Source organism: Rousettus aegyptiacus, unplaced genomic scaffold (assembly GCF_014176215.1).
Source record: "Rousettus aegyptiacus isolate mRouAeg1 unplaced genomic scaffold, mRouAeg1.p scaffold_m13_p_5, whole genome shotgun sequence".
NCBI lineage: Eukaryota > Metazoa > Chordata > Mammalia > Chiroptera > Pteropodidae > Rousettus > Rousettus aegyptiacus.
The window spans coordinates 103,676,435-103,748,523 of record NW_023416308.1 but is presented as its reverse complement, the minus strand read 5'-3'; the positions used below and the strand labels follow the sequence as shown (position 1 = coordinate 103,748,523).

Sequence of the window (72,089 nt, the reverse complement as noted above, 5' to 3'; positions counted from 1 at the left end):
TGTAGCAAAAAGATAGCATGGGAGCTGCACACTTTAAAATGATTTTAAATCATACGTATTCTCTCAGAAACATAGAGAAACAGAAACAAATGTTGCCCTTTTTGTTCCCTGAAAGTTTTATGGCAGCTACATAATTACTTCCCTCTCCCCCACCCCAAACAAGCTGCATCTAACGAGTGTAAGCATTTGGAGCAATTCAAATTAATGCACCATTTACTTGTCAATTATTGTCAGAACAGTTTGTCATTTTGTCTCCTCAACATTACCTACTATGTAAAAACAAACATAGGATTTAAAAACAAAAACAAAAACCAAATATAACATATCCTCTTTAAAAGCTTCTGAATAATACGAAATTAAATGCTGAAATTCCCATCGATGTATTTAGAGATTTGGGGGCATCGGTGGATATTTTAAGGTACATTTGAGATTCTTCAGTAGAAGGTTGTTCAGAGACCTAAAAATTTCCTCTAAGATCCATTCACAGAAAAAAACAAAAAACAAAAAACAAAAACCTCCAAATTTTATTGCAGCTAATTCAAGAATCCTTCAGGTTTTAGAGCCCAGAATCCAGTAGACTGTATCATGAGAATTCCAGCCTTTACAAACCTCTCTTAGGGAAGCTGAAATGACAAGGTGGGGGTCACATGCTGGAGAGAGCCAGCGTTGGCTGCTCACGTGACCAGCATTCTAGGTAAGTTTGATATATGGGCTGTTCAGATGTAAACCAAATTCTACTTCCTTCTCATTAGTGATAATTAACAATTAATGGAGCAGGAGAGAAGTCAATCTTACAAAATTCGTTTCTTTTCTGAGAGTTCTGATTACAGGTCATGTTTTTCCTTTAGAAAATTTACCCACACTAAAATTGTGTTTAATACAGAAAAAACAGTGCCTATATCTCTGAATTAGTTATATCACATATAAGTAAAATCTCAAAAATATTAAGACCAATTTTAGGGAAAGAATAATTTGGAATGAAGAAAACTTTGCATTATCTCTCTTTTTAAAAAGGGTCAAATGACTAGTCTATTGTCCATGTCCATGAGTCTCTGCTTGTTTGTCCTGTTTGTTTGTTGCTTTTATATATATATATAAGTGATATCACGTGGTTTTCAGCTTTCTCTGTTTGACTTATTTTGCTTTGCATGATTATCTCAAGGTCTGGTTACAAGAGGGTAGAGGGGGAAGGGGAGGTAGATGAGGTAAAATGTGTCAAATATGTGGTGACAGAAAGGAATTTAACTGTGGGTGGTGAATACAATGCAATAGATATATAAAACTTACTGTTGAATTGTACACCTGAGGTTGCTGGATTTCATTAACCAATGTCACCATAATAAAAATAATAATAAAAATTAAAAAATTAAAAATAAATATGGGTCAAATGCAGTCAGATATATAATGATTAAGAACAAAAAAGTATTGGCAAAGATGATCTTGGATTTGAACTTTTAGCGCAGCTGTTTGTTCAAAATGGAATTGCTCATTTTGCCCGCTACACTGCTCCTACTCCAATATTTTTTATAGTAAGTAAAGATTATTGCCTCCAGTTAGACCAGATATTTTGAAGCTTTTCTTAATAGTTTCCTTACTATTTGTAGCCTAAAACTATTTAGGCTATTGCTTCTGCTTCCTAAATATAGTTAGAATTTGTTCACTTCTCTTTTTTCTCCCTACTCCTCAGTCTGGTCTAAACTACAGACAGGCATCTCTCGTGTATCCCGCAGAAACAGTTGTAACTGGCCACTTTGCCTTAGGGTTTTAGTGTTCATTTAATCAATTCTCAATCATGTCTTCAAAATCTGATTATGTCAATACAACTCACTCTACCTCCTTCCACCCTCTCACCCCACCCCTCAAAAAAAAAAAAAAATCACACACTCAACACATAGACCAACCCTCTTAAAACAGAGTCCTCTTAAGGAGAAATTCTCAAACACGGAGCATGGTTAATTGCTTTCTGGCCTCTATCTCTGAAGACTCTAGAATCACTATATCTAAACCCACATAGCCACCCTTTAACCAGCTGGCTTTTAAGAATACAATTTTTGTGCCAACATTCCCATCTGAAGTCCAGAGACTCACTCTCATGGGATGTATAGTTTAGTTTAGTGTGCATTGTGTAGCCAGGTATGGAGTTATCTTGCTGGAACTATGTGTTTTTCGAAACCAGAATTATGAATGTTTTGTGAAAGGATAGAATGGATGTTAAGGAGACAACCCACCAGGACCCAACTAGAATTGTGTTTCTAGAATTTTAATGTGTGTAAGAATAACCAGGATGAGTTAAAATCAGATTCTAGTATAGGGTGGAGCATGAGATTCTGCATTTCTAACAAGTTCCCAGGTAATGTTGATGCTGCTGGTTCACAGATCTCTGAGTAGTAAGGCATAAGAGTGTTTGAATCACATGTGTATCAGATAAAGTAGAATAATTAGAGCTTAGGTTTTGAGGTCAGATAGGCTACGATTAAAATCCTGGACATAATTCTTACCTTTTGGCTGACTGTGGGAAGTTACTTAAGATCTGTAAGCCTAAATTTTCACATCTGTTAAATAATAGTACCTACCTCAAAAGGATGTTATGAGTATTAAATGAGATTACATATTCATAGAACTTCATATAGGTTTGGGAGCCATTAATAAATATAACCCCCACATAGTAAGTGTGCGATATTATTATATTGCTATTTATTTATGAGATAATACAACAGTAAAAATTTCTCAAAGATTACTCTCAGTTATTGTATTCAGAGAAAAAACAACATGACTATGTAAAAATCTGTAAGATCCCACTAAACTAAAAAATTCCATTATCAGAACATAAAAACCCAATTATTAATAAAATCAATAAAAATATAGCATATTTATAATTCATTTAATGGGGACAGAAATAATGAAGTTTTCTCTAAGTCATATGTATATAAAATTGATAAGGAAAAGACAATTTGGAATAATTTTTTTCCTAAAAGTCCAAAAAGATTTAGTTTCAACTTATCTACTCACAGAATTAACATAGTAATTTAATGAGAGTAAGGTTTAGATATTGTCCAGCTAAAAGAAATATGTTCATTCATTTTTTCAGGTATATGTAGAATTCACTGAAATAAGATACTGTACATAAATCTAAATTGCACTTAGATGCCAAATTATGACTTACTTTTGGAAAGTTAGTTCTTTCTTGAACTTTATAAGAAAAGCAGGATATGTTAGTTTTGCCTTATTTGTCCAGTTGGAGTAAATGACTGACAAAAAGATTAAAATGCAAGTATTGTATTTTTCCCTTTGATTACTATTTCTGGTTGAGAGGAAAGAACTCTAGTCTTCACTGTATGAACTCATTTGCATTTGGCTACAAATTGAGAACAAAATCAGGGGCAGGGAATAGGTGGGGAATTCTTTTAGCTAAATTTGAGGTGAGTTGGAAAGAAAGATCGACTGTAACCTTATGGGTGAAGATGCCAAGGACCCTTCTCACTGTCCCATTTGGGTTGAATTAAGAAGCATAAGCTTTAATATTATGGTCCTTGAAAATTACAGTATTTTAAATTCAAATATTTGTCCAATTAGCAATGAAATTTCATCTTCACGTTAAGGTTCAATGCTAAATTTGCAAAATAAAACATACAAGTGGAGTGGAAAATATAGATATAAATTGAGATGAATATTTCAAATGTAGGAAATAATCTCTTAAGTTTTCATAAAAGGAGTTAATATTTTACACAAAGTGGATGTAATAGACCTGACCGGAAATTGAACTTCAAACTTAGTTAAAGAAGAAGATGAGGGAAAAGAAAAAGATCATTTAATGAAAGTCTGATAATACTTTCTTCTTGAACTTTATTTAAGTTTGATTTTCATGTGACTTAGTTTGGGGAGAAAATAGTAGAAAGTTTTAAGAGAGGGAGATGTTCTGGACCAATTCTGTCACTCCCAGCTATGCCCTATCTCTATCAATTGAACTATAGAAACAGATCGGAAAATAAAAATAGAAGTATTATACAAGAATTGTAAAGTGGGGAATGAGAGTGGGTGTAGTGTGTGTGTTGTGGCGATGAGGGTGGAGGAACCCTGAAATCATTTGTGTTATAGGAGAAAGAAAGGATAAATTAGATCTGTCAATGCGTCTACAAGAAGCAGGCATCTCTAATGAGGTTTTCTCTCTTGTTTCAAGGGTTGCTTTTTTTTTTTATTATTATGTTGCTTATCTATACAGCATATGAGAAATACTTGTATAAAGAAAAGGATGATAAAGAGAGATAGGGCTTTAATGTCACATTATTTTTCTTTACCTTTGGACAGTGATTTTGCCCCCAGGTGACATTTGGCATTTTTGCTTGTCATACTGTAATGAAGGTGCTATTGGCATCTAGTGGATAGAAGCCAAAGATGTTATATATTTTACAACATGTAGGACGATTCCCACAAAAGTAATTATTCCACCCAGAATGTTAATAGTGCTGAGGTTAAGAAATCCTAGTTTAGGATTAGAAAGCACTCATTGCTTATTTGTTTCATTTATTTATTTTAACAGGAATAAAAGGTAACTTCATCAACCGCGGGTATTCCATTCATGTTTTGTTTTCTTTTTAATTACCTACCTAGTCAGAAGAGCCAGTTAATTTTTTTTTCTTTCTCTAGCTAATTGTCTTAAAAAAGGTCAACTTTCTTATTATAAATTTCTCAAATTGAGATAATAGGTTGAATTTTTTCAGGAACAATCTGAGGCAGGAGGTATTTAGATTTGACGTTTTATAGGGAAGATTGATGAATCATTAGCTCTAGAGTAAGAATGACCATTAATTCCACCTTTAAATTTCTCAACTGTGAAATGGACCTATACTGGGAATTAATTTATAGGGTTACAATATATATTAATTAAAATAATTCATATAAAGCATTTGGAATTGTACCTAGCATAAAATAGGTGCCAAATAACCACCCACTGCAACCTTCATCATAGGCTCTATTTATGCTCAAGCCCCTCAACACCTTTGTTATTATATGAACTACATGTTGGTAAGTTGAATTCTTTTAGCCTCTCATTGGGGAGACTATTTTGGGAATCATAAAATAATAGCGAATTTTATGAGTAGAAATGTAACCAACAAATTTGCTAGATTATCTGGAATTTTATGTAGCTGAGGATTATTGAAAATTCTTTTCCAAGTTACGGTAATAAAATTAGAATAAATTCTATGTAATTTTTCTTACCGGACTAGCTTTTTTCGTGCTATTGTAGAATATACTTAATCCTTCTTCCCCTTGGCTGCTTTTTTCGATATTTAACCGAGTGCAATTATGTCCTTCATACCTGAGTTTCATATTACTCAGATACATTAATACAAAAACTAATGCTATCTATGTACAAAAATCATTATTTACTCAACAAACAGCATTGTGCTAGATTCCATTAATACAGAGCAATGTAAGACAAGCCCTAACCTTGATGCATACATATGTTTGAGAGGAAAACAAATATGGAGAAGTTGCAGTAAACTGTGGTAAATGGTATGCTAGACACATAAATAAGCACTGCTGTTCAAATCCAACATTTGTGAACTACTGTTAAGTAAATGAATATAATAGACAATAATTTTATGCATTAAAAACTATAGAGGTAAGAAAAATTCCTGCTGCACTTTTAATTTTCTGTAAATTCAGGCAATGGTGGTCAGGAGTCATAGGGATGGAAATTGATTGACATAGGTGTATCCATTGGATATTTTACTCTTCATATGGTATAGATTCAAGTGAGGTGTTTATTACAGAAATGTGTTGCAACATCACCCACCACCAGAAAAAAGGCATTTTGTTTGCATATAAGAAAGTATAAATACCATTGATAGAAGAGCGAAGCTCTGTTTTCCCCTTTTTACATATACACAACCTACAGGTATTAGATTCAGTTCTGGGTGAATCATCTTATGGGTTATAAACACATTGAGGGTAGAAAGAGTAGTCAAGATAATATAGTAAACCCAAATAATATGATATGTAAATAGTTTAAAAAACTGGGTATAAACAGCCCAGCTATAATAAGTCTTGTCAGGCAACTTAATATTTTTTTCTAATATTATAACAGAGATTAAACCATGAAATATATTGTATAATAAAAGCGATAGAAGTAGAACTATTTGGTTTATTGTTTCATCCTATATAGAAACATTAAAATAAAGGTTTAAAAATATGAAATGAGTCATCTTAGGATGCAGAGAGTTCTTCTTCATCAAGGTGTTTGTCCACAGACTGAACACAGGTGACAGAATTACTGTGGAGATATTCCAACATCATATGGATAGTAATAAATTATTGCTCTTTCCAACACTAAGAAATTCTGATTTTAAAATGGAAAATGAGACTAATTTGTACTTGACTAACATTACTAATGAAAGTTAGGAATGAATTAAATGTTGAATACTTTTATGGGCTGCATTAAAGTATAAAGAAATAAAATTATACCTCTGGCGACCCTTGGGTCTGTCACAGAAATGAGATGTCTATCTCATGAGGCTATTACAGTCAGCAAAAAATTTAAATAATGACAATTAAAGGGTGGCTGGCTTCCCTAACTAATGAAAGTTCAATATCTTTTAATTATATTGGTGAACAGTACGGTTGCAAAATATGACTTAGTAGCTCTAATTCAGTACTGTAATGAGTCTTTTCATTTCAGCTCGAAGCTGTATGCTTTTAAATATCTTAGGAATCTGAAATATGCCATTGCCAAAGGACAAAGAACTCAATGTTTTTGACATGGTAGAGGAAAATGGCTGCTCAGGGAACAAAACATTTTAAAAATTCAATTTGTTTCAGCAATCCTTCATTACTGTTTACCCTGTATCAGTCTTTGTACTAGATGAAAGAAGTAATACAAAGGTCAATAAGGCATGAAACTTGGTCTCAAGGCACTCGCTGTGTAGTGGGAGAGAAAAACATGTTAAAAATATCTGTTACAGAATAGATAAAGTATGGTAATGAAACTATGCCCCCAAACCATGGAAGTGCACAAATAAAGGTTATTAGATCTGCTGGTGGATGGTGATGATGGGGGAAGGAGGTCAGAAATCTAAGAAATTTAAGAAGAGTAAATTACATTTAAGCTGTGTTCTAGAACATTATTTAATTCCTCAGATTAAGCCTTATAACCCTTTATAAGTAACCACGATAAACACAGCTAACTATATGAATAAAAGCATGTGAGAGGATGGCATGGTTGGTGTGGCTAGCTGTTGGGTGTCTATGTTGGCAAAGTGAAATTATGGAGTTTGATAGAATCATAAGCAGATGAGATTAGATTCATTAAAAATCTTTCTAGTGTGAGGGTATCTCATTGTGGTTTCTATTTGTATTTGCCTAATAGCTGGTGAAGCTGAGCATCTTTTCATATATTAAAACTGGTCAAACAAGTCAGCTCCTTTGAGATGCATGCCATTCTGCAATATTAAAGCTTCTATCTACCAACCTATTTATGCTCACCTTCTGTTTTCTAGATTTCATTCTCCACAGTTTATCAAGAACATTAGCACCTGCTCAAGCTATTTGACTAAAGCACATATAATTTTTACTAATGTCGAGTCTACGTGGATGGTAATCCTGCAAACATTTTGGTCTCTCAGTTTTCTTGATGTCCCAACTTCCAAGGGCCTTTTTTACTTTCTTTACTTCAGCCAGCCACCTTCAAATTCCTACTTTTAATTTGTTATCGTGAATTTCATTCCTCCAAAAACAGTACCTCAAGCATTCTAAACTCTGACCACATCTTTTTTCTCAGATGACAAGCTTAATCATGTCCAATATAACCATCCTTTACCTTCATTTTCATCTCCAGGTCCTTCTACATTCTTCTTTTTAATCCTTTAGCTCTCAAATTCTCTATTTGCCAACCTAACCAGTACACACTGTTTGGTTCATCATTTAAAAAACACACTTGCCTATTCTCTAAACATTCTACATCATTGTTCCTACAGAGGCATTGACAGAGATGGTAATTAAATTCGTCAAAGCAATATAATATTTGAATTGTTTGGCCTTTTCTCACTGGCAGAGAGTTTGGCCAAGAATAGCATCTACCACTAATTTGAGAAGAGAGAGAGATGCTCACATTTGGACATGGAAACTTTTATATCTTCATTTTTTTTGTACACAGATGGAATTTTGTAAATAGTACATATGATAGCACTGAATGAGTAATTTGTTTCTGTATATATCTTACTAAATTTCTAGCTATTATTTTTCCTACATATACCTGTGTATTATAGACTTTATCTTCTGATCACCTTTCAAATCCATACATTTCTTACTGTCTACTCTGCAATTATTTTAGACCAAATTGTCATCATGGGGAGACTTTAATATGCTCCTAACTGATATCCCTACGTCCACATTTCTTCCTTTCCCCCTTCTGATTCATGTAGACACTATAACTGAAGTTATATTTTTCAAATGTAAATCTTTCCCTTTTACTCTTTAAACATTTCAGTGCCTACCTGTCATTTTAGGGTAAAGGTCTTACAGTGCTTGGCACATAGAAGTACAGATGTCTATTTATTTAATGAAATAAGTCTAAAAGAACTATGTCAGCATATAGAATTAATATTTATTGTTATATTGTATATTCTGTTGTTCTTAAGTGACCACCCACATACATTTTTAATACTGTTAAAAATCAAGACGTATTTTACAGTCGAAGTTCCTTTGTTTCAGGTGGTTTTCACATCATAGTTGTCAAGGCAAGCACTCTGTAAAATTGCTTTCGCGGGTGGTGGCTATAACTTCTTGAGTTTTTAGTCAATAAATCATTAGTGGACCATTTGAAGATGGAATGTGAATCCTAATTATTGTCTCTAAACTTTCTGTTAAAACTGTCTGCACTAAAAGTTACAGAATGGGCGTCAGTGGCTTGAGAAGCAGCAATGAAAGTGACAATACTGGAACACTTTTAAGTAAAGGTTTATGTGGCAAACTTTGTTCACTCAGTGATTAATAAAATATCGACACACTTTACAATCAGTGGGATCTTATATTTAATGCAATTTGTTAACATCCACTATTTCATAAAGTTCTGGACCATTTTATAGATTTGTTTTTCTTTACCAAAATCATAGAATTATAGATATATTGGGCATTAAAAGCCATGTAGTCCAGTTTTCTTATATTGAGGTTACAAATCTTAAATGATGAAAAAGAGTTACTTCACAGTTTTCAAGGAGCTAGTTACCAATCTGACAGATTCAATGTTTTTGCCCTGTCTGTTGGATCTATCCTGAGTTATTCATCTCTTGATATTATCTGGAAAAACTGTATCTCAGCAATATGCTTTTGTACTAGGAAGAGCTGGCTTCTTAAACAGAAGGTTCTAAAAGCACACCAAGATGGTAAGAAATTTCTGAAGCCTATTTTATCCTTTTTCTGATAACTTGCCTTCCTGCCATGTGCTATGGGGCCTGCTTTAAATGAATTCTTCACAAAATATGAATACCAAAAATATGCCTTGCTCCGGAAAAAAACCTCCTCATTTACCCCCCACCACCAAGAGGAGGGAAAAAGCCATAATTAGCAACTTTTCCATGAGAAATTTTTTACACTTCATATTAATTTACTCTAAGCTTCTCATAAATAATAGAAACCATCAATGAACCTAAAAGATTTTTGATTTTCCTGTATTCAAGTTAGAGTCAACTTTTTTTAGCTTCATTATAGTCATTTAACAGGAATTCAGATTAGGTTGGCAAGCTGAGATATACCCAAGAAAATGTACTATTTTTTTTTTTTTCTCTATTGGTTCCATCTCTAGAATAAACCATCTATAAAGCTGACAAGCCTGGTGACTGGACAATAGTTGTTTTTGAATAAGTATCTGCTAAAATGAAAATAAAATGGAAAAAAAGGATTATTTTCCTTCAGTCTGGGATTGAAAGCGAGTTTATAATCTATGCAGAGCCAAACATTTGCACCCAAGGAAGTCCTTCAAATGGTCTTCGTTCGGCACTTTGTTTCTGGTGACAGGTTTCTTTAATAGCACTGCTCTTTCTCATCTACCACTGACTTGGGGGTTTAACAGGAGAGAAAAACACACCATGTCAAGGAGCAAAGAAAGGCTGACTCCACCAGTTTCAAACAAGCTAGATATGCGCAGCAATACACAGCCATTTCTATGGGGGTTTCTCCCTTTTTTGTCTTTCCCTCTCTCTCTCTTTTTTTTTTCATATCAAAAATGTTTAAAAAATCTTTCAGTTTATATTTGCATTTCTCTTCTGAATGACCCTGAGCTCCTACTGGGAATTTCAGAATAAAAATTAAACTAAATTATTTATTATTGTGATTCTGAGAGTGAACCTAGCATAGCTGACTACTGTGCAAAAGAAATGGATTCTTGAAATCTATGAAGGAAGTATCTAAACCGGATGCTGTGGAGATAAATAGTGTGAAGTCACCAGGTTTAAGAGATGAACTTGCATTAGGGTTTGTGCTCAGTGGTAGGAATTATTCAAGACCAGTCTGTTCCTTTACCTTAAAGTAGAGGAAATCCTCACCCTGAATTTGGTTGAAGTAATACAAGCACCAACCCAAAGGAAAGGGGATCATTGGGTTTTATTTTCACTCTTTCAGGCTAAAGTGTCATGACTTCTGGAAAGTTAAATGCTGAATACATATATCATTTTTGGATGAATTGGCCAGTCTAAGGAGGTTTTATTAAAATGTGGCAATATCCAGTTGATTTGTTATGATAATCCAGTGAACCATATTATAGAAGTGTAATAAATACAATCAAAGTCTCCCATACAGACAATATTTGTGTAACAGAATGATATGTGATATTTTCTGCTATATGCCTGCTTGGTTGTTAAGTAGACATAATGGTTTTCTTCTCACTGTGAATTTCTTATTTTCTGGTTATTTCTCTGCTGTTCTTCAGATGTCCATATCTCTTCTGAGCAGTCCTCATGTTTTGAGAAAAGTGACTTCACCATTGGTTCACCATGAAGCATGTGGCTGAGGCCCAAGCGAATCCGTGAATAATTATCTTTTGTATTATTGATTCAAAGATAAATGGGCACCCAAATGGAGGCCAATGAGATGCAAGAGGTTAGTGGAGAATTTCCTTGAAGGAATCTTCCTTGCTCTTCAAACTCTCCTTCTTTCTATGGACTTGGAGGTGGAGCAGAGAAGTAGGGATTTATCAACAGTCATTTTGTTACCCAAGGGGATAATATTCCTCGAAGATAACCATAGATGGCAGAGCAGAGGGGCTGAAGATTGAAAAATTGAATGCTGGATCAATGAATCAAGCAGATTGTGACACATGACCTATTTCTAGCATCTGTGGTTATATGGGATAATAATTTTTTTTTTTTTTTATTAAGGGAGTTCAAGTTGAGTTTTCTGTTACACACATCATAAAGTCCTAACTACTAGAATGCATGTTTAAAATATTTGACATAACTGAATAGAAATGAGTCTTATTAGTAGAAGATTCTTCAAAAGATACTACAGACCTTTTATTGTGGAATTAAGAATCATAAGCTGACTTCATTTTTCAGTTTGTCTTGTTGACCTGTATATTTATTTATAATAAACACAAAACTCTTTGAACTCAACAAAAATATTAATTAGGAGTGATGCTCTATAATAAAGAATAAAAATTCTACACTTTTGATTGTATCATTAGTCATAATATATAAATATGAGTATTAAATTTCTAGGACACCTCTAGAAACTATGGATAAGGAGAAGTGACCCCTTGGTCTTCAAACAGCAGCTACTTTCAATTATAGAAAAAAATTTTATACTCTATGTTCTTTTCCATGATGTATCTGCTTTGCATCTCTTTTGTTTCTCTGCTGTAATGTTGAGACAGAGAGGTTTTTCAAACTTCTTTTGATGGGAAGAGTAATTCAGATCGGAGTCATTTTCATAAGAACATGGCACAGACCTGGAATTTACTACGACGTAGATTCCAATGGAAGGACACTAGCAGTCACTAATGCAAAGGCAGCATGTCGTGTGTGCTCCAGGGATACACTAATCAATACTCCTGGTCAGCCCATTCAAGGGCACTCTCCAGATTGCCATGTTCAGTAGATGCTAGCTAACTCTTTACCTCCAAATAAAAATTGAACAAGATTCACCATTTCCAAATTGTCTGAAGTTTTTCTCCCTCCCTTTCCTATCATTTCTTATTATTCTTTTTCCTTTGTTCCAAGAAAATAGTTCAAAGGCATTCTCACACATATGTGTAGAAACTTTCACAACAGCCAAGTAATATCCCTGACTAATATATCCAAAATTTTCTTTAATAACTAAATAGTTCTGAGTTATTCTTTTACAGATCAGAGCTGAAACCATATTTTCATTTCTTCCCTGACAATGCTCAAAAACATGAATTACTATGAGCTCTCTATATCACTAGGCCAAATATTTAGACTCCTACTTAAAATTATTATCCACCTTATACTATGATACTGGCATGTTTTATATCACTGTATCTCAGACACTTAGTGAAGTTCTACTTTCTGAGTTCATCTAATATCATGCAAAATTGCACCTTTATACTACACAAGCCATATTCAAGTTCGATTCATGCCTTATACTTCTGACTCCTCTGTCACAATAATTGTTCCAAACTCCATTACTGTACTTATTGGGATTTTCCATTTACCTTTATTGTTGATTTCTAATTTGATTTTATTGTGGTCTGAGAGTAGACATTATATAGATAATATTCTTCCAAATTTAGTAAGATGTGTCCTCTAGCCAAGAATGTGGTTTAGCTAGGTAAATGTTCCATGTGAGTTTGAGAAGAATGTGTATTCTGCTGTCATTGGATAAAATAGTATATAGATGCCCATTACATCCAATTGATTGATGTTATTTTGGGGTTCGACTGTATCCTTATTGATTTTCTGCATTCTGGATCTCTCTGTTTCTGATAGAAGGACGCTAAAATCTTCACTATAATAGTGGATTAATTTGTTTCTCTTTGTAAGGGTATTGTTGGTTTCTTTTTAAAATTTTTTCAATTATAGTTGTCATTTAATATTATATTAGTTTAAAGTGTACAGCACAGTAGTTAGACATTTACATAACTTATAGAGTAATCCTGCAATAAGTTTAGTAACCACGTGGCACCATACATAGACATTACAATATTATTGACTATATTTCCTATGTTGTACTTTACATCCCTGTGACTATTTTGTAACTGCCAATTTATACTTCTTAATTCCTTCACTTCTTTCACCCAACTTCCAAATGACTTTCATCTGGCAACCCTTAATTTGTTCTTTCTATCTATGAGTTTATTTCTATTTTGTTTATTTTGATTTTTATATTCCACATAAATGATTTTATATGGTATATGTCTTTCTCTGCCTGACTTATTTCACTTAGCATAATACCCTCTAGATCCAATCAAGTTGTCACAAATGGTAAGATTTCATTTTTTTCTGGCTGAGTAATATTCCATTGTATACATGTACCGTCTCTTCTTTATCCAGCCATCTATTAATGAACACTTAGGTTGCTTCCATACGTTGATTATTATAAATAGAGCTGCAGTGAACATAGATATACATATATTTTTTGAGTTAGAGATGAATACCTAGAAGTAGGATTTCTGTATTATGTTGTAATTCTATTTTTAATTTTTTGAGAAACCTCCATAATGTTTACAAAGGTGGCGGCAGTAGTTTAAAATATCACCAATAGTCCATAAAGGTTCCCTTTTCCCTGCATCCTTGCCAGTCACTTGTTGTTTGTTGATTTGCTGATAGTCATTCTGAGAGTCATGAGGTGGTATCTCATTGTAGTTTTAATTTGCATTTCTCTGATGATTAGTGATGCTCAGCATCTTTTCATATGCCTTTTGGCCATATGCATGTCCTCTTTGGAGAAATGCTTATACAGGTTCTCAGTCCATTTTTTTTATTGGATTATCTTTTTAGTGTTAAGTTGTATGAGTTCTTTATATATTTTGGATATTGACCTCTTATCAGATGTATCACTGACAAATATCTTCTGTTTAGTAGGCTGCCATTTCACTTTGTTGATGGTTTTTTTTTTTGCTATGCAAAAACTTTTTAGTTTGATGTAGTCCCATTTGTTTATTTATTTATTTTAGGGGGTTTCCCTTGCTCAAGGAGATATATCCAAAATATATATATGACTAAGAGCAATGTCAGAGAGTTTATTGCCTATTTTTTAGTAGTTTTTTTGGTTTAGGTTCTTACATTTAAATCTTTAATTCATTTCAAGTTTATTCTTATATGTGGAATAAGAGAGTGGTCTAATTTTATTTTTTGCATTTATCTGTACAGTTTTCCCAATATCATATATTGAAGAGACTGTCTTTATCCCATTGTATATTTTTGCCTCCTTTGACATAGGTTAATTGACCATATAGACATGGGCTTATTTCTGGGCTCTCTATTCTGTTCCATTGGTCTATTTTTATGCTAGTATCTTGCTGTTTTGATTACTATAGACTTGAAGTATAGTTTGATATCACGTAGCATGATACCTTCAACTTTGTTTTTCTTTCTTAAGATTGTTTTGGTTATTTAGAGGTTTCTTGTGGTTCCATGTAAATTTTAGGATTATTTGTTCTAGTTCTGTGAAAAATGCCATTGGTATTTTGATAGGGATTATGTTGACTCTAGGTTGTTTTGGGTAGTATGGACACTTTAATAACATTAAGTCTTCTTATCCATGAGCACGGTACATGCTTTCATTCGTTTGTATCTTCTTCAATTTCTTTTTTCAATGTCTTATAATTTTTCAAGTACAGATCTTTTACCTCCTTGATTAAATTTATTCCTATGTATTTTATTTTTTGATGCAATTATAAATGGGATCATTTCTTAATTTTCTTTCCGATAGTTTATTCTTGGTGTATAAAATACAGCTGATTTCTGAATATTTATTTTGTATTCTGCTACTTCCCTGAATTCATTTTATAATTCTAATAGGTTGTGTGTGTGTGTGTGTGTGTGTGTGTGTGTGTAATCTTTATATATATATATATGAAACCATGTTATCTGAAAAGGACGACTATCTTCTCCCTTTTCAATTTGGATGCTCTTCCTTCCTTCCTTCCTTCCTTCCTTCCTTCTTTCCTTCCTTCCTTCCTTCCTTCCTTCCTTCCTTCCCTCCTTCCTTCCTTTTGTCTGATTTTTGTGGCTGGGACTTTTAATACCTTGTTGAATAAAAGTGATGAAAGTGAACATCCTTATCTTGTTCCTGATCTTAAGGAATATGCTTTTAGCTTTTTTCCACTAAGTATGATCTGAGCTGTGAGTTTGTCATATATGGCCTTTATTATGATGTGATATGTTCCCTCTCTTCCAGTTATGCAGAGAGTTCTTATCAATGGATACTGTGTTTTGTCAGTTGCTTATCCTGTATCTACTGATGTGATCATATAATTTTTATCCTTCATTTTGTTTATGTGATATACCATGCTAATTGATTGTGGATGTTGAACCAACCAGTATCATAGGCATAAATTCTGCTTGATTATGGTGTATGGCCTTTTTATATGTATTGCTAAACTTGGTTTGCTATTATTGTGCTGAAAATTTTTCAAAAATTTCATCAAAGATATTAGTCTATAAGTTTTTTTATGATGTCTTTGTTTTTGGAATTAGGGTAATGCTGGCCTCATCAAATGAACTTGAGAGCCTTCCCTCATCTCTAGCATTTTTCTTTGATTATTTTAGGATTATCTTTTCTCTGCTTACAGTGCTCATCTGTTGTTGCCTGCTGTCTACTTTTTCCATTGGAGTTTTTAGCTTATTAATTATTGTTTGTTTGTTTTTTTAATTTTTGGTCTGATAATTCCAACACACTTGGCTTATCTGGTCTGAACTTGGTCACTCTCTCTCTTCAAATTGAGTTTTTTGCATTTTGGTATGCCTTGTAATTTTTCTTGATGCCTGGATATTTACCAAGGAAAAGGATCTCTTGCAAATAGGCATTTTCTAATCCAATGGTAGGAGAGGGGAAATGTTCTGTAGCCCTATGATTAATTCTCATTCTTTTAGTGAGCCTATGTCTCTGGATGTGAACTTCACAAGTGTTTCCCAGTTATTTTCTTCTCCTTTATATTGGATAGGATGAATAGAGTGGGCTGGATTTGAGTGTTTCCATTCTTGCATGTAGAAATCTAGAGCTGAATGTAGTTGGGACGTCTTCCCACAGGTCAGTTAGGCCCTGATAATACCCCCAGAAGATAAGGCTCTCGTTAACTACTTTCTCCTGAGCAAAGCCTTGTTAAGAACACCAGAATGCTCTGATGTATTTCGGAATGTTACCTTTTTCTCTTCCCCTGCCAGAAGCATGAGGGGATTTTCCTCATGGAAGTAAAACTCAAAGCATTTGTGGAGGCCCTTTGTGACTGAATGCCTTTGGAATTTTTAATACCCAGAGCTGTCCACACCAAGATTCTAGCAATTTATCGATTACAATTCAGGTTTTCCTACTCCAGAAATTTTTCCCATGATGAGTTCCTCTCCTGATTCTCTGCTCAGGTAAACCACATCTCCCTGTATTTGCCTGCCTGTCTCTCCAGTCTTGGGACCAGTAGTTTTTCTTGTGCTCTCATCTTTCTTACAGAACTGAGTAAAGTTGTTGCTTTTTCAGTCTATTTAGTTTTTGCTGTTGTTAGGATATAGTAGTGATTTCCAAGCTCCTTACTTGCAGAACTCAAAACTGGAAGTCTCTGTTTAGCTGTTCTACTTTTTATCATCTGTTAAATAGAGCTATTAATAATACCTACCATAGAGGTTGTTTTGACACAAACATGGTTACTAATGACTTAATATATTTCCAACTATTCTAGAAACTTGGGATAAGAAAATGTGAATATTGAACATAAAATGCTTGCATATTAAGTGTTTTATAAATGTGAGATATTAGACCATTTTAATTTTTGCATTCAAAGAATAGGTGTGATAGCCATTAAAGGACAAAGACATGTAATTTACATATTAATGTATTATTCCTCTCATTTCCATATATTTTTATAAAACTTACATTTAGTCCTTGACCATTTTCAATATAGTTTCATTTTATTATTTATGTAGTACTTGGTCATTTGAAAATTTAAGTAAATTGATGATCCCTTAAATACATAAATAGAAATTTATAATGTGCAATGGAAAAAAATTTTTCTTCTGAGTGACAAATATAAAAAAAAACATTAACATTATAGATAATTATTCTATATTTATTTAACACCTTCAGGTCAATGAAAGTGTAGAGCCACTTTATTTAAGCAACAAATAAGACTACTTTAAATATTATAAATTGTGCTAGAGAAACCTATAGTTTTGTTTTGCCTCCAAATACACATTCAGAACATAATAGCAATGTTCAGGTAAAAACAGTTGAATTTTTGTTATTTTTCATTATTAAACAAGTCTGACTATTAGAATGGTTTATCACAGTACCATGTTAGTTTTTCATTTTTTGAAACCTTGACTTAGGTCATACTGAAAAAAAAAATGAATATCAGATCTTTTGGGATAGATAGAGCTCCACGTAGTGAAAAATCTAATCAATGTTACCTGACTCACAAGGTGGACGTCATTATTCATTGCCTACTGCTAACAGATGGTTGTCCATGGTCCTGAATTGGAGGAGCCTCATTCATTCCCCAGGGGCCATATGTTCCCAAGCAAAACTACTCTTCTGTTTGAGGTCACTCCATCTTGGTACAGGCAAAATTGGGTTGGCAAAACCAGAAATCTGTGCATCGCAGTTTAGTTACATTGTCAGTTGGTCCAGATAAAATGCATGGTTGTAGTTATAATTTTACCTACTTATAAAACTTAAAGTCAAAAAATAACTTACCTTCAGTAAAGCAGATCACTGTACTTAAGACAGTTTTTCAGGATACTGTTTCTGAGGTAATTTGGTCACTGACGGGTACTACAAGAGTGTATGTGGAAGAAGAGACTTCCAAAGATTGAAATTTGTGTGAGAGCATCTAATATTTTTAATTTCAATGGAAGGGGCCTTCTCTGAAACAATTCTAGAGATTATTTAACAACAAAATAGGTAATCTTTTTAAATTAGGTGATGCACATACACATAAGCTTATAAATGAAAGGTTGTAGAAAGTATGTGGATTGACCCAGTGTCAGTAATTTTAGCAGAGGAATGATGTACATTTATAATACACTTTCAAGTGCCATTTAATATTGGTTATTTCATTTAATCCTCAGGCCATCCTCTGAATTCCTTTCTTTAATCTTCAGCTTTTCAGTTGAGAGATGTTATACAAATTTCCCAAGATCACACAGTTCATAAATGTGGGAGTGGGAACTCAAACTCAGATCTTTGGTTCCAATCCCTGGTATTGCTTTATAAAATTTTGGAATCAAAATACACATTGTTCTTTCACTGGAGTGATATTTTACTTTCCCTTGGGAGGAGAATGGCTGTCATATTTTACTATCACTTCCACAACCTACTTTGAGGGACTTTAAATCAAAGAAGAAACAGTACAGAAATTCATGAAAACCCAGGGATATTTTCTTACAGTATAAGAAATGCTCACACATTTCTTCACATTAGAGAGAAAAGGTCGTAGAAATAAAAGGGGAGTCACAAATAGCCCTTTCACAAGTGCTTACCCATCTTAATTTCTGCTTTTCCACTGTCACTTCACCTGTCTGGGTTTTGTTTGTTTGTTTGTTTGTTTGCTGTATAAGGAAGGAAATATCATCTGCTTTCTCCATTCAACACAGAGTTATTAGTGTTCTAATAAATGACACCCTTGTGATTCAGAATATTTGTAAAAGACAAACTGAAACTATATAAAATGTATATTAAAAAAGAGAGAACGAAACAAATGCAATAAAACCCATGAAGTTCAGGGAAGGGAAAAATCTCAATCTAGAAAAAACAGAATATTCATAGTACCTTATCATTTGGGAGTTTGGCAACTGCATGATTAAAAAGCAAGCTCTTACTTTTTTGCATTATTTAAATTTGTTCTCTTCACATCTTAATGCACTTATAAGAAAAGACGAATAATCTCACTTAAAAAGGCCAAGTAGAAAGGAAACAACTCAGTTCTTCTTCCTATGCTCAAGACATTATAGACAGGGTGCCCCAAAAGAAAAAAATATGCATTTCTATTTGTCCCTTCTGTATTGACAGCATCTAGAAGTCAAAGGCAAATGTGAGACAATTGGATTTTTAATTTAACATGTATGCCTACTTGAAAATTGTCAAAAGCCATCTAATTTTAATCGTTATCTTTTTTCCTGAGTACAGAACAAATGCTTGTTATGAATCATATTTCTACATCAAACATAAGACTGGTATTTTTTTAAATAAAGGAAATTTTCAACTTTTGGAGGGTTTTTCCTCCTAATATAAAGGAAGTTTTAAAAATATAAAATAATTATACAGATACACTTCAACAAAAATAGTAACTGAAGAAATGTGCTCAAGCAAAATCAAATCAATATTATTGACACTCCTGTGAACACAGTTTTAAATAGTACTAGCAATTCCTTCTAGACTTAGGTTATTGATTACAAAAATTGCTTCCAAACCTCCATTCTGAATAATTATGATTTTACTTGCTTCTCTGTTTTCCCCTAGTGCCATGAAAATTACAGCACTCTGATCAATAGGATATAAAATGAGAGGAACAGAAACAGTGATTTTTGCCTTTCTTGGGCATTTCACATTTTTGTAAACAAAAATCCTTGTCTGCAATTACTTTCCTCTGAGGGCTGTGTTTTCTGAAGCCTTTTCAAATGAAAAATTCTACATAGGTTTTTGTTTTGTGTTGTTCATTTTCCTTATCACATCCCATTGAGTTGTCAGCCATACATACCAGTATTCATCCCTCAGATGTCTTCATGCCTAGTGTTATTTGTTTACCTCATGTTCCAAAATATAATGGTGATAAATGTGAAGGCAAGTCTTGCCTGTAGTTAGAAAATACTACAAAACCCATTCTAGTTACTTTGATCATTAATTAACATCGCTACTTAAAATTGGTAAACATTCATCTGATTGACTTAAATTGGTTGAGCTTAATTTTATATTCTTTTTGCTAATGTTTCAGGCTGATCTTAATTGGTTTGGGTATTACAAAGCCAAGGATAAATTGAATCATATTTTCTTTTAACTAAATGTAAAATTCAGACTGTTTTAGCAATTCTGAAAAATATTGTAAGAGAAACTCAGCCACTACTTTTTGACAATAAGTAAAGGTATATCAGAACAGGGAAGAATTGAAATCCTGATTCTGACTGAGGTTCTCTAAACTGTTAAAAGAATCAAGATGCATTAACCTGACTCAGAATAGGTCCCTAAAAAAATAAGACCATGTACCAAACTTAATGAGTGTGGATTCTAGCTAGATCATGAGTTTGTATCTTATCCCCAGTGTTTTCTGGTTGTGTAATTGTGACCAAAATGTTTAAACCTCTCCAAGAATTAGTCTCATTCTTTGTATAATATGATGACATTAATTCTTACTGATGAAGTTGTTAAGACAATTAGATAATTCACTCCTTGTAAGAAGATTAGCAGAGTGTATGACACAGAAAGCATTCAATAAATATTAACTATTAACTTTGTAAGTATTTTTATTGACTAGTTCACAGTAGCTTTCAGCTACTTCAGTGAGGGACTACTCTATATATCTGGGGAATTTACCATAATACTTGATAAATAGTAAACTTCTATAGAGTGAATGCACAATGATGATTAGATGGAACAAAATAATTACAAAATAAGGAGTTTATAGTACTGACTTTCTTTGTCTCATGTATTTTTCTAAGCTACAAAAGTGTATTTGAATCAGCATAACAATATCTTTAGTTTTTAAGTACTGATCAATAGCCTTTATTTTCCTGCAGTCTAGGGTGTTACTAAATGTCTTGAGATGTATGACTGCCATGCTCCCCAATGAACTTCCACATACTTATTTGGTTTTACAGACTGCATTCGATTAGGTGATGAGATGGAGTTAGACTTGCTTGATGATTCTGCAAGGTTTCCTGAGAAAGAAGAGTGAGTTTGGGGAAGGAAAAGGGCCGTAAATATCTAAAAACACATTTTGCTGTCAAACAAGAAGCCAAAGAATTCATCATAAAATGAAACATGGAATCTCACAAATATTAAAAACAGAGGAATAAATTCCTTTTCTAAACAATGATTTAAGTATTCAAAGCTCAAGAACAACTTCTGTGAGAGCTGTGAAATAGTGTGCTCTGTGGTGAAGGACCCTGGAAGATTCAGATACTTATATAGTCCTCAACAGGTCTTATGTGATAAAATACTTTTATTTCTAGTTTCGAAAGAATAGTTTTGCCCATTTGGAAAATTCTGTACCAGACTAGTCATAAAACTGCAAATCTGAAACATATTATTTTTAATAACTAGACAATTTTGCGCATTAAAAACAAAGTGCATTTAAATTGAGGTAGAATATTTAGAATGCTTTGATAATGAAGATGTCATTAAATCCATACTGTTTTAAATAGAATTTATTTTACATGGTTTATCCAAAATAACTGTGTACTTCAAATGGTGATTATAGTTAAGTCTTTGATGTCTCTTCTGAAAAAAATCTTTATTGTGTAATGAGCCATGTTGCATAATCACCAAGAGGCATATGAATAGACAATTCCATTGTTAGTTAGACCTGGTGCTTTGACAATAAAATTGAAAATGTTATCATTTTACCCGATATAATGTCTGATTGTCTTCTATGGCCATTAGACTAAACAATTAGAGCCAGATAGACTTGTTGGATGCTGGGCCACTCAACGAATTGCTGGTAATTACATGTAACACACCTTAGATAACATTTCTTGTTACTCATTAAAATTTGGCACCTTTGTATTTTCTGTCACTTAGGTGGGTGATTGATTTCATTTTAATGGCTTAAACAAATGGATATCTTGCATTGCATGTTAAGAATGTTAACTCTTAGAAGTAGTATCTTTAAAATAATTTATAATCATACTGGGATGTACTTGGATCCCGTCCAAATCAAACTTTAAAACAACTGCCTTTCAGCATATTTATCCTCCCTCCAAATGTACCTGAACTATCTTTGCAACTTCGTGCTGACTCTTGACAGAGATGTGAATAAAGAGCTATTTACATTGGATATTAAAGTACAAAATTATTTCCATGGAAACCACCGAATAATTATTTTAGACAGAAAAATAAAAACTGCGTTCCAAACCCATTTTAATTATATTTCGGATGTTAAAAAAAAAAAAACATTTAATTTATGATTCGATTGGCATATGTGTGAAATAAAAAGTGTAGCTCTTTTCTTTGTTCTTAAAAAAACTCATTAAATCGTGTGATTTCATGAAAAGAAGTATTTTTTGGTCAAAATCAGTTTTCAATTTAAAATGAAGTTGGCATTTTCAGTTTCTACTTTTTCAAAGGAATATTGACTCAATTAGAATGCCAAATAGGTAAGGAATTCTTTTATAAATTTTTATTTTAGAAATAAAATATATGGTCTTTTTCATAAGAGGTTTTGGGAAAGATATAGATTGAATATTTCCATTCTAGGGGTGGGGGAAATATGTATTTTCACTTCTTGCATTTGGTAGCAAAAGAAAGCATCAACTCAATATATGTTTTTAACATTATCTTTTATAATGTTATGTGATTTTATGTACAGAAATTTTGATCTAGTCATCACATAGAGAAAAAACACTTTGTAAAATGGGGCACAAAATTTTGAAAAACAGGTAAAGATGCATAGGTATGAAGGCTTGAAGTGTTTTGTTGCTTAAAATGTACAAATACTTTTTAATTTACTTTTTAAAAATTTTTCTTTTAATTTTCTTATTTTCCTTTTATAGCTCCTCTATACTTTCACTCTGTCAATCACTCTATTCATCATTTCTTCACTCTTCTTTTTTTTTCAAACACACATTTACCATCCCTGTAATTAAGGAAGCCTTGTTGGTTGGGCAAGTTCTGTACTACTCTTGACTATCTGTGAAAAGGAAGCAACCCATTACTTTCTAGTGAGAAAAGATAAGAAAAAGATAAGTAAAATTTATTGCAGGTAAGATAGTGACAAATACTAAGGAGAAATGTTAGAACAGTAAGGAAGATAGGATGTATGCACATGTATGTATTTTGGGATGGGATTAGTGTTGACATTTTTGACAGGATATCAAAGACATCAAGGAGAAGACAAGTGAATATGTGACAGGAGACAGGAGGGTGTCCATGAAGGTATCTGCAGAAATATCCATCTTAACAGCAGAACTACCACTGTCTAAAGGAACAACTATTCATAGGTTGGAGCATGCTGGGAATGTTTGAAGAACACCCAGGAAACTAGAAGGAGAGGAGGGAACAGGGAAAGGCGATGAGGTCAGGAAGTCCATGGCAGTTCTACCACCAGGCCCCTGTGAATATATTAAAGACTCCGGCATTTCTACTACGTGAATGGGAGCCTTGGGAAAATTTTTGAAAGAGAAGTGGCATGTTTTAATGTCTGGTTTCTGTGTTCAGAATAGTTGAACAAGGCTGAGAAAGGATAGCGGTAATAAGGAAATAAATCCTATGACAGATGATTGTGGCTTGGATAAGACATTCTAATGGAGAAGTTGAGTAGACTATTGAATTCATGCAAATAGATGGTGTTTATGCATGACATTTTGCTTTTACCTGTTTTGTCTTTACTTTGGTAAAGCACTGAGGATCAAGAATGGGGTATAGGTATTACCATAGATGTAGCATGGTGTAAATTTAGGCATAAAATATAGGCCCCCTTTTAATCTACAGGCACTGGTCACTTTTAGTCTCTGGCTGTGTTTAAGGATTTGTTTTTATTTCCTATGTTGGTGAAAGATTACAATATCAATAGTTTTAAAATAAATATAACAACAATTTTATACCTTTCTGACATTTCTTCCACAGTGTCAATGGTTACCACTTATGGGTATGGGGCTGGGAGGGAATGATGACCAAAGAAACTGCCTGATCTTGATTTTAGATCTTTAGCCAGAGAAGCAACAATAAACAGTCACAATTTTCAAGTTAATCATGAAATTATCTTACACTTGGATAAGAGTTCCAGTCAATGGTTGTTTCCCTCTGTCCATCTCTTTCTCTTTCTCTCTCTCTCTCTCTCTCTCTCTCTCTCTCTCTCTCTCTCTCTCTCTCTCAGAGGACTGTAGTAGGAAATGGATTTATGTATTCTAATCCTGCCCACATTTTGACACCATTAACTGGGGGCACTGTGGTTAGCAGGGTAATTCTCAGAAGACCTCTTTCCTCTCTTCTTTTCCCACAATGTGTTTTCCCTAAGGCACTCAGTCTATGAGAGCCACAAAGCAAGATGCCTGATGCAGTTATCCAGATTCTTTATGACCTTGGGATGATTCTTGCCTCCACTTGTCATATATTGGTACCAAAAACATCATCATTTTCTCCTATGGTGACATTTTTTTTATTAATTGGCAAAAGTGTTCCGTATAAGGAAAGAAAATTGCTGGGTTAGCATTATTTGGAATAATTACTCCAATCTACTAGCTGTCAGTTCTGTAAATATAAAAAAGACAAATAAATACTATATAAATAAATACTCTGGGGAAATATTTAGATACCATATCCTTTAATTTATAATTGAAAGAACTAGAAAGTGGACAAGGTATAACCTATAGTAGAGAGTGAGGGGGCATTAAAATTTTTTTTTCCCACCTTAGGTTAGTGATAGACTTTACAATCAGAATGTCATTTATTCTGGCTGGGTTTCAAAGATTTAATTTCAGCTCAAAGTCCAATGAAAAATGCTGCAAGAATGACCTTTTCAAGGTGATAGTTCGTTAATTGAGATACCGGCAGTGTTCAGTTTTTTAGTTCTGTATAGATATTTGATGTTCCAGTGCAAAGATAATTCTGCTGACAATATTACCATTTGTGAGAGCAGGGACAGTAGACTCTTAACATGAAAGAGTCTGACCAGTCCTTATTGAGATACAAATAACAAGAGGATCTTGGTTCACTTCCTTACTACCTGATTTTGCCTGCTTTGGGGCAGCAGAACAGCACATATGATTAAACATTACACTTGACTTGTGTTGCCTTATTTAATCTTAACTATTCTAAGATGTAGAAAGTATATTTTTATTACAAATAACTATATGTCATGGATATTGGTGTCCCTGGATAAAATGCGAAACCTCAATTGTTAACCACATGAATATAAGTGATTAACTGCGTGTGTATGTATATAGGTTTCCCTTGCTATCACGAAGTAGCTGAAATTTCATAAAAGTGTAGAAACAATTACCATTAATTTATATGCTGAGATGCTGAGTGCGGTTCCCAGGGAAGGACCTTGGCAGGGATTCTCTGGCTCCTCTGGGTATACACTGTCTCTCTGGTCACTGGCTGTAGAACAAAAGCTGAATGCTTTTTTCGCTTTTTTTCCTTAAAAGCAAAAATTCTCTTTGAATTTCTTTCAGTTAGTGACCACAGTTACTTATGCAGGTTTTTCGTAAAAGTGAAGTAGCATAATATGAACTTTCAAAAAATGGAGGGTGCCAATACATGGCAAAGACACCTGGCTTATAGGGGTTTACTCCACTGTATATTTTTCATAATTTATTTTTGATGCATCCTGTCATTAGCCTCATTCTGGAAAACCCAGTGTTGCTTTGGTTCCTCCTATTTCTTCTGGGTACCAACCATTTGTTCAGAATGATATCTTTTATTAACAATTTCTATAAGGAACTTTGAGTTCTGGAAGCTTTCTTGTTTTAATTGTTGAATTTGTAAGTCCTTTTGTAGAATAAAGCATGACGAAGTAAGTAGGGTTTTAAATTGGCATTCTTAAAGCATGTATTTATTCTGTAGCACTCCAGGCAGTGAGAGTTGGTCCTCAACTTCTTGCTCAAGTTACACATAGTTGCCTTAGATACTTCTTACTGAGCTTTTAATTCTGTAACTTAAAATTCCCAAATTCTGAAGCCTGTCTAATTAAAGTGTACTGACATTCTTTTTCAGAAAGCATACAGAGTTATTCTTGAGTTTAGTACCATTTAAGGTAGGCTATGCAAGACCTCCAGTTTCTCTATTGCCAGAGACCTTCTTGGCTTGTCAGTATTAACTGAAATTATGTAGGTTAAAAAACACATTGTGTTAGCCAGTGTTAACAATAAGTAAAACACAAGTAAACCTAAATAGGATATTATAGTAATGTCAGCTTCTTTGACCATCACTTAGTAGTTTGATTCAATCTGTCATCTTGGATTTCTTATACTTCTATCATACTAGAGCATTTCTGCAAATTATTTTATGAAAATGCTTTCCAGGAATTTTGCAACTGCACATGAGTGAACAAAGAATTTGTTTGACATTAATTAACTCAAAGTACTTTATTAATGTTTATAATTTTAAAATATTCAGTATGGCAAAACAAAGACAATTATCAATCTTTTTAAGTGTTTTTGGTTGCTGCTTCCACCTGATGTGGTGCTGGAGCAGCAAGGAAGGCTTCTCACAAGGATTTCTTACAAATGCTGGAGGTGATCTTAGGCAATTAAGTACCATGCTCTAGTGGCACCGTGGCTTGAGATATTAGGAATTACCTAATGACATGAAGGCCACATCGTACAACATATAAAATGTGCAAATTGATGAATGCACAAAATTGCTACTATGACATATGAACACTTGGAACATGGTAGTAATATGAAGTAATAATAATTTGCTTCAGATTCATTGCCCAGATACACATGTTCTGAATGGCATAAAACTGTTAAGGGTTATGTTATCAACAAATAAGTTCTGTATAGAAGTATGTTCTGATGGTACAGCTTCAATGATAGGACATCATTCTGAGTAATTATTCTGATTAAGAATCTTCCTCCAGAATGTATCAACTTACTGCTTTCCTCACAAAGAAAGTTTTACAATGATAAAAAAAATTCAACTTATATAACTGCTATACTTAGTAATATAATAAAAGTTGAAAATTATATAAAGGCTATTGTCTTAAAATCTCTTCTTTTCATTATGTAATAATATGATTGTTGGTATTAACAATCATGTTCTTAAGTATGATGGTTATTAGGGGAAATTTTCTGCTAATCATGTTTGAATTGTGAAACAAACAGTAATTCTGTAAGACAAGAAAACGGTTTGGTCCCAACATTTTTTTAATGAATCTACAGCAGACATGCTTATTTTTTTATTTTTTATTTTTGTTTTAATGTTCTTAAAACTTCTCTATAACTAAGTCATTGGTTTGTTTTTGTTTTTTCAATGGCTGATGATATCAAAGGTAAAATAAAAGTTAAAATTTGGAAGAATAGAGTATCTACAAATTATTATGGCATGCTTCATAATATGAAAGTAATAATCAGTGAAGCAAATGATATTTATACCACACATCTAGAAAAAGAATAGCTGAGCATTTTCCAAATGTGATGGAATGGTTTAAATTTTATTTTTCACCCAAACAAGATTTAAATTTAGAAAATTCATGGATCAGGTAATCATTTCTTTCATGAAAAAGTAATTAAAATTTAACTATATCTCTATGGCATAAATTATTGGAATTGGCTACTTATGAGTGACTGAATAGAAGTTGCAAAATATAACATTACTCAGTTTATTTTGAATAAAATAATATGAATACATCAGGGTTGTGTTAATATATTTTTTATTCATATTAATTTATCTCTTTACATCTGGTTTCTCTATTGAGTGTTATTATCAAAGCAAACATTAACAAATCCAAGATATATATTATTGTCTTGAGAGGTGATGTAAGAGTATGTGAACTGCCTTATTGGAGAGTAGGCAGATTTCCATGAGGTTGTTCCTCACCTTTCAGATGATTCCTTCTTAAATTCTATCTACATTCTGCTTTTCTGTGCCTTCTAGTGGCTTTGTTCAGACTATTTTCATATCATATGATCTATACAAAAATAAAGCCTTAATGTAGAAACTTTCCATATAGCATAACCATAAATTCCACTAGATCAAAGCATACAAAATAAAGTCCTGCCATCAGGTCTTTGCTTTACCTAAGAACTAACTAGTGTACTTTTGCCCTAATTTAAACATAATTAAATCATCCTGTGTGTCATTTCTTGCTGGAAAGTGAAAGTATCTCAACATATTTAGCTATCGTAATATTGCATAATTGCCATTTTTCACTCATTCTCCATATCTGCTTCCTTTATTTTGTATTTCACAGTACCTTCTTCGTGAGAGGGTGAAATGAATTTTTCTAACACACTGATATTATCTTGGCCCTATGACACATTTTGAGTAGAAGCCTGACATGTACTTATGTGGTTTTTGACTAGCTCACATTTTCTCTTGAGATCTGTCTCAAGAAAAATACGACCCAGTAACTTATGGTCCAAGGACAATGTAGAAACATTTGAAGTAGAACTGAACATAACCCTGAACCTGGAGTGAAGTCCAGATGAGCTCAGCTGAACCCAGCAGAACTACAGCCAGTTCACAGACTAGTATTGAAAACCTCAGAAATGTCTGTGGCAACAGCTATTTTTGAGTACTTCACACAGCCTTATTGAAGTAAAAAATAATTAATACAGTAGATTCTTAAAATTAAAAAATAAAAATATTTACCATCTGGTATTTCTTGGTTTCTTACAACTATCATTTTAAGTCTTTTATTCTAGAAGACTTCTCTTTCAGCAGAGTAAAATGAAGGACTCATTACAGCTCTTTCACATGAGTTTATACATTATTGTAATGTGATGCATTAACTTCTGAGTGCTGGTCCTCTATCATCCATTCCCTGGCATCATAGATGGGGAGCAAAAGTCGCAATGGTATTTTTGTAGCAAAGTTTGTTTAGACGTTTTTATAGTAGTAACCCAAACACCTTGTGTGACATCACAGGTCTGTGAATACTCATATCCTTTACAAATGCCTTTGTTGCTTCAGGTAGCTGGAATAGATTCTCTGGTTTATAGCTAAGAACGCTGACATTGGCAACTAGAAAGCAATCTCCTTCTCTCCTTTTTCCTTTTCCTCACCCTTTCTCTGTGTCTGTCTCTCCCCTTTTCCCTTTTCCCTTCCTTCTCCCCTTCTATTCTTATAGATTTCATCTAGGAAAATTATATCATCTTCTCAAGTCTCATAATGTCCCTGTCTAGGTGGCTATAATTTTGTTCCAGTTATCAATGGGATTGCTTCTTTTAGCACAAATTTCTGTCTGAAATAACATATGTTGTTCCTTCAATAATTGCTGTACCATCAGGGTTTAGCGCCAGCATCTTTATGTGTATCTTATGCTCCTTCCTTTTTGCTACAGTACTTACATTGTGAGAATTCTTTTGGTCACGTTGACACAGATCTTTAGTTCTATAATGCAGTGCTTCTCAAATATCTCCATGAATTTTTTTTTCTAATCTATTGTGACATTTTAAAATATAAAGATGAATTACTAGAAAAATAAAATAAAAGACACAGACTTTTATAACAGAAGCTCATATACATTTATCATTAAAAAGAAATATAATTACATCTCATTATATTCAATTAAAACAAATAGGGTCGAAACATAATTTACAATTGTACACATTGTTTACTGAAAATGTATATACTGGTGAGTAATCTAGAAAATTTCTATTATGCTTCTAAATTTGCACTTTATACAATATTAAAAAATATGAGTAAAATAGAAATTTTATATATTATAATGCCTAGTCATACACTGAATGAACATCACATATATTGATATTTAATTTTTTTTACTTAATGAGGTTGCTTTTTGTTTAATTTATACAATCTCGAATAGATCTAGATTATGAGTGAAATTTTTCTTCTGTTAATCTATGGCATATTATTTCATTAATCTGATAGTATAAATGAATTGATCATTAGAAAAGATTAAATTTAAGTTTTAGCAATTCTTTTCTATGGTCCGGAGATATGCTGCAGTTCTACTGGGATCAATTAACTTGGTGCTAGACTGTGATTTGATTTCAGGTCCTCTTTGCATATGTTCACGCTCTTTTTGGTCTGGCAGCTACCATAGGTACACAACAGAGCAATATAAATTATCCACAATTTATGCCTCTACTCAGGTCAGAAACACTGATGTTCCACTGTTCAAAGCAAATTCTGCGGGCAGCTCCAATATCAATAAAGCACAGAACTATATTCCATTTGCTGTACAGAAAGAATTGTGAAGTCATATGTAAAGGGTATTGATGCCAGAAGTGACTAAAAATAATTTTTCCATCTACTAGATCTACTTTCTTTAGTATCCATTTACTTCAATGTTTGTGCTGAGACATCATGATTGCTTAGCTAGTACAAATCAGGTTAAAAGCGAAATGATTCTTGGCCAAAGTCATCATCAAAGTGGCAGAACATTACATTGTAACCAGCCTTCCTCCAGTATTTATGAAAATATTGGAAACTTTCCTCATTATGATTATTTTCATACATTCTATATAATGTGAAGATTATAGATGCAAAGCCATTAGAAGAAGCCACACAAGAGCAGAGTGTAGATAGAAGTCAAAGTGAAGTCAAAGTGGCAGGTAAGAAATAACCTTGGAGAAATGTGACCATTCTCTTCTAAGACAGGCCACATAGCCATCACTGGCTTCAGAAAGAATTATCCTAACCCTCTTTCTAAATTTCACAGGAAAAGAGACATATGATACTATTATTTTAGTGCATTTTAAAAAATAAATAGCCATTTCAATGCCACTACTGTCATGAGCAATAGTAGAACTACTACATTTTATGTATAATACCTGAACCTTTAGTAGTAATACGGCAGTGTAAACTTCCTGAATATGATAGTTTTGATGGTATTATGGTTATAGAGGAGAATGACTTTGTGTGTAAAAAATACACAATTATGTATTTGGGTATGTTGTCAACTCTCTCCATAGATTCAAGAAAAAAAAGATATTTCTCAGCAGTTCTCACAACCTTTCCGTAAGGTTGAGAACTGTGTCAAAAAATAATTTCTTAAAGCTACACTAGTATCAAAATGTAGTACACTTAAGAACAAATGTAAAAAAAGTCATAAGACTTTTTATGTACAAATGAGAAACTTTTATTCAAAGACATTAAAAAAGTGAATGAAGAGATATACCATATTCATAGCTAGTGATTTATAATATTTAAATGTCAATTATCCTGAAATTAATCAATTTATTAAGTTGATTCCAATATAATTAGTAACATAGTTTTTAATACAAATTGGTTGTTTCAAAGCTTCATATGGAAGAGCAGAGGGCTGAGAATACCAAAAATTTTTGTAAAAATAAATCAGAGAACTTTTCTTAGGATAAAACAAAGTTTATTATAATGCTTCAAATGAAGAGCTCAGAAATAGATTTATGCACATGTGTATACTTGGTTTAAAGCAGATTTGGCACTCAAATTAGTGGGGAAAGATATTTTTCTAAATACTATTGTGATAACTGGTTATACATGAGATTAATTTTTCTCATCGGAAATGTTTATTTTCTTTTCGATTCCCTCATTGATCTGAAAAATCATGAGATCATCTCTAAGTGTGGACTTACTGCAACTCATTTTGTGCAGAAAGTGTGGTAAGCACACTAAGTATGAAAACTAATACAGTTTATTCAGTCTAGACAGTTTTCTTGAATCTATTCTTTGGTAATTTCCTATACTTTTTTTTTCTGATTTTCTTTCAGATATTGGTCCTTTTGTATTGATTATCTAATTTTGTTTTATTATCTTCTATTTTAAATTTATTTCACTTTTAGTATACTTAATAAGTGCTTTCCACAATTTTATTTCACCACCCTTGTTCTGAGTTTTAATTTCTTCTGCATTTTTGAATTTCGAGGGCTAGTTTTTATCCTTTTCACAGCATGCTGTTCTTTCATATGTGCGTTGTGTTCTTTCTTCTCTCTGCAGAAATTCATCATAGCTCTGTTTTACACTTTTATTCTCTCTGCATTCTTTCCACTTATTCCAAAATTCTCTTGTAAATTTATTTTGTTTTCTACATGTCCCGATAGAGAATTTCCTCATCTATCTATCAATAGTTGACTACTGCACATAATTAAGGGAAGCCCTCAAAAGCTGATTGGAAGTTCTATGAGTTGGTGAGATCAGTTCCCTGGTGGATTTCATTCTAGATGATCTGAGTGAGGATTTTTTAAAGATATCCAAACTGTCAAGAACCGTACGTGTATGTGAATGTATATGGTTATGTGTGTATATACATACATGTACATGTGTGTGTGTGTGCGTGCGCGCGCGCGCGCACACACACACACACACACACACACACACATTTCCCTCTAGGAAATATCTTCCATCTTTTGGCTGCATATTTCAAGCCTCTCTATTATTATTTTGGGCGCCAAGTAGGGGGATAATAAGAGTATTTAACAAGCATTTATACTGCTTATTTTTTGCCAAAACCTGTAATATATGCTTTATATATGTTCACCCATTTATCTTTACATTAATCCAATAACTATGATTATACCCACTTTTCAGATAAAAAATTGAGGCACAGGGAAAAAACTAACTTGCCTAAAGTCATAGGGTTTGTTAGATGCAAAGCTAGGATTCCAACTCAAGAGACGGTGTCCTAAGTGGGTTATACATGGCTTCTTATCTAGACATGGATTCAATGCCCCTACCCTGCTTTCTTTCTGATGAAATTGCTTTCTTATGTGCCTGATGTTTGATTCAAAATATTTGTTGTTGACTTTCTCAACTTAATGTACCCTCAGTCTTTTTAGTGCATGAAAAGGGTCGTTGCCAATCTGAATCAGGTGGGTAAAAATCATAGTGTCCAACAATTTCTTCAAGAGATTTTCAAATTATCCTGTTTTTAGCTCCCTCTGACTGCATCTACAGAGGTCTGTGGTTCATCAAATTCTCGCACATTTCTAGGATAATGCAATGCAAAGCAGGTGGTTTTCTTTCTTTCTTTCTGGCTATCTTAAGTCTCAGCTTTCTCTGGTCTTCTAAATTGGTTACCACAATCCATCTGTTTTACATTTTTGTATTTTTCATTGCCACTTTATTCGTCCTTATATGATCTTTCTTCAAAAAAAAATCACTACGCTTATTTCTATGACATTTGGAGAAAACTAGGGTGGGTGTATGTGTTCTCTCATGTTTAATAAGAACCCACCTTTATCTATTTTCTGTGATATGAATTACTTGTGACTCATCTTATATCTGTAGATGGTGGACTTCATGGCTGAGAATCATGAACTAGATAAAAAAGTTTCCTTTCATCATCTAAAATGTTCTGATTTCAGTTTGTTGAGGAGCATAGCAAATCAGAGGCCCGATCCTAGAGACTAGCTAAAAATATTGGATCTGGTGCATCAGTCAGGGGCTTTTATTGTGTAGGGTGTGCAAGTTTGAATCTAACATGAAGAGAGAGGACATAGGATGCCACTTCAGGCATGACTCAAAAGAGCAGGAACTAGAAGCTTTAGGAAAATAAGCATTAATGTATCATTTCTGTTTGTGGTTTTCAAGTTCCTCCATCTTTAAGTTCCTACAGCCTTAAGGATACAAGTGTCAAATCCATTTGAAAAACTAGACAATATAACTGCTGCAAAGAGAAAAATATGAAGAAACTTAAGTTGTAATGCAGTGGTTGTTACATTATGCTTCACATAAAGATCACATATGGAGAGTTTTTTGTTGTCGTTGTTGTTTTTTATGGCGGCATTAGTTAATGAAATCCAGTAAGTTGCAGCTGTACATTTTAACAGTAAGGCATATATATTTACACTGTGTGTTTACCTCTCACAGTTAGATTTCTTTCTGTCATCACATATTTGACTCCTTTTACCTCGTCTACCTCCTTCCTTCTCCCTCCCCCGTCCCCTTTAGTAACCATTAGTCTATTGTCCATGTCCATGAGTCTCTGTTAGTTTGTCCTGTTCATTTATTGCTTTTAGGGTTATATCCCACATATAAATTATATCATGTAATTTTCAATTTTTTTCTGTCTGGATTATTTCACTTAGCATAATTATCTTGAGGTCCATCCATGTTGTAGCAAATGGTAGTATTTCGTCTCTTCTTATGGCTGAGTAATATTCCATTGTATATATGTACCACAGCTTCTTTAGCCAATCATCTATCATAGGACACTTTGGTTGCTTCCTGGCCACTGTGAATAATGCTGCTATGAACATCAGTGTGAAAATATCTTTTTGGATATGAGTTTTCAAGTCTTTGGGATAAAGTCCCAGTAAAGGGACTGCCAGATCATGTGATAGATCAATTATTAGTTCTTTGAGGAAATTTCATACTGTTTTCCATAGTGGCTGTACCAATTTGCAGTCCCATCAGCAGTGTATAAGGGTTCCTTTTTCTCCACATCTTCTCCAACATTTGTTATTACTTGTCCTGTTTATAACAGCTATTCTAACAGATCCGAGATGGAAATGCGGATCAAAACTACAATGAGATACCATCTCACACATGTAGATTTTTAAAAGTCCCTTTTAAAAGGCTGACTACAAGCCCGATTAAATATAAATCTTTGAGAGTGAGATCCAAGTAACAGTATTCTTTAAGACCCTTCAAGCAATTCTGATATGCAGCCTTGTGCATAGGTCTTATGCATGATTTGAGGAAATCTGCATCTAACAGTGAACCTGTTTAAAAGATGTAATTGTCAGTTTTTCTCCGGCCAACCTTAGATCTTTTATAGATCAATTATAGAGTGAAACTGAAGATATCTCATCTTTAATTTTGTGACTGGCTATTCCCTTTTGTTGGTATTCTTTTCAGAGCTCACTCCCTTTAAGTATTTCTTCTTTTCTGAGATGTTATTTCTTAAGACCTATAAACTCCTGCTATGAATTTGTGGGGGGAAAAATGCAGATGATTATTTTTTTCTTTCTAGCAAAACTTTTTTTTAGCAATTGGAGACAACTCTTACAGCAAGGTGACTTGGGAGGCTGAATGTAAATAACTCGATCCTGAGTTGCTGCGTTAATTGGTAGAGGTGGAAAATGGGAAAGGGAATTTCAGTCCTGTTAGATGTTGTTATGAAGCCACCTCTCTCAACAGCCATCTTAATTTAATTACCACTGTATCCATTACTGGCTGAATTTGTGACAATGGCAGCTTTATGTGTCTCCCTTAATAGGAACTGAGCAGAGCTCCCACTTGAAGTGTCAGGGTCATAGGAGCCGTGGTTGAAGTGCCTCCATACATCACTTGAGAGGAAGAGCTTTCCAGTTAATATACTTAGGGGAAGTGTGAACTGCTTCCCTCCACCCCTTCAAAGACGCTTCCTGCTGGCTCATCACTGTGTTGGGAAATACTGAAGCTCATTTAACGAAGCAGTTGGTAGGACATATAAGGAGAGAAGAAGGGTATGGGTTTTAAAGATTTTGAAGAGGAGAGCAAATGTTAAATTCCTTGCAATGCTAGAGACATCAGTTACATCAAAAATTGGAAATCGTCATTATGGGAGTAATAGCACAATGGGAAGGATAATGCCTCCTCTGAAATAAATGGAAACAACGCAGTACAAAAGCATGACTGTATTCTTTTTTGGTTTGGGGAAGTTGACAAAGTGAGGAACACAAATGCTAAGCACTCTTTCTCATTTTTATCTCCTGTTATTATCACAGATTTACATAAGGTTTATCCCTGGCTGGTGCAGGATAGAAAGCAGTTTCAACTGTGGACTCAACAGATAAAAGATCATGTTGGATCTTAGTTATTTCTCATTTTAATCTCAACACATGACCTTAATTTTTTCCCCATAAGATAGCTATAATTTTATAATGGTTGGCTTTTTATTAAAATGAGGATTCTTTCATCTGTGCTTGAAATAAAATTTTTAAAATGAATTGACTATAAATGTAAACACCGAATGAACAAATAACAGAACCCTAAGAGGTTCCCATTGGCTAGCCCAGGGTATGAAGTAAGGCAAGCAGTAACTAGACAATGCATAGTGAAGAAAGATGAAAGTTCAGGAAGCAAAAAAGCAAAGACAATATCCTTTTGCTTCCAAAAACTGTGCCAATTGCATTCCCAAAGCACTTAATTAAATAATTGATGTCACTGTAAAATAATTTTGATTATAACAATCAAGGAAAAAAGTAAACAAATTAAAAATGCATTAAAATATATATAAAACAGCACAATATTGTAGTTTGTTTTATTTTAGAATAGAGGATGATTCCATTCACAAACTTGCATATAAGTAACTTTGGAAACTAATATAGAAAAAGGGATGCAGGAAAAATAGTATGATAGTTGCCACATAACAGGTATTTTTATTTGTCAGAATTTTTTGCTGTGATTGATGGAAAGCTCAAAAAGTGTTAAGGAAAAAAAGCAAGAAATATATTGTTTATATAATTACAAATTCTATAAGCAATTTGGAATTGAACACTTTAACCAGGATGAATAGAATATGCTGATTATAGTAGTAAAATCATGTGACCAGCATTGAAGAAAGGAGGTAGATGAATCACTGCATCATAAGTAAACAGAAGAGTTATTTGCCCAAGGGATAATCAGCATGCTGTCACCAAAGTAAGAGGGGATAGATAACAGGTAAAGAAATGTAGCTGATATTATCATCAGCAATGAAGTAACGCTAAATTAATGAATAGCAATGTTATGATAAAGTACAAAGAAAATAGTGAGGATAAGTGTATGGACAAATTCAGAGGACTGAGGCAAAATTAACATTTTAGCATTAACTTAAGTGTACTTCTGTGTCTCCTTTATTTTTACCTTTTGACTTAAAAAGGTTTTCTTTTTCTTTCTTTTTTTTCCATTTGGGTACATGCCATTTTACACTACAGATAGCAATATCCTATTCCCTATCCCAGTTTAGGACTGGGACTATCAAAATCTAATAATTTTTTAATAAGCCAGAGTCTTGGTCCTGTTGGTATGCTTTTGGTTATGGTCTCTTTTTTCCTTCTCCTTTTTGAATTTATAAAATGAATGAGGATCTCCTTACCCAAACACACCATTTGAAAAACTGTAGAGTAGGGAAAAGGGAAAGGAAAACGATCTAGGTCTGTATCAAGAGCACATGACACTGATACAGTGTTCTCTCCAGGACTTTGGATGATCAGGTGAACCGCAAATCATCCAAGTCAAACTAATAGGATTTCATTCTTCACTACATCTCAGGATTCCCAGTAGGGGGCAGCCACGTAGAACTTCAGTAACAGCTGTATTTCCACTCTTTCCTAGGGACATACATAACAAATTTTACTCATTCTGAGTAAAATAAAATAATACTAAGAGGCTCCAATAAAATAAAATCCTTCCAGAAAAAGTACTTGTGTAACAGAACAATGAGTTTACAACCTAGAAAACTATATAGATGTCATGAAATCTGAGATTTAAAGTATTTTAAATACCCTTAAAAAAAAAAACCTGGGATGCCCTAGAGCAAGACGGAGGTAGGAATATTACTATGCATTCGAATTTCATGCAGTACTGACAAGAGAATGCAAAAAGAGTAGTACAGGAAAATTACTTAAAGGACAATACAGTGAAAGAAGATTCTGTGATAATTATTTTATTCATTTGCAACTTTGTATCATCCACATTATATCGACATATATCTATATCTAATCTATATCTTTATCCATCTGTACCATTAGATCGTAAACTCCTTGGCTGCAGGAATATTGTCTGTCTTTTTTAAGTCTCTGCACTTAGCATCTAAGATGATGCCAGTCATATAACCATTATCTGGAATAAGTATTTTGAAATTAATAAATAAATATTTGCATAAAGATTTTTGAAATAGTTTAACTCAATTTCCTCATTTTTGTGATAACTGCTTCTTATAAGAGGTTTGAAGATTAAACTAGGTAAAGCATTTAGCACTCTACTTGGCACCTAGTGGTTATTAAAACACGATAGTTTTCTTTCTTTTTTTAGATCACATAATTTATCAATCTTATATTTCTAGAATATTATCTAAGCAATCTTATTGTGGCATATCAGTACTTCGTCATAGGAAATATGAAGTAAGTAGTATTAGCTATTTAATTCTTCAGGAAATGCATTATTTAGTTTAAGTTTTTCATTGTAAACACTTTATTATTTGAAATAAAATCATATATTCAATATATGAAATGCCAGTTTCTGAATAAGCAAATAAAATTGCTTCGAAAAGAACTAAGCTATTCCTATTTCTTCATGATAGTGTGACCGAGAAGTTGAGCTAGGAATTTGCTAAGGTGTGATCTGAACAAAGCTCAGATTTCTTTAGCTACATAAAACATTTGCATACTTGAGAAAAAAAATGTTACCCAAGACAACAATACAAAGAACAAAGGAGTAGAGTATTTCAATGCTCCCAATGTTTTCCAAGTAAAAATAATTAAAAAATAATAACTGCATCACAGATCTAAATTACACTCTTTTATGCTGTCAGTAATCATGGCAGACTCAAAAGTGATTGCTAATGAAAGACTTTGTCACCTTGCTGTTAAAATGTTCTTAATGACATGCATCCTAGCTTCGATCTAAATCATAGTTACTACTTTTTGAAGATTTTAGGGTAAATTTTGTGGAGATGTGGAGGTGGAGTAGTAAGAAAAATTATATTGCTACATATGATTTTTTCTATATGTTTATAATGTAAGAATGGCACTATCTTACACTTACTCATTATTAATTTATCTCTAGAATATTAACTTCTCTTTTTGTTGTTATCATTATACTGCTAAATATTAATTTTAGACTTCATTAATAATTTTAGCTTCTAATATAGCTTTACCTATTATAGATTGAAAAAAATAATCCTATAATCTTTATCCATCAAACACTGCTGAATTAAAAAAGAAAAAGCTGGTATTAACAATGCAAGATATTTTTGGCAAAGAAAAAAAAAGGTGTTCTGCAATAGGCTTTTGCAAGTTCAAGAGAACAGAATTCTGATGCATGAGGATATACTTTCTTATAATCAACAACTACAATCCAACTCCAAAGCAGCAATTGCTGTGAATGATAAATGACCATTATCCTATGACTCACTCACACTTTGCCCTTCTAAGTAGAAACATTAGAAAAGATGCTAATTCATATCAAAATAGAACACTTATTAGATATGCCAGGTTTTTCTTGGTGACTTAAATAAATGGATTCTTCATGGATCCAAGTCAGTCAACACTTGCTCATCACTTGTGCATCTTGTATGGGCAAGCTACTTTACTAAATAAACACAATATAATCTTATAAAATGCTTAAAAATACTAGTTTTTAGGGAGCTGGCTATTTAGCTTAAAAATAATTGACATACACACAAAAGATGATACTGGCTCTCTAGATTACATTCTTAATTATCAATAAATAATATTAATATCAGTAAATAATAAATAGAATAGGAAGAAATGGAACTAAGTGCAGATTCTGGTTCTGCCATGTACTATTTTTGTCATTTTCGTGCCTAGTTTCCCTTCACCTGCAAATGGGTATCTTAATAAAACCTAAGGTTGTTATAAATTGTACTCCATGTAGCATAAAATATTATTCATACCTATTTCTCTTTTTCCCTCTCTACCTACTTTAAAACACTGCCTGAAATATAATAATTTTTATATAGGTATTTTCATTTTTCTAAAACCACATTTTTAAAGAAATTTTTGTTATTGATTATTATGTGAATGTATCTACCACTGGCCTTTAAATAGTTTGGGTATATTTCACTGGGTCATAGTTAAATTTACACCACTGCTACTTTACTAAGTACAAATAGTAAAGGTATAAGTTGAGTAAATACTAAATTGAACTACTAGAAATCAGACCTAGATTGAGACAAGCTACCTTCAGAAACACTTAGATACTAAATGATAAAATAGAGGATGAAAAACAGGTACCTATAGGTAATCTTCTACTTGATATTAATTTACATCAAAATTGCTTGATGTTCAGTGTCTTGATAACTCATGTTTCCATATATTGTGTGGAGATTTTTTGTTTGTTTGTTTTAGACCAGAGGGCAAATTCTGTCACTCCATCTTGGATGGGGTGTACTTGTTCCTTAAAAGGCTTTTCATAACTTATTAAATGAGATTTATTCTCAAATATGACACTCTATGTAGGAGGTTGATTACATAATCAATTTGTCTAATTATGAGTCACGATATTTAATTTTATATCTTAGGAAAAGGAAGATAGATTTTTATTGAACATATGTAAATACCCATATTGTCATTAATGTGTAAAGATATTCCGAAAAGTTTTTTTCAATTCCAAGGAGTTATCGAGAACAAATTTCATTAATATGGGTAATTTTAGTTTGGAAAAGTACAGCCTACTATATTGGGAATTTTAAGGCTCCTTCATTGTCTTAATTTATGTGGACTGCTACAACAAAGCACCATGGACAGGGCAGTTTATAACCAACAGAAATTTATTTTTCACAGTTCTGTAGCCTGGGAAGTCCAAGATAAAAGCATCAGTAGATTTGGTATTTGGTGAGGACTTGCTCTCTGGTTTGCAGATAGTTGCTTTCTTGTAGTATTCTCTCACAATAGAATGGGCAAGAGGGCTCTCTGGGTCTCTTTTATAAGGGGATTAATTGCATTCATTAGAGTTTCACACTCATGACCTAATCATCTTTCAAAACCCCACCTACTAATACCTTTGCTTTGGGTGTTAGAGTTACATATGAATTAGGGGTAGAGAGCAAAAACATTTTATCTATAACACTCATATATATATATCAAATTAGAACAATAAGATGATAGCAATAATATTTCAAATAAATAGCCACGATTAAATCATTCTCAATATTGTATTTTGTTATATGCAATTTTTGTACCTATGAATCTTGGATGTGCAAGAAGTAGGTCTTTCAAGAAGTAAGTTGGCTTCCAGACAGAACAGAGTTCTCTGAAAATATTGACTCAGCTCATCTATATTATATGAACATTTTCTAGGCATTATCAGCTTACAAGATTCTTCTAATCATCTATTCATTGAAGCACCAATAATTTAGAGTATCTGGTGCAGTCTTTTCAACAGGCATTGTGACTGTTGTTTTTTATTGATGACACACAGTCTACTAACCTATAGTTTATAGCAAGTCTTCTGGCAAGCATCACTAGGAAGCAGAAATGTGTTTGATTTGCTGTTAAATGATTAAAGTGAATAAGAATATTAGAAAGGGGAAAGTAAATTTTCTATTGGAGCTCAGTATATAGCCTTTCAGAATTTTGATCAGTGTTTCTCTGAAGAGTAAGAAAATATTATGGACAGTAAAATAATTGAAAAATCTATAGGACCATAAACTATATAATTTCTGGAATACTGATTATAGTAATATTTTACCTGCATAACTTTTAATTAGAAAAGACTGAGTGTTTCTTATGTTGTTATGATTCTTCCCACAGATTTTACAATAATGTTAAGCTAATTATAAAATGTGGAATGCAGCAAAGCCTAATTATTGCATCACCTCTTTGTCTTATAAGGTGAAATAATAAATCTCTGTGTTTGTTAAGGAGATATAAAGAGGCCTTCCTGAATATATTATTATTTTATTCTAAATTTAAGATCCGATATTTGAGAAAAACCAAAAAATTAAAGCAGAGATGATAACTCAAGATAGAACCATGGATGCTGAGAAACATTTCTTTGTTATCTATTTAATCAATGTGAAAATTTTTTTTTAAATAAACAGAAAAGATTATAACAGTTTTTAAGAAACAGCTTTTTTATAACTGAGAAATTTTTCTTTTTTTTTAATTAACCAAATGCATATAAAATCAAACCTAACGAGGGAAAGTTATTTCATTAAGATATAGAATCTCTGCTATGTGGGAAGTTTACACAGAAGATAAAGAATAGTATTTTATTATCACTTAAGAGTTCCAATACCTATTTATTGATCTGAGAAAAAAAGCCAAATACTTATTTTACATTGGTACATATTTGGCAGCAAAGTTTTCATGAGTCTCCTCCATCTCTTTAAATTATCTGGAGAATAAGCCTGTCAAAAACGATTTAACTTTGCCCAACTTTAAAACTCTTCATGGAGACTTTCAGGCTCAGCTATTATAAACCAAAGCAAATATAATTATCTTTCCTCTATACCTTCTACTACAGAAGAAAAAATAAATTAACATATGTGCCTGGAAGATCATAGATGATGCTCTCTAAAATAATGAGCCAGTCTATGACCATGCCACCCTGAATGTGCCCTATCTCATCTGATTCAGAAGCTAAGCAGGGTTGGGCCTGCTTAGTACTCGAATGGGAGACCACCTAGGAAGACCAGGTGCTATAGGCAGAAAATAATAATAATAATAATAATAAAATACAATGATGAACCAGTCAGCTTTTTATGCTTTTTAGACAAAGAAACATGTTTGTGAAGAGATGACAAGACAAAGATACTTAGCTTTGAGTAGTCATTAGAGAGGAATCTAAAAAAGTTTGGGCTTGAGTAGCAAATTAGTAAAAGAGTTTATCGTTTGTTTATATGAGCTTTTTCTGCCCTGAATTTCTCTTAGCACCCCCTGGAGCAAAGAGGGCACCTTTCACAGGGGAGATTTACTTACCGCATTCAGGAAAATGAGGGAGGGTCAACTCATCCTTCTTGTACCAGCTGCTTGTCAAGTAACTTCAATTTTGAAATAATCAACATGCTACTGTAGAATATTTTGAGGTAGCCTGTCCTAGACCCAAAACTGAAGGTTACAGAAAAAAAACTGGTTAATATTTCACAGAACAATAAAAAAAAAACCATTGTGGTTATTTGTTTTACTGAACTGAAACAATTGGTGTCTCTTTTAGATAAAAAACAATAACGAGAAAAACAAACAACAACAACAACAACAAAAAACAGTTACAATTACCTGCAACTTCACTAAGTCTGAGACTTTTAATCAATTGGAAAAGAGTCAAACTAAGGTCATTTCTCTTGATATTTCTGGAGTGGCCTTCAATCCCACCCATTTTTTGATTTATGTACACATTTTGGTTATATTTCACAACAATATAATAAGAGAACAGGGATTCTCGGTACAAAATAAAGCTGTCCCACACTTTATTCTGACTCGATCCTGACCCTTCATAGCCAAAAGAGAGATTGGGATTATTAAAAAGTAGAATAGATATTTTCTGTATTTATCAGAATGCAGTTAATATATACAGATAGTTCCTGATTTATGATGTTTCAACTTATGGTTTTTCAACTTTATGATAGTGTGAAAATGATATGCATTCAGTAGAAACTGTACTTCAAATTTTGAGCTAGCAAGTGACATGCGGTATAATACTCTCTCATGATACTGGGCAGTGGCAGTGAGACACGGGTCCTAGTCAGGCTTGTGATCATAATGGCAAAGAACTGAACTGAACTGGTGCTCTGTGGTGAACTATGTTGTCAGTGTGTGCGCGTGTGTTTGGGGGGAGGGCTAGGCTAAGCTATGATGTTAAGTAGATTAAGTGTATTAAATGTATTTTGGGATTTATGATATTTTTAACTTAGGACATAACCCCATCGTAAGTTAAAAAGCATCTCCACTTTTAAGTGAAAAGCCCTAATTATCCTTCTGAAGCTATCTCGACACACCCTTAGTGTGTTAATCTCATCTCATAAAAAGAAGGGATGAATAAAGAATTTGGCATAAAACAATTTTTTTGAAGGTAGAGGGGGTTAGTAAAATTGTAGAGGTTAGATCATTTTTTAAAGAGAAAAAAAATCTTAATAAAAGAAATTAGGATAGAAACAGGTTTTCTCTTTAAAGTGACCTTCTCCCCACCCCACCACCATTTTAAAGCTTAACCTCTTGAATACATACCCTTGTTCTCTAAGAAAATTATTATGTGACACACATCTCTACGTTTTCACCTCCTACACTGTAATTACATTTTATTTTCTCAAGACTTTAAGTTTTATACACCTTTATGTTTCATATAATAGTATCATGATAAATAAAGATATAGAACAATAGATAAAGTGCGTTTTGACCTATAGTAACCTCTCCAATGCCACTGGTAAAAAGAGTCTGAGTCCTATTGAGGACACATTGATCAGGATTTTCAGACAGGGCCCTGATCATAAGGGAAAACTCCGCAAGATTTTGGCAACATTGGCCAAAAAGCAGAACACTCCAAAAGACACTGATAAACAGACAACTAAAGAAGAAACGAAAACAAAACCTACTTTTCTTTCTCTCTGTACACTGGCAATTGACAGTAGTGAGATAGAAACTTTTAACCCTTAGCATGTGTGACCACAGGCATGCTGTCAATCGGTAGAGATGCCAGATAGAGCCTAAGATCTTTCAAATCTTTTCACTGGACCGTTTTTTTGTTTGTTTGTTTTTTGTATTTTGTTTTTTGTTTTTTGTTTTTTTTCCCAGAAGGGACTTGATGGAGACACAGCCTTGACAGGTTCCAGTAAGGAATAGAAAAGACAGAAGACTGCTTTCTACAAAGGAAAACAAAAGAAACCATCAGAAGATATGTTCAAGGTTCCACTCATCCTTAATAGTTATGGAAATTTAGGCAAGACACTTTACTATTTTGAGCCTTACTTATCTATAAAATGGTTTTGTTAATACCTTCTAGGAGTATTGTTGTGAAGTAAGGTTTTAATTTGTAAATCTAAAGTGTAGTTAATATAAATGCTCTATAAATCTAAAGTACTGATAATATGCATACGATGAAGAATATTCTTTCCAAATATTTATGCAAATAGGACTTTCTCCCCCTTCTTTAGTTGAATTTACCCAGGTTGGCATATTCATCTGTTCAGCAAACACTATCCTCATTAGTAGAACCTGATTCCTTATCTTTATAACCTCTCCCCTCCCCCACATTTTGAAGCTCTGCCTACTAGAAATGTAATATTTGTTAACTGAATAAATGATTAAAATAATGACTGAATTATTTAATGCCACATTTTCTGTGATTCTTTACTTGGTGCATAGAATGAGACAAACAAGAAATGTCCCTTGTCCCTGTAGGATTCATCATTTTCTAGTTTGATCATAGCAACTTTTAATCATTGCATTCTAGCTTCCCAGTTTACCACCAGATGAGATTCTTTTAAGTAAGTAAATGCACCTATATAGATCAGTTTGCATTTTATACATATTTAACAAGCCCAGTGAATCATAATATGTTTATATCTTCCCACATCCTGGTACCATTTTTGATGATAAGTACAAGCCTCATGTGCTTATCAGGCTCTTTTTTTTTTTTTTTTAAATAATACATATTTTCAATCATGTGTTCTCTATGAACACATTTTTGTTTAAATGTGCCCACAAAAGAGGATCTTGTAAAATAAATCAGCATTTTCCTGTTTTGTTTCTCATAATAGATAAATATATGTAAGTTTAGTGATTCTCTTTCAATAATAATTTTATATCTGCCCACAAAGGATATATGATGACTGGAAACCTTGCAGAATATCATCTTCCTCCTGCTAATGCATGTGTGAGAATGGTGAAAAGTAAAGGTAAAATAAATAATAGGAATAAAAGGTCCTTCTTCCCTCAGATGATGTCTTAAACTTGAATGGATTTCTAAAGGCCACTTCTTAGAGAGAAAAAGGGTTGCTGTCATGTGCGAGCCTGCATTTTAAAACAGTCTCTGAGGCTGGTTAAAGCATGATTAATTTTATCTTCTCACATCATTTCTCATATCCTTTCATTCTTTTTCCTCTACCTTATTACACATTTCCACTCACCCAGTGCTGGATTTTTTCTTTTGCGTGCCTACCATTTCAAATGAATATTGATATTAAAAAGGCAGCAGTTAATTACTCTGGGATTTTAATTTTGTGATAACTTTATTTTTGTTTCTGTGCATAAAAAATACTAGTTCTTTTATATATAATGACAAAACTAAATGCTATAATATGGTTTTTTTTTCATTTGTATAGTAACTTTAACATCTTCAAACTCAACTTAAGCAATTTTATCTAGTTTTATCCCTTATGGATAATTTTTATTATTTTTCTCTTACAGTTATTTCTAATTTTCAATGTAGACAGATTTCCCTTCAATGAGACCATAAATACATAGAAATCAGTCATCTTTTTCTCCTCCTGCTTTTTGTGTTTGTTCATTCACTTATCTTTTCATCAGATTTTATTAAACATCTAGTACTTATAACACAGAAAATACAAATATAAATAGAATAATAGAATTCTTTCTTCTCTTAGTGCTGTAATAGTCTTATATAGAAGGTTCTAACACACAATCTCTATGGAGAACTTGCTTTTGTGTTTTGGGAATTATCTGCAAGATGTAAATTTTGGGTGAATGTGCATAAATACATTTAATATAGAAAATATTCTAAATATAATGACTTTAAGATCTTTATTTCTATATGGAATATAAAGCTAAAAGCAACAAACAAGCAAGACAAACAAAAACTCATAGACACAGACAACAGTTTAGTAGTTACCGGAGGAAAAGGGGGAAGGAGGGGAGGTAGATAAGAGTAAAGAGGCTTAAATATATGGTGTTGGAAAGAGATCTGACTTTGGGTGGTGAACACACAATGTAATATGCAAATGAAATATTATTGAATTGTACACTTGAAACCTATATAATTTTATTAGCCAAAGTCAACCAAATAAATTTAATAAAAGATCTCCATCTCTTAGAACATAAAGCAATTTATAACCGTTCCCCATTCTGTCTTAATTCCTCTTCAACCACCTAACTCACTCTCTTTACTAGGTCCACTTAAAATGAGGTCCACTCCCCTGTGTAATAACCATCACTGAAAAAAAATTATATAGCAAAACAACAACCATTTAAGGTTTGTAAAAATTGTCCTAAATTATTATAGCAAATGAATAATTATTGATTCAAGACATTCTACTAAATCTCAGTAATAATAGTGAAAGTCTGTGGCACTTGTGCTGTGACCTGCTTGCTCTCTTTTCTATCCCTGTTAAGTGTGACAAAGGAACTCCTCCATTCTGGAAGGTGTGGCAAGAAGACAGGACTCTTGTTTCCTCCAGCTCACAGTTAAAATCTATGGTATTTTCGAGAAAGACGCAAGCCACCAGCATTTATCATTCCACTCTTTCCAACCCAGCATTTCTCGTCTGCCCCAGTTCTGCATTCTAGAAGTCAAATTCAGTATGGCAGAAAAGTCCTGGGCTCTATTTCTCTACCCAGCTTCTCCTCATAGGATGGAGGCTCTTTGGGGGTGCAGCAGGATGAAACACTGTGGCCCTGATTGCCTTACCCCAGTTCTCTCCTAAGATAGTTTCACACCTGGATATGCAAGCTGAGAAGACAGGAGGAGTAGGTCCTTGCTCATAAAGAAGCGGTGTTATTCCCAGAGAACTGAGCCACTGTCCTAGCCCCCAAGGTCCTGAAAAAATGCCTCAGAGATTTTGCCCACAAGTGAAAGTCACACTTCCCAAAGGAATTTAACTTATTTGAAACTAGGTGTGGAATAATTTCAAGACTAATGATAATCTAGAAAACAATCGATATTTTGTTATAAGCAATTAAGAGGAGACTGATAGCTCCTTGAAAGCAAAAAAGCTAATCTATAGGCCCTCTAATTTAGGAGGGGCAACCAAGATAAGAAGCAGCTAAGAAAAGGCTTCTAGATTCTCGGAAAAAAAGAAAAACCATAACTGACCTCAAAATTACCCTTGCAAAAGGGACTGCTAGAGCCTCTGGAGTAGTGTGGCCCTGTTGACACCTTGCTTTGGGATGCCTGCCCTCAAGAAACTGTGAGAAAATAATTTTTTTTCTTCTTTTAAGCCACTATGTTTGTGATAATTTGTTATGATAGTTCTAGGAAACTAACATAAACTATATGCTAACAAAATAAAGAACTTCGAAGAAATGGACAAATTTCTAGAAAAACACACTCTGCAGAAATTGGCTCATAAAGAAGTAGAAAATCTGAATTGGTCTATAACAAGTAAAAAGATTGAAGTAGTAATCAAAATACTCCACACACGCTGGTGAAAGCTGTCAAATATTTACATGATAATTAATACTATTTATTTCACAAACATTGGCAAGAAAGAAAAGCAAAAGGAACCTTTGTTGAGTCATTCTATAAGGCAAGTATTATTCTCATACCAGAACCAGACAAAGACATTACATGAAAAGAAAGCTACAGACCGATATCTTTTTAATTACAGATGCCAAAACCCTCTACAAAATAATAGCCAACTGTACCCAGCAAAATTTAGAAGAATTATATACCATGTGCAAGTGGGATCGATTTCAGCAATGAAAGATTGGTACAACAGATGTAATACACCATATCAAGCGAATGAAAGACAAATACATGATAATCTTAGTAAAGGAAGAGAGAGTGTCGACAAAAGTCAATATCCCTTTATGATAAAAAGACACTCAATGATCTGAAAATAAAAAATTTCCTCTTCCTGATTAAGAGTGTTTACAAAAAACACAAAAAATAATACCATATATAATGGTGAAAACTGAAAGCATTCCCCCTACAATCAAGCTTAGGACAAAGATGTCCATCCAATTTCACCACTTGTATTTATTATTGTCTGAAAGTTTCTATCTGGGCAATTAGGCAAGAAACAAGCAAACAAATAAACAAAAAGAACAATCTCGTAGAAAAGGAAAACTATATTTTTAGATGGCATATTTTGTACCTATCAAATCTTAAGAAATCTACTAAAAATTCTGTTCAATTAATAAGCATTAAAAATTTAGTATACCCAAAGGATTCCTAATTTCTGTTCCCCCCTTTCCCAAGCACAATCTTTTCTCGCTCTTCTCTAATAAAATATAAGTTTCCACCCAGTTGATTTAATAAGTCTCAACATTATTCTCATCTTTGTTTCCCATCTTACATATCATCCATTAATAAGTGTTGTAAACTCTACTTCCCAAATATCTCCTGTATCTGCCCTATTATGTCTGTTTTCACCACAACATCCCAATTCGAATGAATAGGATCCCTTGCTTTCACCAACACAATAACCTCCTAGTTGATCTGCAATCTATTCTGTTTCAAGCTACCAGAATGATCTCTTAACATATAAACAAAATCATGTCCCTCCCTTGCTTAAAATTTCCGTTGACACCCCATCGTATTTCAGCATCTAATCTTTTTTTCAGTCTTGCAAAGTCATATGATCTTGTGTCTTTCTACCTCCTTGACTTTATTATATCCTATCATGTCATGTCATGTCTGATCAAATCAGTCTACATCTTTTTTATTTTCTCTTTTGTCATCTATATTAGTCTTCTTTTGATTACTTGAATAAACCTCGTTTATTTTTTGTTTGTGTATTAGTTGTTTCTTCTGTCTGGGGTGCTCTTTACTGGGGTCTTTTTAGGCTAACTGTTTCTTAACATTCAAGTATTAGTTAAATGTCTTCCTTTAGAGAGTCCTGTTCTGATAAAACATACATAACTACTATATACTCTTCACTATGTCATTCTTTTGCACTTATCTGCAGAGCCTTATAACTAGATAAAAATTTTTAAATTTACCCGGTTTGTTTTCTTCAACTAGATTTAAATTTTGTGAGAGTAGATACCTTGTCTTTGTTCACCATGACAAAGTCAAAGATAGCATAGAAACTCTAGCATATAGGAGAGATTCAATAAATGCAAATAAAAGAATTAATGAATGATTGAAGTTATATGATGTATTCAATTACTAAATTAGGAAGTTGGATAAAAATAAAATGATTGGGACCTTATTCTGAAGAAAGTTCTAGAAATCAGATCTGCTTGCCTCAGAAGAAAGGGTGTTTATATCAGTATAGAGGGATGGCCTGTGAGGTACATTTTGGAAAATGAGATGGCCACTAAGCAGAAAGGAGAAAAAAAAGGTCATTCTGGTCAGAGAGGATACTGTGGACATTACTCAGGGTCATGTTAACAAAATACGACATCTCAGAGACGTGAGTCCAGTCCAGTATCACTGCAAAAACAGAGAGGTCCTTCTGAGTTCACTTGCAAAAATAAATCTAGTTGTTTAGAAAGTTCTCTAATAAGCTTAAAAATTTTGGCAATCATCTGTGTGAGGAAACAGTTTCCAGGTGACCCTTGGTTTGAAGATCTAAGCAGACTCTGGAGGTATTTTTGTCTATTTCTTTTTATAGTGCTATTTACCAAAAGAAAATATTGGCAGAAATAATTCATCCTGGTGTATGTCCAATTTCTTCCTGTTTTGATTGGCTTGGCTTTAGTAAATAATTTCACATAAAAAACGAGTATTGAAATTCTGATCTGGAATTCTGTATTCCTTTCAGATGCTGTATTAATGAGTCAGGATGCTGAAGTTCATAGAGGCGGTGCACACATGCTATTGACTTATTTAAAAAGTATGGTATTTTAGATGAATGGTTATATTACAGTAAAATAGACTTTATTTTTGATCTGGAAGAAGGAAAAAAAAGGCAATCCGATGCTACTTAAAACTAGTTTCTAGATAAAAAAAAACGTTAAAAAGTTTCAATGTCTGCTGTAATTTTGACAAGTTATATTCAGTTGCTAAAGACTGTTTAAAATTAATTTGTTCACCTTTGATTAATTCTTCCAGTTAACTTTGAGAAGATGCAAATCCATGTGGTTAAATGTAATTTAGTTCTAACTGTTAAGTTTTAAGAAGATCTTGGAAACAGAAATCTGCAGAAAAACTATGTCCTTTGAGAAACTGATTCATCAGTTGCAGAAACACTTTGAAAAGACTTGATGAAATTTTAGAAGTTTAAATATGTAATTATTTGTGTAATATAATGAGGGATAGCCCAATATTTTGAAACTAAACTGACTGAATAACAAAATAATTTCTCTTTATACATGATGTGCTTTAATTCCTGGCTGCATCGTACATAGATATATAAAGACAACTACAATATAAGAAAACCAAAGGTGAAAAAACTAGGAATATGAGACCTTTTATTTCTGTTAGGATAATTTCACATTTGATTCTGATTTTAAAAGGGATGAAAGCTCTCTGAGAAATGTTGGATATAAAAAGAATATAGAAAGGAGTTGCATTGATAATTCTAACATCTGAGCTTAACATTTTGTTCCACTGAAAACATTTTCACTAGATGAATCATAGATAGATATATAGAGAATAATGTAAATAATGTAAATATAAATTGAAATAGAGACAACATATATGTTTATAAAATTGGCATTAATCTGTCATCCTGCAAATACATTAATGTATCTCTTTATAAATTCAGTGCTTGCTTAAGCATTAGGATATATTAAATATTCTTCCAAAGTATAGTGTATTTGATGATGAACAATATTAAGTAATGTATGGGCAACATAAATTACTATACCATCTCTTCTATTATTTTATAGATTCTTTTTTCTTTTCTCTATCAATAATTCCATAATGCATATCTCTTATTTAAATTGCTCCATCTATAAACTTTTCCTTGGAATAGAGTTTTGAGAAGTGGCACAGAAGATAAAAAATAATTTTTTATTCTCTGTATAGAGTCCACAAATTATTTCCAGACCTATAGTGCAGTTTTATCTTTCATCAGCTGTGCTAATTTCGGGTCAAACCATACCCTCTCTTTCAATGGGTATTAGTCTTACATTTTTTTTGGCAGAAAATAGAATTTAATTATTTTAAATTAATTATTATATCACTACTGAAGCAAAATATCTCTGTAAAAACCACACCCATCCTTTTGCTTTTATTTCCATTTTTATTTCTTTGTATATTAATAATTTTAGGTTTCTATTATTTTTATATATTAAAGAATTGATTTTGATCATAGGATACAATAGCAGGACATTTTATTATGGACAATTATATCTCTGGATATAGTTTCAGAATACCTGATATTCTGAAACTATAAGAATTGCTTGTATAATATTATAGAAGAGTTTTATTTCAGTCATGTAATATCTCTATATTATTACTTTAGAGAAGTGATCATTCTTTATTAACATGGATTTAAACATAATTGAGTGTGAGAATAATTTTATTTCCTTAATGAATATGTGTGTGCGTGTGTTTTATCTGGCAATTTCTGGAGTAGCGCTTGAAGTTTTAAGAAGTGTAAGGTGTAGTTTTCCCTCAAAAAACAAAAATGGGACGGAACCTGGAGATTGCAGCCCAATCTGAATCAACTCTTTTGCTGAAATTACTCTCCCCTCTCAACACAGCATATTGGATGTGAGGTTATTCCTAGACCAAATATTACAATGTGGGGGAATGTATTGGTGGAAGATCTGTGCAAAATGTTGAAAGTTTTTTTCCTCTTTTTTGACATTTTTGTTGAAGTATAACATGTACACAGAAAAGTAGACAAATTCCTAAGTAGAGGGATAGAGGGATCAGTTTATAAACTGAACACATCTGTAATCAGGACCAGGATCAAGGAACAAACATTCCCAGCATCTCAGAAAATTCCAACGTGCTCTCACCTGTTCATTCCCCTCACCCACCCCCGGAATCACCCTTCTAATAGCATAGATTAGTTTCACCGTTTTAAAAACTGTACATGAATAGAAACATATACGTCTCGTATTTAGATTCTTTTGCTCCAAATAGTATATCTGATATTTATTGCATGTTGTTGCAGGTAGTTGGTTATAAATCATTCAGTCTCATTTTTGTAGAGTATTCCATTGTTGACCATATCTTACATTATTTATTCATTCAGTTTTCAAGAGAGATTTGTGTTGCTTCTGTGTTTCTTTTTTATTTCCTTTTTTTTTTTTTCAATATCATAAATAGTGCTACTGTACACATTCTAAAACATGTTTTTTGGCATGCTCATTTCTGTTAGCAACAACCTGGAAGTGAAATTGGTGTAGGATAGATTATGTTCAGTTTAGGTTTGTATTACCAAGTAAATTTTCCAAAGAGTTTGTGAATAATTGATATACCCAACAGCAGTGTATAATGAGAGTCCCTTTTCTCCGATTCCTGACACTTCTTGCTATGAGGCCTTTTAAATTTTAGGGTTGGCCTTGGGTGTTCGGTGGAATTTCATTGTAGTTTAAATTTGTATTTCTCTGATGACAAATGAAGTAAAATACTTTTCATAGATTTTTTTGGCCACTTACACATCCTTAATTGTAAAATGCCCATTCAAGTTTGCTTTTTTCCTACTGATTTTTAAATTGTAAAAGTTTCGCTTGCTGTCTTGTGAGAAGTAGATTTTTGACAAATATATGTATGCAAATATTTTATCCTACTTAGAGTTTTGTCTTTTCACTCTTTTAACCTATCTTTTGATGAAAAGATGTTCTTAATCTTTATACTCTTCTATTTATTTTTATTTGCTTTTTATTAAGTAATTTAAATAATTCTGCATGCAATAACTATGCCTAATCTGAGTTCAGGAGACATTCTCTATGTTTTCTTCAAAAGTTTATATTAATTTGCCTTTCACAATGACATCAGGAGCATATCTGGAATAGAGGTTTTGTTTTCATATAAAGAAAGATCAAGGTTCTTATATTTCCTATATGGCTATCAAATTACCTAGCACAACTTAGTTAAAACACTGTCCTTTTTCCATTATACTATGGCGTCACCCCTGTCCTAAATCAAGTGATTATATATGTATGCACTTTTATTTTGTTCCATTGGTCAGTTGTACATTCTTATTAAATTACCACACTCTTGATAAATATAACTTCAGAATAGAATTCACTATCTTGTAGTGTGTAGTTTTGTTCTTTGAGTGCATTAGCTGTTCATGGCTATGATCATTTCCATAAAAATTTTGGGATTGAAATAAAGCTATTGATCTATTAAGGGAGAATTAATTTTTCCTTACAAATTTGAGTTTTTCAAGCTATAAACTTCATATTTGAGACTCTTTTAATAAGAGGTTAAGAAATTTACAAAGACATAAGCAAGAGGAGTGTAATATTAGATACTATTGATTAAGAGAGAAACAACATAAGAATGAAACCCATTATATTAAATTATCAATGTTAATAAAAATAGAAATAGGCCAGCCAGTGAATTCAAGAGAAATAGAGTAAAGAGGAAGACACAGCAAAAAATTTGCACTCTTGTGACCATTAAAGAACATGAGCCAAACATTATAGTTTAACCAAAGAGAGTAGGACTAATTGAGAAATGACCTTTGTTGATTCCATCCTTATTTACTCAAATTATAAGCCCTTCTCTTGTTGTAGTACTCTCATATTAATGGCATTGTAATGATAAAATTTACTTTAAAATTGTGTAAACACTAAATTATTAGGAGTAGAGCAAAAGTATAATGAACCCAACTTTACTAGATAGAAAGTCTGGGAAAAATCTTGGGAAGATTTTATTTAATAGACAAAGAATAAAATCTTGAAGGGACAAAATCTGGTTAAAAATAACAGACATATTGAACTATGAACTCAGGAATTTCTCGAGTATGGCAAAGCACTTGTACATTGCATCGATGTGGTCACAGTAAGAATGAACAACAAAAAAACGTTATTGATAATAAACATTTTCCCCCTCAAACTTAGTAGACATTGGTTCATGAGAAGTCTCTGAAATAGTAGAATTCATTATTTTTCTTGTGTGGTAGTTTTTGGTAAATAGACTTAGCTCATGCAATTGTGACAAAGTGACTCTGTGGTTTCCCCAGGCCCATACATCTGCAAAACTTGTTTATTACAACAAATCGGTTAGCTTTACTCTAACTAATGTTTTGTTCTAGTTTATCCTGCTGATGTGGATGATGGACTGAAGGATGAGAAGTGAATAGAAGTTATTATACAGCCAAACTAGACCCTGAGGGAAAAAAATGTTTATATTTTCCTAAAGAGACAGTGAATTTTTCAGTCAGATCGTATATTCCTAAAACATGCAAGAAGATATACATTTAGTCAGGAATTCTCATTTAAATGTGAGCTGAGTATTTGAAGAGCCCCTTCTAAAAGGTTTATTTATTTTAAAATAGTTTGTCCTATTTCTAGACAAAATTTTCTTTAGGTTTTCCCCCAAGGAATACATAATGTTTGGTACATACGATTTATTTAAGTTGAGTTGAAGGCAGTTAAGGACAATACTGAGAAAGGAAGGGTGGTTTTCCCCCGGGGCTCTGTCCCTAGAATAAAAATGTACAGCTGCAAAGAAACATAGAGATAATTTTCTGCTTCAGAACCAGAATAAGGTAAAATAAGAAATTTGAGGCAAAGGGCCAGATATTAAAGGGCCGGCCACTAAGTTTTCAGATTACACAAGATTTTATTTTGGGAACTACTGGTCAAATATCCTATTGGTTACTATTAGCAGCAAGGCACTGCAAACTTGATTGTGGAATATTTTGTAATAAAATATTAGATGGAACTGTCTGATGGAACTGTCTATTTTAGTTTCAAAATACAAAGAATCGACACTAATTGTATTATAGTATTGGAATGAAATCACTTGAACATACTAACTTTATTTTTTTTCCTAGGTCAGTAACATTTTTATTGCCTGTATTTATACTAATCATGAAAGATAAATAGAACATTCATCATTTATAATAAAGCATTCACCACCCAATCAAATAATTACAGTTATGTGTTTCTTTTTATAACTGTACTAAGCTTTCATTAATCTAATTGAATCTTGGGTTATAAGTCCTTAAAGCCAGTGAGCTAATGATTTCTGAATTTATATAAGTGACTTCAAACAGATAATAGAAAATTATAGGTACCTTTTTATCATTCCCAGTTTTAAACTCTCTAATTTGATAAATCTAGAAGGTTCTTGTTCTATTTTTGCAGAAGGCTTTTGTGTTTTATCTTTTCTCTTGTTATTGAATTTCAGGGTTAGTTTGTCTGGGGTCAATATTCCTACTAGTCCTGAGGTGAGAGCTGCACTTGAATTAGTTCTGCAAAATCTGAAGGAACAAAGATTGAATATATTTTCATTTAAACTTTCACTAGCCTATGACCTGGACCCAAAAGGTTAGAAAAACATTTTCCATTTTTCAATAATCGTTTGAATGGGTACATAAATGATATTTTAGAGACTAAAGATTATATCATATTTATTATAAATATATAAAAATTATAATACATGGTACATTATGTAAATGTTGGAAATAGGTAAAATGTGAACAGCATAACCTCTAAATATTTTACTAATTGTTTGAATCACCCAAGAATTACTTAATTTTTAAGAGAATTTATCTTGACAGTTTGCTATTAAGATTTTAGACTGCAGAATTCACATGTTAACTTATTGATCTATATTATAGAAATAATTACTTTCCAGTAAAAAATATATAATCCAAAAGATTACAAGTTTATTATTCTTTAGTCTATTAACTAGTTTTGTCCCTAAATTAGTATGTGTGTTCCATAATGCCTTCTCAAGTAGAATATAAATATGCTGTCCCCAAAATGTCCTTTGAACATTCTTTAATTTTATTCCATGTATGTATGTATGTATGTATGTATGTATGTATCTATCTATCTATCTATATCTATCTATCTATCTATCTATCTATCTATCATCTATCTATCTATCTATCTATCTATCTATCTATCATCTATCTATCATCTATTTATCTATTTATTTTAGGCAAGGCAACCTTTGATTGACCTCACAGATTGCAAGAACCTTGTCAGCTTACAATCCTTTATTTTAGTTTATTATTTTTTTATTTTTTACACCCCCAGCACCTGGCCTTCCTAGATGGTCTCCCATCCAAGTACTAACCAAGCCCAACCCTGCTTAGTTTCCAAGCTCAGATGGAATTGGGCTTGTTCAGGGTGGCGTGGCCACAGACAGAACATTTTTATTAACAAGTTGCCTAGGTCTGACAAAAATTTAATCACATTTTGACAGTTTTGGAGAACCCAACAAAAGTTCAAAGGATTCACCTGCCAGAACAAGTTAAATTGCCTTGTATGAGAAATGCACCTTATGTACCACTTTAGTCCAGGCAAAGTTTTTGTGGCACCCGAAATGATTCTCGGGCTACACTAGAACTTTATTTTTGCTCATTCTGTTTTTCTAGGTTGTTTTTTCTTTTCTTATAATTTAGGTGTTGGATTTTATTTTTTCTGAGTAGGTATGTTATTATGTTTATTTCTTGCCTAACCAATGATCTATGTTCATGTTCTTTTCCATAATAGGGCCTAGGGACTTGTGAATCAGTATCTAGGTTGTCTCACCTGTATAACAAAGAGGTACCCCATGCGTATGTCAAGTTCATTTGTACATAGTTGGTCATTTGTTCCATAATGATGGCAGCAAAGATTGTATTCTGGTTTCTGGTTTGTGTGACCTTCTCAGTGAAGTGGCTGATGTGATCTGTTTTTTGTAGCTAAGAAATGACAAAGAATCAAGTTTTTCAGTCCATTCTATTTTAGTATATTTGTGAGATTTACTTCCCACTGGAAAGGAGACTAGCTCTTAGAAATTTGGAACTGTGACTTTTGATGCTTTTGCATTTACTTTAACCTGGGATAAGTTTCTAAACTTTTTGTAAGTCTGCTGTCTGTAAATAGAAAGACCTTAATTACTTTATATTTATTTTTTAAATTGAAAATTATATTTATTACTGTATTTTATTTAATAAATTATTAAACATTTATTTTCTTTTATTTCAATTATTTATTGTTTTCATTTTATATTACGTAAATGTGAAATATATCTACATTTAAATAAATTAGATTACAATTCTCTTAATCTTATATAAGAATATATATAAATTATATCCCTTAATTCTTATATATAAGGATATATCTAAACTAAATATAAATATATATCTATAATATATAAGTATATGAAATTACATAAAATTTATTTTATATGAGATATAAAAATATATCTTATTTCTTACATATATAAGAATATATATGAATTAAATATTCCCAGTATTTTCAGAAGATAAAACAAAATTCTAATACTTTATTTTTGCTAGCTCAGTATTTCTCTAAAGTGTGGCTCAATGTCATCTGGGGGCTTCTTTCATGAATACCCATGAGGTCAAACTATTTTCATAATAATACGAAGACATATGCATCTTTAAATTAAAATTGGGGTGACATTGGTTAATAAAATCAAATAAGTTTCAAATATACAATTCAATAATACATCATGTATGTATTGCATTGTGTGTTCACCATCAAAAGTTAAATTTTCTTCTGCTCTCCTCCCCTTTCCTCTGGTAACCACTAAACCATTGTCCGTGTTCATGAGTCTGTTTGTCATGTTTGTTTGTTACTTTTAGTTTAATATCCTACATTAAACATTAATATCCCACATAAAACACTCAGTGTGTTTTCAGTAGTACTATTAATATCTTACCAACTATTTGTGTTGCAGTATTTGTCTGTCTGATTTATTTCACTTAGGATGGTAATTTCCATATTCATTCATGTTCTTGCAAATGGGAGCTTGTGATCTTTTCTTACAGCTGAGTAATAGTTTCTTGATATGTACCACAGCTTCTTTATTCAATCATCTATAGATGGACACTTTGGTTATTTCCATGTCTTGGCCATTGTGAAAAATATTCCTATGAACATCGGGGTGCATATATTTTTTGCAGATAAATGTTTTCAGGTTTTTCAAGTAAACATCCAAAAGAGGGATTTCTTGATCATATGGTAATTCTGTTCTTAGCTTTTTGAGGAACCTCCATACTGCTTTCCATAGTGGCTGTACCGCTTTAACTGTCATTCTTTTATGGGAGCATAATGGGTCTGTCTAGGGGACTACCTGGTATTTGATGACAATATTGTTCAGGCAGCTAATAGAAAGCATTTTTGTAATTTCCAGGAACTTTAATGGTGGTAGTTTTTATGTATATATATTTCAAAGTTAACTCGGTGTGTTTTCAGTAGTACTATTAATATCTTACCAACTATTTGTGTTGCTATCTGTATAACTTCATTATTGTCCATTGTTTCCTGACAGAATGACAAATGAACAGTTACTTGGACTTGAATAGTTTCTCAAGAGTGAATAAATGTACCTATTAAATCAAGAAAATACAGACAATGTTTATTGCTATTGATAAAATTTAAACTTTCAAACAAAGATTGTAATTTTGGAATACTTGTCTGTCACCATGATCTTAAGAGCTTCCTAATAATAAAAGTTTTTATGATAATATCATATGATATTAACTAACACAATTTTTGATATTTTATCATGAACTGTGTTTACATTAGGATGATCTACATAATCCAGTGAGTCAATATTTTCCAAATGACCAATGAGAGACCTTATAAAAGCAGGGATGGATAAAAGATCTATTCAAAAGACGGAATACATAAAAGCAACATTATGAAAAAATTTACTGATATGATTTTAAATTCCATATTGCAAGTAACCTTTAGAAATAACACCATTTTTTTGGTATTGTATCAAACAAAAATATCTACAATGATCTGAAGAAGCTCTTCAAATACTTTGTAGTTTCAACTACATATCTGGTAAGGACAGATGTTCTATATAAACTTCAATGATGCACAAATTAATTGCAGAAACATATTTATTGTGGCAGACATCAAGAACATATTTAAAAATGTAAAATGATACCATTTTTCCCCACAATTTTGTTTTATTTTGAAAAATGCAGTTTTTAAAAATAAATCATATCATAAAATTATCATTTCTTATTTGTGATTGCTCTTTAAAAATAAATAAATATTTTAAGCAGTCATTTAAAAATGCCTCATATAATAAATTTTGAGAGATAAGCCCTCAAAAAACTTCGAAATCTTTAGAAATTTTCTGACCTTGTAAAGAGTTCTTGAGACAAGAGGTTGAGAACTGCTGCTGTTCTTTTGAGAGAAAGAGAAAGGGAGTGGGGGAGGAAGGGAGAGAGAAAGAGAGAGAGGATAGATCTCAGAAACTGCTAATTCGGAAACCAATTTATATAAGATGGCAAGTTTATATTACTAAAGAGAATCCTTGGATGAATCAGACAGGTTTGATAATTTTAGTTGAAATCCAGAGAAAGAAATTCACCAAAGTCAAAAAGCACTTACAGGAGAAATCTAGTGGAGAGAATTCCTTTGTTTGGTTAGCCTCAGGATGAAGAAGATAATAATAGAAGCTTTTACTTTATCCAATCTGAGATTCCTTAATGAGATTTTGAGACAGAAGTTAATTCTCTTACTTTACAGTGTGTTCAATATTGTATACTGAAGTTTTATATAGTTTTATGTAGTTAATTAATATTATTGTAGCCCATTATAAATAACAAAGCCAAAGCCCATTGGGACTATCATTTATTTTTGTGGTCAAGAATAATCTTTGGAGATTATATATTAGCAAATTGATGAGTCATTAAGAAAACTTATTTACAGCTTATAAATAAAGCAAAAGTGTGGATAGTATGGTTTTTCAAATTTGTACTAAAATTTTCACAACAAATTATTTAACAATCTAGAAAAATATACCTGTAATTGATGTTGCTCTTAAATAAAATCTCACACATTCATAAATTACATATGATCTACTCATAGATCCTATCCAATAGAATTGCAAATAATTTGTGTTGAGTAGAAAAATAACCCCAAAGATTATGTATTGTCTTTCAGGTAATTAATCATTTTTGTTTCTAACATAGTAAACTGTTTTAGAACATCTTTCCTGGTGGACTTATAATCATTCTTCCTCTAATTTTCATTTGAACCAGGTTTGCCATCTTATCAGCTCCCTCCTTCATTAATGAGTTGAATAAATATTCGTCATGTGTTTATTGTATATGTGTCTGGAAATCATGTTTTTAATTTTTAAAAAACCTTTAACACTTTTTAAAATTTACTTTTATGTTTCCTTTGTAAAAATGTTTCATTGTTTTATCACCTACGAATGCAGTGATATGCTGGCTCCATTGAGCACTGTCTTTAAAGAGCTGCTTGGTTGCATCTTTTCCCAGTTTTACATTCAAATCTGCAATGTCACTCAAGAGAAAATCAGCCATGTTGGAAATATTTACACCTTAAATAGGTTTAAACTGAAAATTGTAACTTTTTATTATTTTCATAGAGTCGGTTTATCAGTAGACCACTTTATGCATGTTTCTAAAAACCACATTGGTTAATTTTATCCATTTTTGAAATTTTGTTATTGCATAAAGCTGTAGTTCACTCTTTTACACTGATATACTTTATATGGACATGTTCTACTTATCTATTTTCCTACTAATGAACTTTTGAGTTCTTTCAGTTTATGTTATTATAAACATTATTGCTTTCATAGCTATAAACACCAATATGCATTTTTTATGAAATTCCACTTTAAACTTTATCCATTTTTCTACTGGGTTTTCTTTATGTTAAATTGATTAATGGGATACATACACACATACATATATATTCAATAGATATCTCTACATATTTTACAAATATGTATGTTTTATATATCAATTATATGTGGTATATATGCACATATGTATGTATACATATATATTCATATGGTCTGTGAACTAGATTTGTAGCAAATAATTTATCTCACTCTGTGGCATGCATTTTTATTTTTTTAGCAGGGGTCTCTTGATGAATTCAAGTTCTTAACTGTAGTGTAGTCTAGCTTATCATCTTTTCTCATTAAGTTTAAAAGTTCCTTTTGTGTATTATTTTTGAAAAAGGTCTTTGCCTATTCTAAAGTCCAACACATTTTTTACTAAATAATCTTATAAAATATGTATGATTTTTTTTACTTTAACATTATTTTACACATATTGAAAAAACCTACCACAACTTCACTTTCCGAAACCTGAGATAGAATTGTTTCATTTTTTTCCTATATCAGTAGTGTTTCAGTAACCTTTATTGAGAACATATTTCCCTATCACTCTGCAATAATACATCTGAGAGTCCACATATATGTGTTTGTATCTGAGCTCTTTATTCTGTACCATTTGCCTAGCTCTCTATTCTTATGCCCAAGCCATATTGTCATATTTATTACAGCTTTATAATTAGTCTTGACATTCACTAAAGCAAGTATTTCCATCTTATCCTTTTTCTTTAAGAACATTTTGGCTCTTCTTAAGCATTTATATTCCAAAGTAAATTTTAGTTTTGTCAAATTCACCAAAATTCTTATTGAATTTTCATTAAAATTGAACTATATCTAAATCTGGGGAAAGTGTCAAATTCAAAATTTTGTCTTCCAACTAATAAATCTGGTACATCTCACATTTTATAAAGCTGACAGCTTTATGGTTTTCACACAGAATTCTTTTACATCATTTGTTAAATTTATTCCCAAGTTTTTATTTTTGTACTGCAATAAATGATACATATTTTTACCTTTTATTTTATATTTCTCATTAGTACACAGAATAAAAGTATATGTTTTAAAAAATTTGCTTTATATTATCCCAAAATGAAAATAAATATATAGAATTTTTTTTAATTTTTAATAATTTATTTTTTTATGGTGACACTGGTTAATGAAATTTAATAAGTTTCAGCTTTACACTTTAACAATAAGGCATATATATATACACATATATATATATTTTTACACTGTACGTTCACCTCTAATAGTTAGATTTCTATCTGTCACCACATATTTGACTCCCTTTACCACATCCACCTCTCCCCTCCCTCTCCCTTTACGCTCTGGTAGCTACTAGTCTATAGTCCATGTCCATGAGTCTCTATTTGTTTGTCCTATTCATTTGTTGCTCTTAGGTTCATATCCCACATATAAGTGATATCATGTGATTTTCAACTTTTTCTGTCTGGCTTGTAGCTCCTGTGTTTTCCTAGAGAAACCTATACTTTAGAGGTCAGCAAAATTATTCTTTCAAATAATTTTTGAAATAATTGGAAGTTTTTTTTCACAAAATAAATTCTGAGATTGATGCTTATATAAATAGTGTGATATGGAAGATAAATTAACAATATTATGCTACATAGACTGTTTGGTTTAGATACTGTTCACTTATGTATAATAACACTAAAAGAAATTCAAAAACACAACATTTGTTGTTGTTTTGCTATTCTTTAAAAACCAACCAGTTTTCACAGGGTTTTAAAACAAGCAATTAGGCCAATGTATGTTGCTATTTATTTATTTATTTATCTATCTATTTATTTATTTATTTTTGAGATAAGAAAGCCTAGAAATGAGTATGTTGTGAAAGAATTATTTAAGTGTTACTCCATGTACATAAAACCTGAGACATTAAAGAGGGTTTTTCAAGTAACTTAAAACTCAGATAACTCATGTCAAGAAATAAGACTTTGAGAGATATTAGCATATGAATGGTATTTAAATCCATAGGCATGGATAAGATCACTGGAAATAGACATCATTTTCATCAATCCATTCACATATTTCCTTAACTCATTGTCAGGATTTTCACACAGTTAATGCACCTATCATCACTAATGCCATCTTATTTCATCTAGGTGCTTAATTGTTAATTACCACTGAATTTAACAAAATTGCGAAGGGATACCTACAAAACAAGTTCAATTAAAAGGTATTTGCTGAAATCTCTGAGCTGTAATAAACATTGCATGCTTACGAGTATACTAATAAAGGTCTAGTTTTACTAAAATAATTTAATTTTCTTTCCCCAGAAAGAGTTTAATAAACACTTGGATTAAACTGGTAGATTAAAATACTCAGTATAATCAGGGTTGTGATAGGAGATGCGATTGTGACTTTTGGGAGTAAAAGTGAATAGTGATTAGTGATCAGGAAGAAAAGAAAATATAAGTGGAAAAGAAGAGAGGTCCCTGGTGCTGAATAAACAGTTCTAGTGAGGTCAAAAGTTAGTATTCTAAAATCAAAATTTATAGTGCGTTAGTGTTGATGGCATTTTCTTCTCTCACTTTGTCAAGATGCCTAAACAAATTGAATAGGAGGTGAGCAAGAATCACTGATGATCTTTCTTCTATCCCTTTGGGAAGGAAAAACCATTTTGCAAATAAAATTTAACTCCTTATTGAACTAGATTTTAATTGCTCCTGAATAGGAGTTTATAGACAACTGTCCTGTTGGTAGGTGAAATATCACATGCTCAACACTAAAGATATAGCATAATGACGGCATCCTTTTGGATTCAGGAAAATTTGGAATGAGGAATTATGAATTAGTTTACCAAGACATGCATACTGTTTATTACAGATGGCGCAGGCTGTGTACAAATTTATAGGGCTACAGTCAACTTCTTGAAAAGTTTTGAAAATTACTGAAAAGTTCTGGAGATATATACTACAAAAAGATATTTTAGACATATTTTTGTGTATGTTTTAGGACAGAATGAATTTTAGGAGAGAAACAAATGAAATAAAAGGTGAGATGGAGTGCACTATGGAGAGTCACTGAATAAATATTATTTGTATTGATGAGACTCTATGTCAGAATAATTTATTGTGTGCTTTCTTTATATTAATTACTATATTATTTGCCATACTTTATCTTATGTAATCTATTCAATAACTCTATAAAATAAATAATATAATGGAGTTATTTTGGAGTTTAAAAGAGTCTCAAAAATCACACAATTTATTAAATAACTAAGCTTGAACTTGAACCTAAACCTTGAACTTGACCCCAAACCTACATGTTTTACAATTATATAATTGGATAAAATGTATATTTCAGCAAGTCTATAGGTGCACAGATAATTTGTTATGTAATATCTGACTTTTTAAAAAAATCTTAAAATCTCTCATTCCTTGAATACCCTTTATTTATATGACAAAACATAGATTGCGTAAGTAGGAGTAATCTAGTCATACAAGTCTTTGAATGCGGAAGCAGAAATGGAAGTCAGGAAGATTCAAAGTGCGAAAAGAACTTTGATGCATCATTGCTGGCTTTGAAGATGAAAAGAGCAATAATGCAACAAATGCATTTGGCCTTAAGCCCCACTCCTACCCTTTTGCCCCAACTGCCAACAAGTAAGGAAATGATGGCATGAAACTGCATCCTGCCAACATAAATAAGCGTGAAAACAGATTCTTCTGCAGGTGCTCTAGAAGAGACTAGCCCATCCAAACCTTTGAACTTGGCCTGATGGGTCTGAGCACAGGACCCTGTTGAGCCTGCCTATATTTCTGACCTACAAAAACTACGAGATAATAAATGCATGTTATTCTAAGCAGCTAAATCTGTGATCATTTGTATGCAGCCTAGGAAACTAATACAGTGAAAGAACAGTCATTTTTTCGTTTCTGATGATCAGATGAGGCAATTTTAAAGCCTTCCCTTTGGAACCAAGGATAAGATGGGCTCTCAAGAAGCTGTCAGTTCTATACAATAAAGATGGCAAAATAGTTTTGTTTTTAGTGATTTAAATGGTCCTCAGTATCTATACCAATTTGAAATCCTGTTTCTGACAACTAAATAATAATAAGCCTCAGTTGAGTATTGTGATGTTTCCTTTGAATGAGGTTAGTATCTTGATGTGGGAGCTCAAATCAATTGTCAAAACACAGGCATGCCTGATAATACCATAAGAAAGCTCTCCCTTCGAAAGTGAGTACTGTATATTAAGTAAGACCAAGTAACAAAAATATTGTCATGGAGAGAAAAAAAAAAGGGCAGTTGTCCAATTTGGGGGATGAACCACATTGATTATCTAATTTGAAAAATTGAATTTTTTTGCCCATCTGCATAATTTAATAAATATCCAAGCATATGTGCATACACACATACAACTTGAAACATTTTAAACTATCTTTTTTTACAAATAGGTATATGTTATTTAATCTTAATATGTTCCTAGTGAAATGCTAATATAAGAAGAAAGATTTGTGGAAGTGGCTTACTTTAATAAAAATAAAATGAATTTTATATGGACACTAATAGAGCCCAGTTTTTCTGTCAAAATCATTTTCACTGCATCAGTGATGTTTCAGAAACAGGTACCAACAAAGGACTTTCAAGTAGTTGAGTAGGAAATAAGCTCAAATGAAAATTTTGGTTTTAACATAAATGAGCCCTGAGAAGTTATAACTGCAATAAGCTTCAGATTTAATGATACCAGTTTATTTCTAGTCCTTTTTTTTTTTTTTTTTTTTTTTTTTTTGTCTTTTTTTACTACATAACCTTTTATACCCAGTGTAGCCTAGTGACTTCCCAGGGGAGGATGACTCAAACAATCGAAAATTGAGGCCCAGACTATTCCGGCATAGCCCGAGAGTAACCATTACTCTCATATTCATAACAAACACACCCAATTTAAGAAAGTATTAATGTGCTCTGCCCACTTTCCAAGAGGTTTCTGCCTTGGAAACTAGAGAAAGGAAAATAGGCTATTTCTTAGTTTTGTTAAGAAATGTGTGGTTATGTGAGCAAGAGCAAAAGTTTTCAATAAATCTAAAAATACTTCACATTTATATAGGCCTTTCTGTACTGGGTAACCAGTAGGATTAAAAACTTCTTCAGTCTTCTGTGTCTTTAAAGCAAAACACATAGTTGATAAATAAAAATATTTATGATCATAAATAGTCAATGACATTTTTTATTGCTATATGTTCTGGGTATACATAGAATATACTTTTTTTTATTTACTCTTGACTACAACTCTGTGTAATAGATGCCAGTTTTAAACATAGATATTGAGTTTTAGAGAGGATAAATGTTTTGTCTAAGATAAGAAAGTCAGCAAATTTCAGAGCCCAGATGCTTGATAAATTTGATGAATGAATGAACATTGATCTAATCTCTGCAGGATTCCTCTACTAAACTCCATTATGATTGGAATATCATTGAGATCTGTGGAACATATTTTTTCTAAAGCAGATAAACAATGTCACTAATTAAATTTTTATTATATTTTCTCTATGCTGATCCCATTACTAGGGCCCATGAGATTACTTTTATACACATTTATACAGGCTTTCCAATTATCTTTCCTTTCTTTTATCTACTCAATTTTTGCTTGACTCCTAACTCCTTTAAAGATTAAAATGGATTCTCTTTTATTATTTTATCTATATTGCTATTCTGCTTATGTACCTTTATGACTCCATTTCCTTATGTATTATGTAGAAATCTTAGCGGATTTCTTTAAATTCTTCACCCATCAAATGGGAATAGAATAAAATTATTGCAACCATTCACACCATATTATTAGAAATAATACTCTATAATGAAAGAGTACATATTGTGATTTCATATTTTATATCCTTAATTTCATTTTATGTGTATATTAATAATTTAACAAATATTTGATATGATAGAATATTAATTCTTGAAAAGGCAGTGACTTCTAGATTATTTTCATGAGAAAAGCTATTCAAGCTAATCCACCTGATGAGACTTGACATAATAAAGACTTCATAATGCTAATGCATTAGTTTAAATCATATTTACTGTGTTAAGTAGAAATTCTAAGGAATATACATCACCTGTATGTGCAGATTTGCATATTTGTGTTGTGCATGCCATGAAAAAAGTGTTTAATTGTCAAATAAATTTTAAAATTTAGGGGGGATGTACAGCATTAAATCATTATATTTGTTGAAGAATTTATCACAGTGGTCAGTACTCATCATGACTCTCTAAAAAGGAGCTTTAGATAAATCTGCATATATATTTTAAATCTAGAAGTTATATCAATTTCAGTTATAGCCACATTTTTATCACTATCTATAATATTTCCTACTACATGATTTAGAATTATGTATAACTAGGGTACATATTACAAGTCAAACCAAGTTTAAGTATGCATGACTTTTTAAAATGTAATCATAAATATGATTTTATATTTACTGATTTTGGCCATTTATAAATCTGTAGTTAATTCCAAAGGTCTGCTGATCTATAAATGATATGATTCAGCTTAATATTAGCTTGAGACATCCAGGTCATGTAAAATATTGGGAGAATAACAATTTTTACCATAGGTTATTTTAAATTTGTATTATTAGCAGTATGGATATGTCATTTCCCTGGGGCTATCTAATAATAAAAAAAATTTATGAATGAAATGATCAAAAATGTAAAAAAATACAAATAACCCTATGACGAACACGGGGCACTTCATTCGGCTTCAACAACTATGAACTTTTTGGCAGTCTGTTTTGCGTATCGTGCCCTCTTAACTTTTTTTTAAGTGCTGGAGTATTTTCAAGTAATCTCTGACAGTATGTTATTTCATATTTCACACATTTATTCTTTTATAAAGACATATGTCAATATGGACTTTCTTTAGTTTGTTAACCAGCACATCATCAATCTTTAAAAAAAAATCAACATTACTTATTATCATCGAACACCAATCTCATATTTAAATTTTCCCAATTGACTCATTGAGTTTATTTTACACTTACTTGGTTCAACTCAATTTCCAAACAAGGTTCAAAGATTACATTTGATTATTCTAGCTATAGTAATGCTTGTCCTCTTAGCTTTTAAGTTTTTATGTTTTGGAGAAATTGTTTTGTAGAATCCCCTTATTTTATGTTTGGCTGATTGCTTCTTGATTGTAGTTTTGCTTCTTGATTGTATTTTGATCTATTCTTCTATTTCTTCTACTTCTAGTAAGTTTGTGGTTAGGTCCAGACACTTGGTTAGATTCAGATTACAAGTTTAAAGCTTGGGGATAATTCACACAAGGCCATGTGTATCTTTTTACATCGCTTTACGAAACCCACATTGTCTGATTGTCTCCATTTGTGATGCTGAGATTGAATTGGGCTCACTAGGTGTCATCTTGCCTTACTAACCCCCTCCCACCTTCACTCCAACATTTTCTTTAGAGCCCTAATATAATCATGGACAGTGAGTATGGCCAAAAGAACTTTTAAGGTTTTGAATCCTGACTCTGACAACTCGGGCAAGTTTTTGTTTGTTTGTTTGTTTGTTTTTTCCTAGTAAAGAATAGGCATAAAAATTGTCTGTTATCAACTCCTTAGGGCTTTGTGTTGTGTTCTGTGTGAAACACTGACAGTGATCAGTGCATGGGAAGTCTTTAGTAGCATTTGCTTTTCTCATTATTATCATTGCTATAATCCAATGTTAAGTCATTCCCAAGAAGTGCCACATTAAAATATGCATAGTCTTCCTCTTCTCTAACTCATCACTTCCAACTCTGTTATTAAGCACAGTTTTGGTCAAAGCATGTCAAAATACACTTTGAAGTTCTTGGAACTTTGAGAAAAACAGGATATACATCAATGCCCTGAGGTTTGTGACTGCAGAAATGGCTTGGGATACATAAGAAACAAATGAAGAATGAATATCAATAATTCAAGAAGCAGGAAAAGAAAGCTGGATGTATGAGAACACATCTGAGACTCCAATAATCTCTAGAAATATTGAGACCAGCTGCAGTTCCCATAACATATGGGGTTATAGTTTGAGTTTAATAATGAAATTTTAAAGACAAGATAAACTCAGCATATGGAGAAGCTTCACAGCTGATGTGTTAACCAAAAAAAAAAAAAAAAAAAAAAAAAAAAAGGCTATAAACGATGTTGCCCAATAAAACAGTTTTAATCCTGTAATGGACTGAAAGTTTGCAAACAATTCCAATCCCAATTTTGGAGGTGATTAAGTCATGAGGAAGGAGCCCTCATAAATGAGATTGGTACCTTTATAAAGAAATCCCACAGAGCTCTCTCAGTCTCGCTAACTTGTGAGGACACAGCAAGAAGCTGGCCCCACCAGACAATGAATCTGCTGGCACCTTGGCACCTTGATCTGGGACTTTCCGGCCTCCAGAACTGTGACAAATATTTGTTGTTTAAGTCACCCAGTCTATGATATTTTTGTCATAGCAGTTGGAACAGACTAAGACAAAGACTTTTCTTTTTTAACTAGACAGTTGGAATTTTTAAGCTTCAAAATATGCGCCATTTCTGATGAACGGGATTTTAGGTTCCTAAAGACAAACCACAATAGAATTGAAAAAGCACAAAAAAATTATTTGTAGGAGGTATCAATTTTGCAAGAGGAAGAACAAAGTGTAGTGTGTGTTTGCTTGAGGGTTTCTTCTTGTTATGACCCACAGGTTTATGAATATGTTACTGTTCTATTTAAACTTCAGAAAATTAGAGTTAAGCAAACACTAGCAAGAGATATATATAGTTGTAATACTGAAGTGCAAATTTGCCTTTAAAAAGAAATGTCTGGGTTTCTGCAAAGTTTTCAGTGTGCTTACATCCATTATTTCATTTAATCTTGAGGACAGTACCATGAGGATAGTAGACAAGGAAACTTGCTGGATGTAGATTAAAGTTTGTCAAGGTCATGTTATATATAGTCTTGCCACCAGTATATTTGATTTTAAAGCAAAGATTTCTGACTTCATTTCCAGTACTTTCACTATGTGCTTTCAGTAGGCTGTCAGTAAACTTGAAAATAAAGACAGGTAAATTATCACACACACACAAAAAAGTGTCCATAATGTAAATTATGAAATAAAATATTAAAATATAGATTAAAATATTAAAAATATATTAAAATAAGAGAGTGTATTTGCTTCTTAAATTTCTTACATGAAAATACCTATTAACTGTAATCTTTGTATTAGTAAAAAAATAGAAACCTGAACACCTAAACTTCCTTTAATGTTTTTAATTATAAAGATTTTTATTTTTTTGAAAATAGCAAGAAAGTGATACAAAATATCTCATAGTGTTTTATATTTTAATAAGAAATAAAATAAATTTAATTAGTAATTATATTTATTAAACACAATTTAAATATATGATATAAATTTTTATAAATCATTTGAATTCTTTGTATATATTCTATATTCTCAATTCTATATTTATAATTCATAAAATGTAAAAGCATATCCTAGTTTTGTTTTGGTTGGCTTATATTTGAACATTTTAACATTTCCAATATTTGTTCTTATATAAGACAGTAAAATGTCACCTAGAACCGATCTGCCTTTCAGTGTTTCTAGAAATGTTCTTTTCTCTGTGTGTAGCTTTTTCATGCTCTGAAGGAGCATTTGTCAATTGCAACCTGAATTGAGAAAGTTGGAGTACATGCTTTCTTTTTGATTTGCTATATTACAAAGAGACAGACTAAATTGCACTTGAATAATAATTTGGAGCTAGGCCATAAATAACTCTTTTTTTTTTTTTTTGAGTTAGGATTGTTCCTAAATTCAGATAAAACTGTCCAGTAAAGTGGGTGATAGTAAATTCTGTTTTTTAAATTTCAGATGGCATTAGTAAGGAGACTCATTAGCAATTTATCAACAATTTTTCTACATGCAACATAACATTCTTGCTATTACAGGAAGTTTAAAAAACTAATACAGTTTTGAAAAAAATTTTCCCTAAAGAAGTTTATACTTTATGGGAGAAGGCTGGTGTTTAAATGTATACCCAGTGATGTGAATAAAACTACAGCTTTTTTCCAATTCAGCTCATGACGATTTACCCAGTGAATGGAAGAAATAATAACATTTATAAGCTGAGAAATTTCTAATAAATAGTGCATTTTTTTTATTGTCCTACCCCATACCAAAAAATAAAATGAAAGATTTTTATATATCCAGTTGCAATCTGAAAATCTGCTTCTTCCTACCTTGCATGGTGATTTGCACTTAAAAAGTTTTTGATAAATATCTTGGGACTCAAATAGTTAAATATAGAGCAATATGCAACTTGAAAATTGAAGAAACTGAACTGCTCCTGGAGGCTGGAAGCGGGAGCCGTGTGCAGGCTTTACATCATATCATCAAGTCTTCGCATCTCTGAAATTACTGGTATCAGCTCTATTTCATTGATGCAGTAATTAGAGGTGCAAAAGCCTTGTTTTTTTCTTTCATTTCCCACAGACAGCAAGCCAAAATAAGAATCCAGATAATTTAGACTTGAACCTTTATGCTCATTCTACTGAACCATCCAGTGTTGTTACCAAAATATTTTTATTTAAATATTTTATCCTATTTGGGATCAATCCTTTTTTCACTCTGTTTTTCACTTCCTCACTCATTTTTCTCTTATTTTTTTTCTTTCCTTTATACCCTCCATCTCATCCTTTCCCCTTTTCTCCTTTCTTTCTTCTTTTTTTCCTTTTTCTTCTCCCCACCTTATCTCCCTTTCTCTCTCCCCACCATCCCATCCTTTTTTATTTCCTACACAGTCAAATACGTTGTCTTTCTCAAGCTATTTATTTCTCTATTTCTATATTCCACTTGGACCACCTGTTATATTTATTTGTTTATTCACATTTATGAGTTTAATATATAATAGAGCAAAATATTAAAA

At 32.4% G+C, this 72,089-nt stretch overlaps 2 pseudogenes; one reads left to right on the top strand and one right to left on the bottom strand.

Moving 5' to 3' along the window:
* Positions 1-42,165: 42,165 nt before the first annotated feature.
* LOC118603680 lies at positions 42,166-42,283 on the top strand (annotated as a pseudogene).
* A 14,302-nt stretch (positions 42,284-56,585) lies between these two features.
* LOC118603596 lies at positions 56,586-56,704 on the bottom strand (annotated as a pseudogene).
* Positions 56,705-72,089: the final 15,385 nt, after the last annotated feature.